Below are 65,635 nucleotides of genomic sequence, written 5' to 3'. Positions count from 1 at the left end.
ATGAATGGATAAAGAAGATGTGGTCCATATATACAATGGAATATTACTCAGCCATCAGAAAGGATGAATACCCAACTTTTACATCAACATGGATGGGACTGGAGGAGATTATGCTACGTGAAATAAGTCAAGCAGAGAAAGTCAATTATCATATGGTTTCACTTATTTGTGGAACATAAGGAATAGCATGGAGGACATTAGGAGAAGGAAGAGAAAAATGAAGGTGGGGAAATTGGAGGGGGAGACGAACCATGAGAGACTATGGACTCGGAGAAACAAACTGAGGGTTTTAGGTGGGGGGATGGGTTAGCCTGGTGATGGATATTAAAGAGGGCATGTACGGCATGGAGCACTGGGTGTTATACGAAAACAATGAATCATGGAACACTACATCAAAAACTAATGATGTATGGTATGGTGACTCACATATCATAATATAATTAAATTAAATTAAAAAAAAAAAAAGAAGAGCCAGGGAATAATAAGCACACCATGCAAGCCAGTGGTACTCTTGACATTGGAAGCAGCACATACTGTGGAGAAGTGGAGAGATTCCTAAGGTGCTGGCAGTGTTCTAATTCTCAATCTGGACAGTATATACATAGCTTTGCTTTATAATTTTTTTAAACTCTACACATAAAAGTTATATGCATCTCTTAATTTTTTAAAAAGTGATTCAAGTAAGATGGTCAAAAGGCCAGATCCCCTCAGCAAAGCAAACTGGGAAAATCTCTACAATCCCAAATGATTAGACAGTTTCCAAGAATCACAGGTCACACAAAATTAGGTTACTTCACATACTCAAATTTAATTCTTACCTCTTGATTCATGCCACCTTAGTGTTGTTAAAATATTGACCAATTTATTTTTTAGTAACCAGCTGTATTGATGATACACTAATATGCAATATGGAAAGTTCAATTTGGTAACTAAAATCCTTTTGATTTAACTGCATGGAATTTGGTGGAGAACTTAAATTTGGAGAATAAAGTAATTATTATTTATGGCTTATGTGTTGGAATCAGCCTATAGCTATAGACAGGATTAAGTAATTAAGGTTTGGAAAGGCAGCTGCAAAGATATTTTAAATATATCATAATTCAAGAATCCTTACATTATAATTGAAGTTTTGGTATAACAATCTGAAATTATTTTCATGTCTGGGTAAAGAACATGCAATCAAAAGTTTAATTAGCAAAAATGCCGTGGATAAGAAGATAACAGAAACAAACTTTGGGAAAATATAATCATGTCTTCTAAATGCATATTTAAGACACCATCAAGAATGGTAATTAAATTAAGAATAATCAAAGCACATTGTTATAGAAATATATTAATATGATAATAATTTAATTTCAGTTATTTTAAAACATTATATCCAAGGATCTTAATGTATTTTTCTATTACCAATTAGCTCGTAATAAAGCATTTCCTTTTATTTCTGTTATGAACCTGCTAAACTGAGTCAAAGAGGAGAAAATTGTCATATATTTCACAGAACAGTGGTTAAAATTGGAACAGCTTATGTAACTACACTAGCATGTGGCATGAAGTATATATGTAGATAGTTTTGATGAGTCCCCAAAATACCAAATGCAATAATGCATAAAAAAACAGAAAGCTATATTGAGGTGCTGATATTGGGTATTTCCCAATGCAAGTTCAATAAATTATCTAAGTGATTCACTCTTGCTTTGTCGGGTAACTGGTACATTCCAACTCACAGCTATGCAAAATTACAAATAAAAATAAAAATTTATAATTTCAAATGCCAAGGGTTTACTGCATTTTTCTCAGGTGTAAATTTTAAGCTTAAAACTGTTTTCCAAACTAGTCTAATCTTACTATTGCTTATGGATGCTCCTTGGGAAGGCTAAATGTATCAAATTGAATTATTAATCTTTATTGAAAGTTTACTATAGTCAAGAACTCAACTTAGAGCTTTATGGTATCACCTTTGTTTAATGTGGAAAATAATTCAGTAGGTTAGGTTCTCTTGCTCTCCCTGCATCCAGAAGGTTGTAATTCTTAGTAACTAGTCCAACTTTATCCAGCGGGTGAGTATTAAATCAAGCAGTCAATGGCTTGAGGGGAACAAAAGGACATTTTTAAATTCCAAAAGTTTGCTTTTCATTTGAAATGTTAAATATTGAAAGACTCAGATTATAAAGTTTATATCATAAACCAAAATGTGAGGAGAATGCACAAGGGAAAAAGAGTAACTTTCCCACCCAGAGAGGATGTAACATTATCTGGCCTGTGGGAAGGAAACTAGAGAAATCTCAGATTGGAGAAAAGAGAGTCAAGGGCTAATAGAGGACATCTCTCCTCTGCTGTGAATGAACATCTGAAAGTTTCACATGTGTGCCCAGAAGGTGGCCAAGAGCACCATCCAACTGAAAGAGGCTTCAAGATTATAACAAAGGAATCTAAATAGTGTACACAGTATGAAGCACACAGTGTGGAGAACACATTGCAACTGGAGACATCAGAGGTGGGTGCAGTCAGAGAGGATGTGACATTCAATCCAAGGCCTGGACATCAAACAGAACCATCACCAACTCCTGATGCCAGGAAAATAGCATCCTCTCTTCCCTCCCAGAGGTAACCAAGAAGAGTCAGAAATTAGGGAACTTAACAGGGGAAGGGATGCATCCTCATGTGATTAGTTACTCATAAGATAAATATTTAAATACAAGGTGACTGAATTACTACTATGAAGATTGTATGTTTCTGTTTCTGAGTGGAAATGAAGTTCTGTAATAGGAAACATCTGTGTTTCCTAAAACTATGTTTACTCATTAAAAAAAAAAAAGACCTAAGTTTATCTCTTTCCTTCTTATCAAAATTCTTACTATTTTCTATTATGTTTTCCCTGTATACAATTTTATTTGCAATAACGGATCTCCTTACTCCTGCTATTGGGTCTTCTACATTCTCTCTCATCCACTATAAATTAGCATTTACAAGGACAGAAAATTATCTACTTACTATTTTCTCTGGAACTTTGTCATGGACAATATGAGCAGAGGCCCCACATTCCCCTTATAAATGGGAGATTTAGAATTTCTGCAACATTATTCAGTATCTTCTTTCTTATGTATAAAAGGAAGTAAAAGAATATTTTTGAAGTCTCTTATTATTAAAAAAGGATCAGAAAATGCCAGAATCTATTTATGGAACGGATACAGATCTATAAACAATGACCTCTAAAACATGTCCCATCAGACCAGGAATAGGGCCCAGTATTAAAATAAGCTTAATAAAATAGTCTTTTCAAAGACCAGGAATGCATAGGACTCATATAGGCATCTTAATGTCTAAGAATAAACTGCAACTGATCATCTCTGGGTGGACATGGTTTATGAGATTGGAAATCACACAAATACTGCCTGTTTGATTAAGAGGATTTAAGCCAAAAAGACTGAAAAGGAAAAAAAAAAAGATGAGAACCAATACTATTAAGAATATCAGCTAGAAGATAGAAAAAGACAACCAAATTGGAGAAATTCCCTAGTAATCGAAAGGAGAAATACCTAGGGAAAAGTATGGAAAGAATACCTGGTCCAGTGCTGAATACCTGGTCCAGGGCTCAGAGCTCTAGCTATTTAATGCAGAGACTATGAATATAAAAGAACTAAGCTTGAGCTTTTATCTTGTGAGCCATACAGGACTGAAACTGTGATGTTAGACAGTAGACACCATCAGTATCCTGTAGGGTAGTTAGAAGGAAGTTCTCCAAAGGCAATAGAAAATGATGGGAAGGGCATAAAGAAAGTCAGACCTGGACCCCAGCCCTAATGTCCTTTGGAAATGGGAGGGGAGTTAAGGAAAGACCAAGTGTGAGCTTAGGGAGAGAAGAAGAATATAAAAACCATGTGAGGAGTCTAAAGGATGAACCCAAGAGCAGATAGGACAGGATTCTAGAATCAGATATATGGCTAGCTAACAATGCCTAGGCCCAGTCTCCATTCACCATTTATCCCAGAATCTTACAGAGATAATTTTCCTAGAGTTAAAAATGATATCATGTCATAGCTTGTTTCTTACTTGGAAATACACTGAAGTTTCTAGGAAGGAGATGCCATGAAAAATAAGAAAGAAGAATTAGAGGTAATATTTCAAAATATTACCCACTTTACCTGCTAATCCTAAATCTAATTTAGCCTGAAATTCCATAATTAGATATTAAAAAAAAAACCTTCTAAATACATGTGTATGAGATGATACTATTTTATGTTTCTGAGTATCTTTAGCTCTTACTAAATGCTTATACATGCATCATCTCATTTTCACCAATGGTTTACAAATTAAATAAGACAGTATTAAAAGCTCTAGTGCATAGATAGGCATGCTAAGACCAGGCAGTTTAAGTTATTATCTCAAGGTTGCACAGCTAGAAATAGAGCTGAGACCATACACCATTTCCGTACTTTAAATCTATTTTTTCATACTACATCTCACTGATGAGAGTTCATTACTAGAAGTAAGTTGTTCCTATTCTGGAGGCAGGGAGGTATCTGGGTATAGAATTTGAGTCCTCATATTGCTCCATAAGAGAGAGAGAGAGAGACCTTTCGATGGTCAACTCAAGGAACTCAATGGATGACACCAACATCTCTATTTATCCAACTGTGGGTCTCTATCTCCTTAGATATTTGGATTACTACCCACAGAAACTACAGATTACCACCCATAGAAAATAAATCTAAGGTGACTTCCAAGGATGAAGACAAAGCCCTGAATGAGTGGGTTCTGCCACTTTAAGATTAACAGGGTCTACTTTGAGAGTAGTGTAGATCTTGTGAATCTAAACAAACTTCAGATGAAATAGCCTAACTTTGGCCAAAGCCACTAGTTTATTTTGGAGCTATCCAAGGTGCTCATCTCAGACCACAGCTGTCAGCTGACCAAGCCTACCTAGGAACTTTCCTGGTCCTACCTATTCTACTGAAGCAAATGGATTTTTATTTTTCTTTTTGGTAGAATCATGATATATTATTTCACATTTGGTTGAATTACTGAAGGTCTAACTTTCCTAAAGAATATAGCATCCTGGGGCACCTGGGTGGTTCAGTTGGTTAAGCGTCCTACTCTTGATTTCAGCTCAGGTAGTGAATGGAGCCCTGCATGGGGCTCCATGGTCAGTGCAGAATCTGCTTGTCCCTTTATCTCTGCTCCTCCCCCCGCCCCTGCTCTAGCACTCTCTCTCTCTCCCTCCAAATAAATAAATAAATAAATAAATAAATAAATAAATAAATAAAATATTTTAGAAAAAGAATATAGCATTCCTACTTTCAGAAGCAATCACTGGGAACATTAATAAGACCCCATTAGAAACCTTTGAACAAATATTATTGAGTGATTGACTGTGGTTTATACAAACTCAGTATTTGAACACATCGAGAGTCATACTTCAGCCAAAATGTTGTTTCATATTCCTGTGCCTTTAAGGCCTGGCATTATGAAGAGTAATGAAACTAAGAATGTTCTCAATATTTTTATTTATTTATTTTACAACACTCTGTGGTAACTGAAATAATAAACACACACATAACTAGAATGAAAAATCAACCCCATGATATTTTCTGTTCTCTTTCCTTTATTGAAAAGAACAAGTTCTGGTTATAACCAACTAATTTGATTTCATGATCCACAGTGTGGGGAAAAAAAAAAAGAAACTGGAAAGGACTATTAATGACCAAAATCCTAGGCTGTATTTCTCCACATCTTACTCATCATACCTTTCTCCAATGTCCTGTCCTGTTCATGTGTTCAGTTCTGCTTCACTTGTCACATCTTTTGAAACCATGCTCACTCTGATTTGGCCTCACTCCTCCACTAACCTAACCATTGCTTCTTTCCATCCAAAGGCTGATAATGAGGTTAGAGCACTGGCAGGAGGAAAGAACTGAGATCGGAATTAGGGGTGCCCCTCCAAAAAAGAAAACCTGATGAAGGAAAACCAAAGGCACCAAACCCAGCTAACTACTTGCATCATTTTGCTCTTTTTCTCCTTTATGTTTTCCTTCACCTTTAGCAACATGCGAGCAAACTTTTATTGTAAACTACTCTGTTGCCTATGACTAACTTTTATCTACTGAGAATTTTACAAATGCCCCCTACTTAATTTAAACTTCACAATAACTATAAGGTCTGTCTCATCATCTTCATTTCTGTAGATGTGGATACTTGGCATCTGGGAGGTTAAATAACTTTCCATTGATGAAATAGACAGGATGTTATGGAAGCTATTAACCTGGATATTAATGGACAAACAAGGATTGTTTAGAAGTTCATTACATAACGCGCAGTTCAAGAACATGAGCAGTACAGAAAGAACATTATAAACTAGCAAGTAAACAATAATGAAGCATCCATCATTACTTTAAAAAGCTATTAGACCCTTAATCCTTGTGCTATTGCACAGTTTAATCACTGCATGACATTATTTTAACAACTCGAGGTACAAGATAAATAATCTTAAATAATCTCCTAATGAGCACGTGTCTATTTTAACTATGGTACAAGGATTTGAAGTAATGACTGTTTATTTCAAGCATAGCAATGACCAACTTAAACTTAATTTTAGTCATTCTTAATAAGAGGAACTGATAAGGAGGGGAGAAATACCCAGTTTTACCCCCGGCCTCTTGTTCTTCCTTTGAGCTTTCAGAAATGCTGATAGATATTTAAACAATTGATTAATATGGGCAGCAAAAACATCAAGAACTAGAAAAGAATCCAAGGTGATGTAAAGACTATGAAGGAACCTAAGGAATATTAAAGCAAGGCGGAAGGATGTATTCTTAAGTGGATCTGTAAATTAGATATTTTTTAAAATAATCAAACAATAAAATATAGAATTAACAGTAATTATGAGAGCTGCTCAGTCAAAGTCATGCACTCAGCCCTTTTTCATGGGGAAGCACTTTCTAGATGTAGTGACATTTGAGGAAACCTAACAGGTCCCTCCAGTGACAAATGAGAGTATAGAAACAGGGACCATGAGAAGAGGATCATAAGTAGAGCTGTTTGGGCAAATGAAATGAAAGCAAATGGTTGCTGAAAAAGTCTCCAAATCAATTCATGTGTATTGTCAGGAGGAGGCTGGCGAGTTTTCATTTGCACTTTTAAAAATGCCTTAATTGCCTTAAGATAATTTTCATTTGACCTATGTAAAGAACGTCATTGCAGTAGCCTGAGCGTTAGCAGTGACCACACGAAGGGAAAAAGCTCTTGAGCCCTGAAATTCCCAATTAGTATATAAATGTAAATAGAACTAAAGGGAAGTAGGTGTTATAACTGATTTTCTTGGTGAAGTTTTCTTCTGGTGACAGTGGGCGAAACAGTGCAATTCCCTTTATTTTCTAGCATTTGAGATTTCTAGAATTATATTTCCACATGATTGAAATTCCCCACACTGTTGTGATTATGACTTATAATTTCTTATGGAGTTTGTCTTTAGCTATATATGTTTCATGCCTGATACAGTGACCTAAGGTGGGTAGAATATCCTCGGGAAAATAGACGTTCATCTGAATTTCAGAAACGTGGTTTTAGAACTGCCAAAGTACTGAAGGCTGTGCCTTGAAACTGTTCCCACAGAAAAATTCAGTTACCTACCTTTGTGTATGTGTTTCACCGAGACAAACAAAAACACTCAAAAATCAAACCAAAACACTACAGAGGGGCTGAAGAAAGGATATATTGAGACTATGGATAAACCTACCCCCTGAAATAATGATCATTAAAGAAATTATATAAGTGATTCATTTTTCAAACTCTCTAACATTATTTTTGCACACCAAAAAAGATAATGATGGCAAACTGGTTTTCTGACCATGCCATTTAATACATTTTCTAGTTCAGATATTTTCTGGCTCTGCTTCAAAGGAATGTCTGTGTTTAACCCGTTGGACTCAGACAATCTGCCCAGAGTGACAGCACCTTCTAATTATTGTTAAAGAAAAAAAAAAAGAAAGAAAGAAGAAAGAAAGAAAGAAAGAAAGAAAGAAAGAAAGAAAGAAAGAAAGAAGAAAGGAAGGAAGGAAGGAAGAAAGAAAGAAAGAAAGAAAGAAAGAAAGAAAGAAAGAAAGAAAGAAAGAAAGAAAGAAAGAAAGAAAGAAAAAGAAAGAAAAAAGAAAAGAAAGAAGAAAGAAAAAGATCATGATATGATTTTCCAATTTTCAGATTATTTTTCTCTCACAGGTTTATCTTCAACCTTTGGCAGTACATATACACCAGACTCTAGTATACGTGACTCTGTCTTAATGCAAGTTATACATTTAGTTATTTTAAATTAATTGTGTCAATATTTCAATCCCCTCTCCCCAAAGCACCAGGGTCTAGATAACACGCTTTGGGTGAGAGGTAGAGCAGGCAGTAAAATCACCAAATTCAGCTCTTTCCATAGCCTTTTATCCTTCAAGTCTAAATGCCTTAGTAAAATTTTTGAGATACTAAGAAGAAAGTATTTCACAGTATTTCTAAGATTATCGATGAAAAAATGCATGGATCGAAACAGAAATTAAATTAAATAAGGCTTTTTACCATCCAAAATGCTGAAAATCTTAGGTTGGAATTCTTTTTTAACGTTCTGAAGTTAATCACACAAAATAAAAGACAAAATAAGTGAAACAGTCAACAAAGATTCTCCCAAAAAAGGGTTTTTATTGAAGTCCTTATCTCGATTAAGTTTACGAAGTTTATTATTTAGGCAGAAAACCAGAGAGGGGCTAATATAGCAAGGGAAATCAAGCCACCTAGGAGTTTAGAATGAACTTTTATTTCCACAGATTAATAATTCTTAAGGAGTGATTATTTCTCTACCTATTTTCTTTTAAATAAACTTCTTTTTAACCTAGAAATTTACCTTCTGTGAGTCCTTAGCCTATAATTTCCCATCACTTTCATATGAAGACAAAAATTGAAAAATCCTAATATTTAAGGCAAATCATAAGACAGCTTGTGGCAAGATATGGTCATCCAAGGCTCCTGATGCCTCCGTCTATGTATGGAGGAGGATAAATGGATCAACACCAGGGCATACCTGCAAACAGGTGAGTCATGGCACATAGCTGGAAAGACTCTCCCCTTAGACCATCTTAGTAAAGAAAATCATTCTCTTATTGATACTAACGATTGCTGGAATAATTGTGTTTAGTACCTGCCTTATGTGCATGACTTCAACCCATCCTTTAACCAAACTTGTGAGATGAGTTGTATTATTAAACCAATTTTTTGGCTAGCAAAATGACAAAACTAGAATTCTACCACAGGTCTCTTACATTAGCTTCTAAAACACTGTGCTTTGCTACATCTCTTTTGAGACAGAAATCTAAACAAACATTTAAAAATAATATAAATAGTGCAAGGTAAATAATTTGATAAACCAATCTTTAAACCCTGGGAAATATATTAGGACTAATGAAAGTTCATGGATTTAAAAAAAAAAAAAAAAGAGGCCAGTGAAAATCTATGAGTATTTTATCAGAGGAGGAAATGTAATAAGTATTTCTCACCTCACATTCTCTAATACTAGAATAGTTATTTAAATGTCTTTCTGGAAAAGGGCCCTTACATTTTCAATTGGTACAGTTATCCAAGTAGTATTTTCTAGGAATGTCAACCCAAATAGAAGAGAACATAAGCATCCTGACTCCTTAGCATAACTTTGAAATAAAATAAATATAAAATATATTTTAAAGGCCTGGGTTACATATGATTTTATAAGAAACTCTATGTCATCAGTGTTTCTAAATGCATTACCAAATATGCAAGAGATTTTAGATAATTTTCGGTTCACAGTACAATTCTTTGAAATTAACCCACAAATTGGTTGTACCTCTTATTTATATTTTATCAAACCCATCTTTCTGACGTAGGCATTTCTTTTCTTGGGATTCTTACAAAGATAGTTATCATGCACAGAGTGTGCTCTAGCCTTTGGTGGTTTTAATCTCAGTGTAACATCTTTGTGTTTAGTACATTTCTTCTCTTTCATCTGATCATGTACATGCTAAGATGTCAAAACTGAAGTCTTCTGACACATCAGTCTTAGGTTCTAGCCAGTGTGTCAAATCCTTCAAGGTTTAGCATTCACTTTTAACAAGAAAATTTTAAAATGATAAAATAGCGTATCAAATCTCAATGAGTGAAACTTATAGTCGGGTCCACGGCAAAATACACTTTCTAAAAATTATAGTTGAAATTGAATGTATTGTCTACTGAGAAGCAGGAAAGAGACAGGAATTTTATTACAGATTGTCCTGTAATTTTAAAGTACAATTCATACTTCATTTTAAATGCTATCCAAGTACGACATTTCTCGGTTATGGGGCTCTCTCAAGAAGGATTTTGGATTAACATGTCTATAAGCAATGAAATTTACTTAGAGTACGGCCTTCTGGAAAATGGTCTAGTTCATTTATTTTTGAGTGAGGCTAACTCTCGTCTTATATTTGCTCTCTTCACAACGCATTTCCCTTGAGAACTAGCAAAGTTTTCCATATTGATGAGAATTTCACTTAGCTTAAAAACACCAGTCAAGGCAGCAAATTTACAGAGCTAAAACTTCTGAGGTGCTTAAAGACAGCAACTGTGTAATTCATGGGAGATTCACCTCTTTGAAGAAACTATAACAGAGCTCCAGACCTTCTTAACAGGCAGCTCATTACTACAGACTGTCTACGCAAATTGTAAACTTACTATAGGCCCTCAGGGGAGGGTTTTTCTGTTTTCTGTCTCTGGTACTAACCTAGTCTAACTTGCCATATAACTGCCCTCTTGCCAGTAATGTTAATGATGGTGATTATTAGTAATAACTCTGAGTAATGAGGTTTTCTTCCTTGTACTCAAAATAATTGCTCCATGTAAATCCACAGCAATTTTTACGGTACGTTAAAGATTAGTAACATTAGAAACTTGGCAAATCTTACTTTATAGAGGCATTTTACCTAATGATCTAATCCATCAGTTCCCAGGGTTTAACAGTCTTGAGACTCACTTAGTACTGAAGGATCTCCCTTCTTTTCACAGGGGCACTAAGAAATAATGTAGTCACTACACTACATTTTTAGGAGCTTCGCAAGAGTACCTTGAAAAACGTTAGCTCTGGTTTAAGCAAAGAAGGCTGTGAGTGCAAGGATATATACAATTTGCTGGAGATTTGTCCCATAGGCTGAGAGATAACTTAATTAATCATTAATTAAACATTGGTTTCAGAAAGAAGTTTCTTATTGTTTGATTTTTAAAGCAACTCAAGAATAATTTTTAGCCATGAGGAACTTGCAGTCAGTTTATCGATCATGTGAACTAGAGTATGAGAGTGTCAACAAGGAGTTAGAAATACTAGCTATGCTCTTGCTTTTCTCAATCTCATCACTTCTATGACTCAGAACCTCCAAAAGGAAGAACACACATAGGGAGAAAGTTACTCGTTCATTATGATACTGGTCTTTATATCAAATTTTTCTCACTTGACAGTCAGTTCATCCTGAGGAAGATATAGGACCACTGATTTCAATGAAGAGGGAAAAGAAGAGGGTGGTTATACAATTGGGTTCACTTGTCTTTCTTCTACATTATGCTGTTTACAAATAAGGACCAGGCTGACCGGAGATAAGAAGTCAAGTTTACATCCTTCTAGGTTTCTTCTTTGTTCAAAGGGAAGTTTCCATCATTGTCATTCTCTCTAGAGCCTTAGGTCAATCAGAACTTTTTAAAACGTGAGAAGGTATAGTGGGTAGTCGTGCATGAGTTTTCCTACCTCATTAAGGCATCCTCAGAACAAACAAGAGTATAAAGAGAGATCAGTAATCCACTGCTAATTCTAATCTGTTGCATATGGATTTTCCACATATACTGAGGCTTATTTCTAGGTGTTTATACTTGTTTATCTATTCTTATTACAACATTATCTCATTTTGTTCATTTTAGTATTATAGCAAGTCTTGATATTTAGGAGAGAAAGTCATCCTTAATTTTTATTCTTCTCCTTGAAGGGTGTCCTAGCCATTTACCATATGCATTCAGTCACCTCATTAAATGTCATGGAACCTTCTGGTTGGTGGTTTTACTTAACTTATAGATTAATTTGGTTGGACTATCCTTCTTTGTGATTGGAGTTTTCTCATTAGTGAACATGGTATGTATTTATTTATTTCCAGTATATATTTAATGCAAAAAAAAAGTTTGATTTGCTTGAAATATTCTAATATTATTTTGTTGTCTACTTTATGCATTTCTAGTCTTATTTTTTTAATTCCCTCTATTCTACGTTCTTTATATTCAATTAGGTGAATTTCTCTGATTGAACATACTCATTTTCAATCTTTTAGATCTATTTAAAGTTATATAACTACCTTTAAAAGGACAGGTAACTTTAACTGCATGCAGTGAGTTCTGTTAAGTAGTGCTTCCTTAGTCATTTAATAAAAGCTATTTTATAAATTCTATTAAAATGTTCCTTTGAACTCGTGGGTTATGCAGGAATGCATTATTTGGCTCCAAAATATCTAAGGTTATCTTTTCTTTTTGTTGTTAATTTCACATTTATTTTCATTATAATCAGGTAGATTCAGTGTCTTGCTGTAAGAATATATGTGTTCCTCTCTCTTTCTAGACCAACAACCTCACATACTCTGCATATGGGGGCAGCAGTGTTTTTCAACTTTCATTAAGCAAGGAAAGCTACCCCAGCACCTCGCTTTAAACCTAGAAACTGGCTTCTGTCCTCTTTCTTCTACAGAGACCTCTTAGTTTTTATCATAGAGATCTCTTAGTTTTTATCATCCCATGGGAGTGGTGCTTAAAAGTAGCACAGTACACCGGAACAATAAAAACCAATTTGGTAAGCCTTGGCCTCAGCCCCACTCATCATTTTGCGTTTTAGTTCCACTTATGGTCTGGGGAAATAGTTAACTTTTTAGTCATCTGGTTATGACATTTATCATTTCTTTCTTTTAAAAAATACTTTAGCTATAATCACTAGGTATTTGGAGTATAAATAGGTACATCAAATTATGAACGTAGCATGTTGCCTGGCAATCCTAGGTATTAGTCATTGCTGCACCAACCATCTGAGGTAGAGGCTGTTATTCCTTTGAGTAGAGAAACAATCCCACAGAAGTTAAGAAACCTGCCATTCAGACTTAATTAAACCCATTAAAGAGAAGATGCACTCACTCACAAAAACATTTTCACATAAATGTTTGAAAAAATGTTTGATTTTGACAGTTAAAAAAATCTTTTTTTTTTTTTTTTTTTAGATTTTATTTATTTATTTGACAGAGAGAGAGACAGCCAGAGAGGGAACACAAGCAGGGGGAGTGGGAGAGGGAGAAGCAGGCTTCCTGTTGAGCAGGGAGCCCGATACGGGGCCTGATCCTAGGACTCCGGGATCATGACCTGAGCCGAAGGCAGATGCTTAACCGACTGAGCCACCCAGGCGCCCCTAAAAAATCTTTTTTTTTTTAAATTACTTTTTGCAATTCTGAAACTCTAACTTGGCATAGCCAGTGAAATACCAAGATTAAAAGTCTGTTTCTAGCCTCTGAACCTTTTCCTAGGTTTGAGTTAACATTTACAAACATACATATGTAGTGCTAATTTATTTTGTTTTTTTTTAATTTTTATTTTTTTAAAGATTGGTTTATTAATTTGAGAGAGAGAAAGAGAGCACAAATGGGAGGGGCAAAGGGAGAGGGAGAGAGAATTTGAGGCAGACTCCGTGCTGAGTGTAGAGCCCAGAGTCAGACATGGGGCTCAATCCCATGACCCTGAAATCATGACCTGAGCCAAAAACAAGACGCCCAACCAACTGTGCCACCCAGGCGCCCCTGTAGTGCTCATTTTTAAAAAATGGATCTTAATTTATGTAATGTACTACAACCTGTTTTTCTTAAGATGTTATGAATATTCTTTGGGGCACATTGATCTAATGTACTTCTTTTCAATAGCTGCATGACATTCCATAGAATGGATCTGGAAAATGTCATAAATCATTTTGTTGATGGATATGTGGGATTTTATAAGGCTTTAGGAAATTATATTTAATATTATTAAATTCTTCCAATAAAATCTATGTAGCCAACTCATTGCCTCCAACTTGATCTTCAGTTGCTTTCTTTACAATTTTATGCCATTTCTAGTCTTCATTATAGCACATATCTTCATGAGAGATCAAGGCAAATAATAAAAACATCACGCCTCAAAATAATTTGTGATTTTTTTTTTCTCAAAATCTTTCAACCTAGAACTGAAGAAACTTCCTGAATTCTAATTTCTGAAAGAATTGCTTTTTAGTTGTATTATGAATTGTATTTCAGTTCAGGGAAGTTTTCTAGGAATGATTATTTTTCATGACTTGTCAAATTTGACCATTGTAAATTTATTAGGAAATGCTGTAAGGTCTCTGGGTCATGCAGTCCAAATTTCCCATTTCATTTCACAAGGCAATATATGCTCTGGAGGCAGGGTAGCAGAAGATTCCAACTACTGATCTGAAGAGAGGGGAAATTATCTCGCATGAACATAAAATTAAAAACATCTTTCTGAAGGCTAAATGTGGTTAAAAACTGATTAACTGAAAAATAATGTCTTAGATATGAATTCCTTGTGCCCTTGACCTTCATTACTTAACGTTACCATTTTCTTGACTCCCTTTGTAAGATTCACCGAAATTATTGCTTCTAGAAGCCTGCACAGAAAATGATTTCAGATTTGAAAAATAATTTTTATACAACAAAGGCAATGTTTCATGAAGAGCCACCCTAAGTTTTGTATGTGACTTTTAGCTCACAAACACAATGTGAGCTCCAAAGCAGAAGGGTGTCAGAATGAGAAAATAAATGCTAGATATCCAGCTTCACCAATGCAAGCAAGAAGATACATCATTAATGCTGAACTTAAAAAAGCCATAATATAAAATCAGAGAAGGTATCAATCCTTTAATTTTGTTGAGCTATAATTATATAATGAGAACATTGGCTCTTTTGAAACAATTTGAAAACAGTGCTGGACTCTCTGTCGCTTGGACCAATGGATCTATTCATTCCAAGACTTGATTTCCTGTTCAGTTTAGCATACCATTTGTTGAAGGTAATTGTTGAGAGGATACTCTGTTACAAAAGCTACAGAACTCTCAATCATTTCAGTGCGGGATAGGTGCCCTGAATAAAGGATCCTATTTCCCTAGTGTCCCTCATTATGTTTGTCTCTTCTCACAATTGTATGATTGTATACTGCAAAATAGTTATTTGGTGGTAATGGTGCATTTCAAATTGGTGACTCAAATAACAAGAATGGAGGAAAAAAGAGGAGAGAGTATGATCTTTGCCGAGCTATACACCTGCAAGTTTCAACTGAGTCAATCTGGGAACAGAATCCCATAGTAATAATTTCAAGACATTTTGCAATGACTGAGTGAAACAATTCTGTGAGGAAAATGTTTGAAAAAATACTTAGATTCTATAAAACCTAAACTCTATTTACCTCGAACGCAGCTGCTGTCTTCCTAGCTATGCCACCTTGTTTCTTATTCCTTTTCTACACTTTCAGTTCTTTGAAATTGTGGAAGCAAGCAAGAGCCCCATCAGCCTTTTCTTTTCAAAGAGGGAGTGTGATCTCCTGGATTGACATCCTGTAAATTGTGACTTCCAGTTTAAATAGAAAGCAAAGGATGTTTTCCCACAATAATGTTCGATAGATGCAGAAATCTTTCCCCATTCCGTATATGAACTCCAACGTATTGCAGGGATGTAGCAGAAGGAAATGTATGCTTCTTACGTTTGCTCTTTTTAAAAAAATTACCCTGCATTTAATTATGTAGATTGTTCTATAATTAGCAGACATTATTCAATTTGGTAAATAGCATGAATTAAATATTGCCTTAAACAAGTGGGTCTTGAGTATTGAAATATTTTTCATATCCTTCGGTGAAATTTTATCTGAACTCTGTATGAATGAATACCTATGAGGAAAGCAGCTAAAGTTAAAAGCATTAAGTTTGTAGTTTATAGTTTACAGAGTCACCTAGCAACCAAAGGATTGAAAACAGAACATGTTTCCTTTAGCCCTCCAATATCTTGAAAATACCAATATGAATATGAGATCCAGGAAAGAAAAGGTGAAACTTTAAAAATTTTTCAGACGGGTTGTTGAATGACATGAATAAACATCCTGTTTGAGAATGGAAGGGTAACTCCAAAAAAAAACACCTCTTCCTTTATAGAAAGCAAGACATGGATGTAATTTCATCAAATAGAGTTGATTGATTCATTATCTTTGACCAGCATCATGATAAATGTGTCTGTCAATCAAATCTCAAACCTCCTAAGCCTCAGTTTATGCTCTATTCAGTTCAACTTAATAGCACTCACCTGTCTGACAGATAAGTAGCATTGGCTTCACTAGCTTTGACGTTAGGAACCATTTTGTGAAGTATCAAATAGTCTATACCTGTTAATATGTGAACATGGCACTCCAATTATTCATTTGATTTAACCTATTCCCATTTAAATCGAAGGTTGAAATGCCTTTCTGTGTATTAACAAGCTGCTCTGCAAGAAAAGAATTACCAAAATGCAGAGTTTTTATTTCCTCTCCTCGGTCTGTCTGCAAAGATATGGCAGTGAGTCATGCATAGGAAGCTTATTTATACTTGCATGTTACACAGAGTTTCCCAAAATGTACTCATCTGCAAATGTTTTTCCCAGCATTGCAAACAATTACCTTGGCCAGAACAATGGTGCATCTGTGTCCTAAAGTTCAGTCACCTGAAGAAGTAATAATGTTATAAATTGCCCAGTGATGAACTTATTGACTGAAAATTAAGAAACTTAATAAAAAATATCACTGTGTTTCAAGAGCAGTTAGAAGAGAGAAAATTTATATGAAATCCAGACTGAAGTCAGATTTTTCTACCTGAATATATATTTTTTTCACCAGCAAAATCAATAATTCAAACTAAAATAGTAAAAGGGTAGAGAAGTTTATGCAAAACATGGCAGAGAGTCAGCCTGCCATCTCTCAAGTGAGCTACTATGTGCCATAATTCTCTAGGGTCAAGCATCTGTGAATAAGAATTGCATCAAAATAGCTAAGTGATGAGCCGATGTTTAGTTAAGGAAGAGTAAAGGGAAAAAGATGTACTCTGAAGATGTGCTGTGTTAATTTTCAGGAATATAATAAAACTGTAGACATTCCTTAAGTATAAGAGTAGATCACACGAAGACAACCAGAAATTATAAATAGGATGTCGGGAGTGATGAGCCTCTACATCTACTCTTAGGTCACCTTGGGAAAAACAGCAACTTAGAGCCTTTCTACTTGAAACATAAGGGGCTGGGCTAGGTGGCCTCTAATACCCCTAAATCATTAAGATTATCATTCTGTAAAGCACCAGAGTAAGATACTAAAAAATACCAAATTATATGAATAGCAAAACTACCTTTTAAAAAAGTACAGAATATAAGAAATTACTATTCATTAAATATTTTATCCATTTACGCTTTACAAAGAATGCAGCTAGTTGCTAATATTCTTTCCATTGGGAAAAAAAAGCTGCAAATTACCTGATTTATTTTATGCTTGGACTTAATTTTATTTATAACCTGTGGTCTTTAAAATAAGAGAGACAGAGAAAGGGAGAGAGGGAAAGAGACAGAGAGAGGGCCCAAAGAAGAGAAATCCAAGACACTGACCCTCTTTAGGTATCATTATGTCATGTAAGTTCTGGACGAATTTATAACATAGACCATAAGAAACACACACGAAGACTGATCATCTTTTCAGAAAAGGCAATTTTTAAGACTCATCTTCCTTACACAGAGAAATTGTCTACTGCAACTACCGGCTAAGACCATAGGGTTAAAACGAACAGAACTGATTTCAGTGCAATTTTTCAAATTGCTTTAAGGACATAGCAATATTTCATCAATTTGAAAGCATTTTTTTCCTGAATTAGGGGATGACAAAAATATAATTTTCTGTAAAAATGCTACATGCCATTCGTGCTACTGAAAAGTGCGCAGGGTCACCATTACTCTGTATTACGAGTCAGGTCCCAAGTGAAACAGCTTCCAAGGTGGTCTCTGTGCTTCTACCAGGAGTCCATTTTAAAGGGAACCTTCAGACAAAAACACCTTTAGGTAATTGTGTTTAAATAAGAATCAAATTTGTTCCTAAGAGGGTGGTGTACCTTTGTCAGAATTCAAGGAAAGGCCAACTGTGGACCAGGTTTGAGATGCAGGATTAGAGAATCTTTCACTCAGTTCTGTGATCTGATGGTTCCAGGATTTGTCTCTTTCCCTTAACTGTGATCCATTCAGCAGAGCTGAGCTTGCACATAAACATCATTGTTCCCACCTTCACGCAACCTGCCATAACTATATCATTAGTGGAACTACTTTAAAGTGACAAAAGGCCTTTTCCATCTTTAAGCAGACAGCCCTAAAGGAAGAGGCTTTTTTTCCCCCAGCAATGCAATCTACATGCACAGAAAAGCATGGTATCTATTTGGGCCACTGGCCAAAGGGCTATCATGAGCTCTCATTTTACTTATTTTTTTTTTAAGACTTTATTTATTTATTTGACAGAGATAGAGACAGCGAGAGCAGGAACACAAGCAGCGGGAGTGGGAGAGGGAGAGCAGGCTTCCCTCCGAGGAGGGAGCACGATGTGGGACTTGATCCCAGAACCCTGGGATCATGACCTGAGCCAAAGGCAGACGCTTAATGACTGAGCCACCCAGGCGCCCTCATTTTACTTATTTTCAATGGGCCATTTAGAATTAATCCAAACAAACCCTGGAAAAGTTATGGAAACATAAAAATTGTATTTCTGGCATTTTTGAAATCATATTTAAAAATATTATGCACAATACCCCACGATAATGAATCAGTATTCTCTCCCAAACTCCAGCAGAAACTAAATTAAAATGGTGAATATCTGTATCCAAAATAAATGGTAGCAACCCAGTACCTTTCAGAAATGTTTACAACTGACCTTCCTTTTGGACTCTTTAGTGATTGATTTGAGATTCAACAGTAGGTAAACACTGTGCTATTAGCAGACCTGGTCTGCATTTAGACACGCACCAGCGTCTGCACAGTTACAGCTAGAGGGATATAGTGTCTTTAAAAGTTACCCAAGAACCTCATGAAGTTGAAGAGAAAACTCACTCAAAAGGATTTGATGGTGAGAGCCCGGGTCTACGAAATAGGTTCTTCCAAGGAGATGCCTCAACACTGTTGATAAACGAGAGGCACATTTCTAGACATTTGAAACACAACACAGTTGTGATAAGTTGACAGTAAGTTGCTAAATAGTCATAGCTATAACCAAAAAGATAGAAATTACAAGTATTTTTGTGATTTCATTGCTTTCCTGGTAGAACACTACGATCACCATGACCACGTGATGAGTTAAATGAGGTCTCTGCAATTTGATTTGTGCTGGATGGAATGCCCTTCCCCCAACTCCGCTGCAGAATTATCATCATCATAGTCCTCTTTACAGCAACATATGCACACATCATGTGTCTGTAGCATTTTATAGTTTATTTTATTTTATCCTCAGAATCGTCCTGGGAGCAAAACAGGCTAGGTGGAGTGGAAAAAAGAAACAAGGTTGAGGTGAAATGCATAAGGCCTGGGTTTGAGTCCATTATTATCTTTGTAAATTTGGGGAAATTACCTAGCCTCTGTAAACCTTCATATCCTAATATTTAAACTGTAATAAATACTATTCGCCTTGGAGAGTTGCTATGGCCATTGGTGTGTAGGAAATGGAAATTTGTAATTGTTCACGTTTTATGGATGACGAAGTTCAAATTGAGAAAAGTGACATGACTTGTGTAAGGTCACATGACTGAATGACGGAACTAGACAAGAATGAAGAACCCAAGAATTCCACCTTTCATGTTCATGTCAATTCTCGTTAGAGCTCTCAGACCCAAATAACCTCTGCTCTGACACCTCTGAGAGTAAGAGTTAGTCTTCCAACCTCCAGCAGCCTCTCCTTTCTCCTAACTCCTAAAGTACAATCTGTGTACCTTTTGGGGACCTATTGCTGCATTTCTGATAAGTGATAGGTGAATTGATAAACATTCATATAGGTAGATAGATGGATGGATATCTAGACAGTGTGAAAGAGATTTTCTTTCCTTCAATATACAGTAAATCCCTCAAAGACAAGGAACCATACTTATATTTATAATGTATCTGCTCAATATTTTTGTGATGCTTTCCTTCAGAGGAATTTTTCTATCTATAGAGGGTAATTTAAAATTGGATTTTGACATATGTTTTTTTTCCTTATTTTTAAGATGAGAATGATAGACATATGGCCAACAAGTGACATAAAATTGTCTATTCAGTATTGCCAAGGAAATAGAAATTAGAGTGCATTTCACTATGAATTGTGATGACTCAGACTCCCCAACATAGAGTCCCCCTCCCAGTGGCTGATGTATCTTTCCATATTAATGCACACCAACCGGGATGAATAATGGCTTCTGAAAAGAAAAGCACTCACACTCATGATAAACCTTTTACTGTCATGTCTTTGGATTGATTTAAATTCTTCAGGCCCAGAGACCAGTATTAACCCTAAGCATGATGTTGAGCCTGAACATCTTACTAAAATCTTCTTAATGTTTTAGATTTGGCAACAGCTCTTGGTTCCCATGAAGTTCAATAACTGGACTTGTCCTAATTTTTTTTTTTGCATAAGTAAATATTGAAGAGTTTCATAGACATTTTGTCCATATGTAAATCATTCAGAGTAAATTTTACAGATGATTTACACATCATTATGTGATGCATATAATAGAGATATATAGATATAATAGAGATAAATACCTAAGTTCCTTTGCAGGGGACTTTTCAAATGGTAGAAGAATAACAACCCAGCCTCAACCAGGCTTTGCTGTCCTAGATCCAACATAAACCAACTCATTTAACCAGTTTATCAGAATTCGGTACCTCTGAATATACCCTCAGTGCCCAGCAAAATGGCAGCATGTGAATAAATTATGGTGAAAAGAAGGAGTATAGGGATAGATGAACTGACAAAATATAGAGAAAGTTGTACGATTGTTATTTTACATTGTTGATGACTTTACACTCTAGAGAATGGCCATACATGTGTACATGCAAGACAAATCAGAATCCCAGTCTTAATCAAGCAAAGCAAAATGTTTACAAGTTTTGGTGATTCTAGACAGTCTGGAGTTTAAGGCTCTTTTGCAACCTCTTATATCTGTAATACATTTTAAAACCTACATATAAAAGGCACACAATTTAGATAAAACTGAAAATTTCTTGAAGAGGCTAGGCTTCAATTTGGCATTTGATTAGTAATGCCAGGGTAAAACTACTTTGATACATGAAGGGGTTTTAGTTTTCACTAAGAATGCTTATTTCCTGTGTTTTTCTCTCTTTTATTCTACCAATCCATAAAATGTTAAATAGCAGGGGTGCCTGGGTGGCTCAGTCGGTTAAGCATCTGTCTTCAGCTCAGGTCATGATCTTGAGGTCCTGGGATTGAGGCCCGCGTCGGGCTCCCCGCTCAGTGGAGAGCCTGCTTCTCCCTCTCCCTCTGCCTCTTCCCTCTGCTTGTGCTCTCTCTCTCTCAAATAAATAATATCATTTTTTAAAGATGCTAAATAGCTATCTTTTTCACAAAGTATAGGGTTTTTGCCTTGCCTTTAACTTTAAGTCTGCGCCTCCCTTATTCCAATATTTAGATTGGCTTCTGGGCTCTCATCATTGTTCCCACAGTATGTTGGTCTCACACTCCTTTCCATGTCTTTGCTCCTGGTGAAATCTATGCATAGAGCACAGTCTCCTCTTCACCAGGGCCCCCATGAAATCACCCTACTCCATCCCTTAGCACAACACAGAATTTATCATTCTATTCTTTTTTATGTCTTAGTCTTTAGTCTTTGTGATCGTTTCATGTGTTTTCCTGGTCCCTCCAACTATATCGTAAGAATCTGCAGGTGAGAACCTTGATTTTGTTTCATCTATGTCCCTCAGAGGGTCTAACACATGCTAAACATGTAATATATGTCTGATAAACAGAGTATTTCATGCCTCAGGGGAGGATTCAACAAGAACAATAGCAGGGTTATTCACAACACCCTGTTTTACTTAGAAACAGTGCTGCGGAAAACCATGTAAATCCATAATGTGCCTGATTTTATATCTTACATATGTATTGACATGAAAACATTTTTACATATGTAAAAAGAGGGAAGAAATATTGGAGTTTGTTTACGTAAAAAATAGAAGTGTGGGAACAATATTTGCTATAATTTTCCAGACTGTTCACTTGTGCTTAAGGCCATTTCTACCAAGCTTTTAAAAACAAGGCATTCTATTTCTGTTAGTGACAACAGGTCTAAACACAGCAAGGAGAAGAAAAAAAAACTATGTAACTCATATTAATGAATCAATTAGTATGTGTATGATGGATGCAGTCTCAATTTTACAGGCAGCTACTTGTCCCGTCCAGAGTCCTATCGGTCTGGTACCATCCATCATGAGTCAACAGTAAAAACAGGGAAAGGAATATTCTAGACCATCAGTCAATTTTGACTACAGTGGTTTCACATCTGTCTGGTTTATTTTGTAGTAGTTGATACTCATGTCTTTTTGTTACTGTCTGACATTAGAGCGGGTCTAGCTGGAGCAGAAATGTAGCAACATCCCTGCAAATCCCACACTCTAATATGTGACTGCATGTGAGCAGACGTGAAGGCTAACGTTAGTGCCTACCTCAATAAAAATACTTAGTAGGTAAACTGATTTATTCACAACACTTTATAATCTGTTGGGTGTTTATTCTGTTTTCCAAAGATGTGTGTGGATATGTGTGGGATGTAAATTCACGTTGGCAGTAATAGTAATCCACAATGTAGCGACATGTATCATGATTCCAATTCATTTTGGGAAGAATTTCTAACCACAAGGAAAACATGTATCAGAAAGGACAAGTAGGAGGACTACATTTTGAAGCCTGTTTCTCAGCTCTCACGACATCCTACCACAATGTTCCTTATGTCACAACTGAACTATTCTTTTCTCTCACTCCCTCATGACCTCCCTATGTTGCCACAACTTTCTAACACAACCATCTTCCCATTTCAAGTCTCCTAAACATGATAAACTTCCTGTTGGTGAAACTTGTCCTCCTACAACTACCAAAACCCAGACATTTTTAGAAAATCCAGAAGACCCAATAGTTGTGACCTTTCCCTTGCACACTCAAATCCTCTGTTATGATTAAAGCCTCAACCTTGCGGTGGCCTGGCTGGCTCAGTCGTTAAGTGTCTCCCTCTGGCTCAGGTCATGATCCCAGGGTCCTGCGATCGAGTCCTGCATCGGGCTCCCTGCTCAGCGGGGAGTCTACTTCTCCCTCTCCCTCTGCCACTCCCCCCTGCATGTGCTCTCTCTCTCTCTTCATCTCTCTCTCTCAAATAAATAAATAAAATATTTTTTAAAAGCCTCAGCCTTGCGCTCCCTCCTCACATCATAGTTGTTCCAGCAAATGTGAATGCACTGTGAATACCTGGCTTGATGTGGTAAAGCTGGTTCTCTGTCCATGGGGAAAAAGGCTATCTACCTTGCCCGCACTGAAGCCAAGAGGCAGCATATGTATCCCTGTGTGCCCCAGAGCCCCCCACCCCACCCCACCACCACGTCCTGCTGGTACTTTCCCCTCTAGCTCATAGTGTCTTGGGGTACTTTTGGAGAGGAACAAGTCTGCAGAACAGGCTAGTGCACCTAATACAATGAGAAGACACGTTTCAGGCTGCAGGATCCAGTGTGCCCAGCACAGGGTATCTGGAAGAATGCAATAAATGTGAAGGGAAAATCTCTCAATAGCAGTATGCAGCCTCAACGTAGTAAGGGGGAAAGACGAGTGTTATCTTACCACCATCTGAGTTGCACTTGATGGGAAAAATGTTAACTAACAGCTCCCAGAAGAGCGCCCGACACAAATGTGCAGGAAAATTGTTTTGACCAAATCGGCAGTCTGATAATGTTGATTAGCTGATGCCTGCCGAGGACTGGGGCTTTGCTTTACTGGAAGACGTCAAGGGGGAATAGGAGAATATGCAGTTTGGAGTTCAGGCAGCATGAATCTAGCTCTTCTGATGGATAAATATGAGCTCTTGGACAATGTACTTATTGATGCTGGTCAAAACTTACTTTTTCCTGCAACTACAAAGGGGAAGTAAAAGAATGCTTATATCACACAGTTGATGGGAGAATCAAACGAATACATGACTCTAAAAACTACCTAGCGTAGTGCCCAACTAGATATTGCTGTGGCTACTTCCCTACCACCTCCCCTTGAGACTGCCCTTCAAGGAAGCCATCTTGACCCAGACATTGAACTTCACTGCCTGCCTTCCTGGGTATAGCAGCAACCTCTTAACCATCCTCCATTTGTGTGTGTTGTCTCACTGTCAGTTCACCTCCACTCATTTTTTTATTCCAAAACTATTTATGACATGCCTTCTATGCAAAGGAATGGACTGTCCTCATGGACTATTTCCTCTCAAGGTCCTGGAAACCCTGATATGAACTTCTGCTGGCTGGTCATTTCTTCAGGTTATGGTTCTGGCCACTACCTGAAGTTCCTGTCACCTGCCAGACCACATCCCACTCCACCCTATCTGTCCTACCCAGGGCCTGTCTGAGACTGAGTGGTGTGTGTGTGGCTTACAGTGGTGTCCTTGTTCTCTCCTTGTGTGGTGCACGTGACGGGACTCCATAGCATCCATCCTTCAGGCACTCAGTACACTTTTTTCACCTAACAGTCTCAACATATGTTTTATTTTTTGTAATTCTAAGATGGTTCTCCAAGATTTTTCTGCCTTAGTCTCCAGGACTGTGAATATAAGGAGATAGATCATTCCCACGATCACATTACATGATATGGCAAAGGAATTTGCAGATGCTTTGAGGCTACTAATCAGCTGACTTTGAGTTGAGCAAAAGGGAAATTATCTGGATGAGTCTAACGTAATCATAGGAACCATTTAAAAGTGGAATGTTCCCGCCCCCAAAATAAAGAAATAAATACATTTTTAAAATATTTTTATTCATTTATTTTAGAGAGAGATGACAAAGAGTGCAAGCAGGGGGAGAGGCAGAAGGAGAGGAGAGAGAGAATTTCAAGAAGACTCCCCACTGAGCTCAGAGCCTGACACGGGGCTCGATCCCACAACCATGAGATCTTGACTTGAGCCGAAATCAAGAGTCAGATGCACATCTGACTGAGCCACCAGGTGCCCCAGTAAATAAATAAATCTTTAAAAAAAATGAAAAGCAAAAAGGGGTGCCTGTGTGGCTCAGTGGGTTAAGCGTCAGACTCTTGATTTTGGCCTAAGTCATGATCTCATGGTCTTGGGATGAGCCTTGTGTCAGGCTCTGAGCTCAGTGGGGAATCTGCTTGGGATTCTCTCTCTCCTCTCCCTCTCTCTCTACCCCTCCCCCCCACTCAAGCACGCACGTGTGCACTCTCTCTCTCAAATAAATAAACAAATCTTACAAAAAAATTAAAAAAGAAAGAAAAAGTGGGAAGTTTTTTTAAGCTGCTGATAGAAATCACAGATTTTAAGGATGAGAAGAAATGAAACTGACCCTAGGAGCAGAAAACAGGCCTGCTGGTAGCCAGCAAGAAAACAGGGACCTCAGTCCTACAACCACAAGGAATTAAATCCAAACAACAACCTGAATGAGCTTGAAAGAGGACCCTTCCCCAGAGCTTTCAGGTGAGAGATCAGGCTGCCATCTTGAATTTATCCTGTGAGACCCTAAGCAGAGATTCCCTCTGAGCCTGACTGGATTTCTGACCTACATAACTGTGAGACCATAAGTGGGTTTGTTTTAAGATACTGAGTTTGTGGTGATTTGTTACACAGCATTAGAAACCTAACACAGAAGTGTCCCTTCCCCTCCTCATTTAAGATAGACTGTTTATCACTGGTTTTCAACAATTGGATGATAATGTCTCTTGGCACAATTTCTTCATTTTTTTTCTGCTTATAGTTCACTGAGCTTCTTTTATCTCTGCATGTATAGTTTTTTTTTAATCAGATTTGAATTTTTTTTCCATCATTTCTTCAAATATTTTTTCTATCCCTTTATTTCTTTCTTCTTTTGAGACTCTAACTATACATGTATTTTGGCTACTTGATGCTACCCCAAAACTCACTGATGTGTTATTTTTCAGTCCATTTTTTCTTCCTGTAGTGCATTTAGAATAAAACTTAAAATAAAACTGGATGGTATATATTACTATGTCATCAAAGTGACTGATTTCTTCTGTAGTGTCTATCTTGCTAGCAATCCCATCTAGTTTTATTTTCATTTCAGATATTTTATTTTTCATCTTAGGTATTAAATATGCATCTTTTTTATATCTTCTTGTGTCTTCATTATATTCTTTCCTTCCTCTACCTTCCTGAACATGTGAGGTACATTTATAATTGCTGTTTTAACAACCTGGTCTACTGTCTTTTATTTGTCTCTTATTTTTGGCTCTGTTTCTATTAACTGGCTTTTTTCTCTTGGTTATGGGTTTTCTACTTTTATGCAGGCTTGTTAATTTTTGATTGGATACTAGAAATTATGAGTCTTACATTGTTGGATGCTGGATTTTTTTTCAATTATTTTTGGGCTTCTTGCTGTGTGCAGTTATGTTACTTGGAATTAGTTTGATTCTTTGCAAGATCGCCTTTAAACTGTGCTAAGATTGGTCCAGTACAACCTTTAGTCTGGGGCTCATTTGGCTCCACTCCTAAGGCAGGACTTTTCTGAGGACACTATGCAATCTTCCCATGTATTAGGAGACCTTCTTATCCTGTCTCATAGGAATACAAAATACTAACAGCTCTGTCTCCAGTGATTGTCTCAACGATTTATTCCCAGTGATTCTTTCCCTATGCTATCTCCTTACACATGTGATTAGATGAACCCAGAGCCAAAGACCCAAGAGACACTCTCTGCAGATTTCTAAAGCTTACTCTCCTTATTCAAGCATCAACCTTCTCTCGGTACTATGTCCTGCAAATTCTCCCCTTAACTCTGAGCTCTATCTCCTCAACTTAGTGAGACTGCCAGATGCTCTTTGGGTTTCCCCTCCCTGATCTGCATGCTGGAAACTCTCACCCTGCTGTGAGTTGAAGCACTTGTAGGGCTCATCTGGTTCATTCTCCTTCTTCTGGGAATCAGTGTTCTGTGCTGCTTGTTTTCCAATAAATGAAATTCATCGTTCACATATTCTGCCTGGTTTTCTGCTTATGTAATGCATAAGGGTAAATTCAAGTCCTGTTATCTGATTATAGAACCAAGTGGTAGTTGTAGGCACCCAGTATTCATAAGTTCAAGGACCACATACTAAAAAACCTACAAAGGTCAGGCAAGTAATGCAAATGACTTAAGGGGAGTCAGCAGAAAAGAGCAGGGCTTTGGCCCATAATTTGTACTTAAAATACAAAGTACGGGGCAAAAAAATTATGTCTTGCAATGTAGTAGGCCACCATATTGTGCATTCAGTTCTGTACCCTCTCTTTCCATCCCTCCTTTGAGTGCAAATCAAAACTATCAGAAACTTCTCACTTGCAAACCTTTCATAGGATATGGATGTTTGTAGTGTGCATTTAATTCAGTACATTAACTTTTAAGGATGTTTGCATTTTCCACCTCAACTATAATTATGTAGTCTTTCTTTTCAGAAAAATTGAGAATTTCAGCCAAAATTTGAGGGAGGTCTTTATGGGAAATGGCTTATGAGAATGTAATGGGGGATGAGAAGAAAGCAGAGTTGAAAATGGACAAAACTCCAGTACAAACTCTGAAAATCACATTTATTTTATCCTGAACAATAGAATCAGAAGTACAATGACTCAATGCTAAACATTATAACATGAGCAGTGATAGTTATAATTATTTTTCAGAAGATCACTGCAGTCTTCCAGCTAACTGGTGCATCTAATCAAGTCTCAAGAACTAAAATAGAAATGTGCATTCACAGGTTCTAAGTACATGTTTATAGTTATTCATACCTTTGTTTAAATTCACTGCATACAGGATACTTTCAGTAATATGTCAAATGGTGATATAAAAACCCTGTATCTTGAAAAAAGTAGTAATTAAAAAAAACACAAGGAAGTGGGTAGCTAATGTTCACAGGCATCCTTAAAATTTGCTCTAATATTTTTATCTCTACTTAACACCCATATAGTAACTAAACCACAAAATGATGATCTGGGTGCATATTATCTAGCTGCCTATTCCTGCCTAAGAATACAATAATAGCAACAACAAAGCCTGGACCAAATGTAGGACCTCATGCTTAGTGGAGTCTCCAACTCACTCAACTTCTGGAGGAATAAAAAGACACCCAGTAAAATCATCTGAGAAACATACCTAGAATGGTAGATTTGATCAATCAAATTCTGTGAACTGGAAAGGTATTTTTACATCTCAGGAATTTTATGGGGGATTTTGAGGAAATAATACTGTCCAGTTTCCCCACCACCACCCTGGAAAATGAAAAACTTGATGTTTTGCATACTTCAACCTAAAAGAATAAATTGGTGAGAGAAATGCAGTTTTCAAATAAGAATACCTGAGGAAACATATAATCCAACAGATAAATGATCAGTAACCACTGAATTCTCACTATGAGAACCTATTTGTCTAATAAGTGCTGTATGTCCCATTGTTTCCACATAAAGGTTGCTCAATGCAAATGGCAAAAAAAAAAATCATTCATTTCAATAACTCTATGCAAATTATTTTTTAAAACCACCAAGTGAAAATGAAGCCTAAGCCTTCTCAGACATAAAACAAATTTAATTGTATACCGATAGTCATTATTTTAACCTAGCCAAGACCTTCCCCAGGGCTCATCTTAGGAAAAGTTAAGAGTACTTGGTGTGACTTAAGAGCAATCAAATACCACCAACCATTCTAACAAATTCTTAACAAGCTAGTCATATAATTTCCTACAATCCACCAATTGGAAAATCATGTTAATTAGCTAGTGTGATGTGAATTTTAAAGATGAGGTATTTATTGATAGTGTTAAAGACTGGAGAATGACGCAGGGCTTACTATGAATTATTTTAATTAGATTTTAGAGATATCCCCATTTCCCTCATCTATTCAGTAATGAAGCTCTGTTGATCCCTTTGTGAATTCTTTTTTTTTTTTTCTTTTATGGCTCCATTCCCATCCCAGATGCTCTAGTTCAGAAATTCATCATTTCTCATCTCGATTACTACAACAATTTGCTAAAGCCTTACTGCACCCCAGTCCTGTTTTGTCCTAGCAGTGTATTATAATATGATGTTTCTTCACTTAAAATCTTTTAATGACTGCCTAATACAAATGGATAAAGTGCAGATCTTTAATGAAGATTCTAAGACCCTTAATATCAGGTGACTGACTACCTTTCTCAACTCATCTCTCACCATTAGCCAAATGCTCCAGCCAAAACCCAACTAACTAGAGTCCCAGGAATAGCTCCTGTCAGCAAAGCTCCTTAGTTATGTACATGCCATTTCCCTATGAAAAATTCCCCGTCTAGCTCCCCACATACCACATTTGACCCTGGCCATTGAGTCCATTGATGGAGTAGTTAACTCCTACTTACCTTTCAGGACCCATCATGGATCTCACCTCTTTGAATCCTCCCCAGGAATGTCCCAGGGCACCCCAATGTTATGGGAAATTATCTTCTTACGCCCATAGTCTTTGGCACATAATCCCATAATAGTAAACATAGTAATCGTGTCTCACAACAGAACCCTTGAGTAGTATAAGCTTTTTGAGGGTAGGATTTGTGTATTTATCTTTGTCTTTCCTAGGGACTCATATTGTGCCTTCTGATTGATAAATTTTTTGACTGGATGAATGCAAATGTTGGAGTAATAATTTGACAATTAAAAAATGCAACACTTTTAGAGACTACTATGTGCCAAGTACTTTGGTAAATTATATTTGTTTTATCCTACCACAAGCTTTCCTACAGATCCATTCATTCATTCATTCATTCTTCAAATAGTTACTGAGAACCTATCATGTATCAGGCAAAATCTGGGGGTTCAGTAATGTATCCATCAGGATCTGGCAGGAAGTTGAAAGTAAATTCAATTTAATTCAATTCAATTGGGTTATCTGGAGAGAATTTAATATACGTAGTAATTTACCAAAGTGTGAGCAAAGTGAAGGTACAAAATAAGGGGTAGTAGAATGTCCCTATCCCTACAACTCTGTAAATGATCCCCTTGTTAATAGATTCTGCTTGAGTTATCCAGATTTGGGTGTACCATCTGTTTCTTATTGAGACTAACTGATGTAAGCATATATCCAGAATTCAATCACTTCCCACCGTCTCCAAGACTAGCTCTCTCATCCAGGCCACTGTCATCCCTCACTTCAGCCGTGGCCACTCTCCCCTCTCACTGCTTCTTGTTTTTAAAGATTTATTTATTTATTGAGGGGGGGAAGGGGCAGAGAGAGAGAATCTCAAGCAGACTGCATGCTGAGCAGGAAGCCCATCGTGGGGCTCAATCTCACCACCTTGAGTTCATGACCTTAGTGGAAACCAAGAGCTGGAGGCTTAACTGACTGAACCACCGAGGCACCCCATCATCTCCCTGTTTCTTTCCTTCTCCACTCAGTTACCCACAGAGTCACAGAGAGGCGTGTTTCAAATGCTGATCAGATCATGCCATTTTTTTCTGATTAAAACTCCCTAAGGGATCACCATCCCTTTTGGAGCAAATTTCAAATGACTCCAGCGACCTGACAAGGCTGGCCCATGCCTTTCTCTCTTCCTTTGTCTCTGTCACTCTCTAGCCTTCCTGATGTTGGTGTGAAGATGCTGAGCCCCCTGCAGCTCCCAGGCTTTTCACAGAAGGATTACCCCCAGTTTTTCACACAACTCATTACCTCCATCCCTTGGGGTCTCTGCTCTTGTGTCACCTCAGACAAGCCTTCCCCTACCACTCTCTGGAATAACTGCTCTGTCCATCCTTCTCTTTTTCCTTGACTTGTTGAGTTACTTATTTTATTTTATTATTTATTATCAGTTGTGGCACTTAACTACTCTCTTTTTTATGTATTTATTTACTTGGTTTGTGTTGATTTCTAGTTTCTCTGATCAAAATACCATTTCCCAGAGAGTAGGATCTGTACCAGAACTATCCACGGCTGTAACCAAAGTAACAAAGCTCTCGGCACATAGTAGTCATCCTATTTGAAATACTGTTAGAGAAGAGCATTTGCAGGTATCATTAATAAGGTGTATAGGATGCCAAGTATGAGACTTAACATAATAGGTATTCAATAAATGATAACTTTTATTATGTACGAAACTAAAGATAAAAGCAAAATAACATCCTAGAACATGCTCTTTTTTAGTTCTTCCTTATATATAAGAATAAGACCTAATATAACTCTCAAATTCTTATTTTGAAACCCATACCTAAGATTTAAAATAAATTTTACCAACTGTAACTGAAAATCAACAGTATTTTTATTGATATATCTGTGTGTGTATGTACACACACACACATATTCTCACAGCATTTGTAATTTAGTAGATAATAAATTACAATCATTTCTCTAGATGAATTTAGGGAATATTAGCATTATGACAGTAAATATAAATATTATCAGTGCAAATTTTATGAGTTAATGAAAAAGCTAAGTGCTACTATTAACTGAATATTTACTACATTTTTATTCCTAGGAATAATGAGAGATTAACCATTTTAAAATGCTAATAATACTAGTTTTACTTTTTGTTATTTTTTTGCTAAAACACAAAGAATAGTGGCTTGGCATTCTTATTTAATTCTTATGGACTCAATGATAAGTTTTAAGGTTTAAACAACATATCTGAATTTTTTAACAGGCTCCATTTGCCAAATTTGGGATGATTTGACCTGCTTGTAATAAATATGGTATCTTATTTATTGAAAAAAAATATATGTGTTGTGTTTAAAGACTATAGTTGGGCTTATACCTACTAGCAATTAACAGTAAATAATAAAATACCCAATCAGGGGGGTGCCTGGATGGCTCAGTCAGTTGAGTGTCTGCCTTCGGCTCAGGTCATGATCTCAGGGTCCTGGGATCGAGCCCCAAGTTGGGCTCCCTGCTCAGTGGGAAGCCTGTTTCTCCCTCTCCTTCTGCCCCCCCCTTGCGCTCCCTCTCTCTCTCTCTCTTTCTCTAATAAATAAATTAAATCTTTAAAAAACATTTTTAAAAACCTAACCATATATTAAATAGGTTTATATTTTTAAGACTCTGTACAACTTATAAGAAATGTTTTCTCCCATGTGTTGCAGTTAAATATGATCATTCATTCATTCATAACCATAAGCACATCAAGTGATAAATCTACCCCTTTTAAAAAAGCATTTTCTTCTCGAAAATTGTGAAATGTAAAAAATGATCTTTTCTTTTTTCCAGACAATTTAAACAAGGCAATAAATTAAAAAATCAATATAAGTCAATTTGCAGCATATGTCCTAGGAAGAGTTAGGTAGGAATATAAATCAAATAAATATAAGTCAATTAAATTCAATATTATTAAAAGGGTACTACAAATATAACTGTTATACTCATCTGCTAAGGAAATCTCTCTAAGTGCATGGATATTTTTATAGCCAATAAAAATCCATTTTACCAAATAGAAAAGGGAACCCTTCTATCGCCGTGTACACTTTCACAATCCCATGCCCATATTTTCGTCAATGGTCATTTAATTTTATACTACTATTGTTGAAAAATTATGTGTAGTACACTGCAGATTCTCCCGTCTGCCTTTAGAAATGCTCCAGAGTATCTTTAAAAGATTAATAAATTATTCATTTCCTGAAGTTGTGCACCGGAGCTTTGCAGTCCGTAAGTCGTCTGTAATAAATTATGCAAGGTGCACCTTACAGACACGGGGTCTGTAAAGAGACCCCGCATGTGCTACATTCCTCATACAGAAGAGGTGGTTTCATTCACTGGCATGTTTTGATATCCTTCCAGGTGATTACAAACCTTTACACAATCTAGAAATTTACTTTGCATCCAAATCGCTGCAATTTCATTATGCCAAAAACTGTCCTCCAGCAGCATTTAATCTTCCCTTTGGAAAAGGCCAGTATATAGAAATCATTTTGCTTTGCACCATTTTCTGATCAGGCCCCAGGTCCACCATTCATTTATCCATTTGATAGCAGAGGTTTACCCTTAGCTCTTCTGTTTTTGTTTGTTTTTTTGTGTTTTTTTTTCATGTAAATTGAAATTCTCTTTCTGATATGACATTAGGGGTTGTTTTTAGATTTAATTTGACTATAACCATATCATGATTCTCCTGGAATATTTCAACAAAATTCAATATTCTTCTGGAATATTCCATCTGAGGGCCACCCTACCTCCTTTTCTGTCCCCAAAGCTGGGAAGGTTTTTCTAGTTAGAGACTCCTTGATCTGTCCTGGCTAACTTTCAACAGTGAAAATATAATACACACTTGCAATGAGACTTCAACTATCAACTATCAAATTTAAGTCTATCAAAAGCTGTCTTCTGGCAACATTTCATTGCAGTGTAGATACTCAGTGATTTCAGGAAAGCAACTGGTTTCTAGAAGAGTGTGAGAAACACCAGGATATGATGGTGGGAACACCTGGGCTCCTCAATTTGGCACCCGTGTAAAGCATAAACTCACAAACCTGCTATAAAGCAAAACCTGACCTTCACTTTATATCCATGTTTAATTCCTGCATTTGAGTCAATGTGAGATGTACCTTTCATTCCTCTGGATTCCAAGGAGGAAAATCAGTGTCAATATTTCCTACAGCACATCATTCATTTAACCTATGTCCCAGAAATTCTGATCCTCAGGATGTGCCAAAACAAGATATATACATATATATATATATATATATATATATATATATATATATTCACCAAAAGATGTGTAAAAAATATTTGTAAGGGTACTATTAGTAACAGCCAAAAATAAGAAAAAAATCCAATGTCTTTCATTAGTAAAATGAATAAATAAACTGTGGTATGTTCGTGCAATGGAATATTATCCAGCAGTGAGAATTAACACAATAATATGGATTACTCACAATTATATTAAGCAAAAGAAACCAGACACAAGATATATATACTATATAACTCATTTATATATGAAGTTCAGACACAAATATACAGTATCAGAAATCAGATCATGATTATCCTGTGAAGGGAACAGTGACTGGAAAGAAGCAGGAGGAGTCTTCCGGAATTCTAGTAAATTCCATTTCTTCATCTGGGTGCAGGTCACACAACTTGTTCATGTTATGAAAATTCATGGCGCTGTGCCCTTATGATTTGTCCACTTTTCTGTATGTATGTCACACTTCAATAACAGGTCGTAAAAACAAAACCTCAAAAAAGATCTAAATGCAAGCAAAACATATCAACTAGGAGAATGAATGTTTCCCCAAGTTATCAGCTCATTGGCAATGCAGGAACTAAAACTCCATGAATTCTTAGAAAAATAGCATGTCTACCTTTTACGTCACCAGTTTAAAACTGCCGGTAAAGATTGATAACATCTGAGGTTCCACGCATGTTATTCAAAACAGATTAGAGTTCTGATTTAGTCGTGTCAGTTCCTACGGTGCTTTGTCAGTGGGCTTGGGACACGGAATAATTGTGCAGACTGTCATCTCGAGATGGACCAAGATCGTTTGGAGGAAACTTCACCGACCCAACTTCTACATGCTGCTGCTGGCTGTTGCGCCCTCATAACTCAAACCAGAAAAAAAGAATCAAAGAGACTAGAATTCCACCCTACGCTTCCTTCATTAAAGGTCACTCTTCGATGTTGATGAGATCTGTACCGCGATGAGACGCACCACCACGGAGGGATTTCCCATTCCTGTGATCTTCACAGACCTCATCCCTCGTTTCCAGTGATGTTATCAGCCTGGACTCCGTCAGCGTTATTCATACCAATCAGTAGCTGAGAAAATTGCACGGCCACCAAAATGCAGAGTCATTGTTCCGACGGGTCTGCTGGTGGCTTTTTGATCCCCCCCGAATGGTTTTGAAGTAGCAGATTCAGTGATGATTCTCCTTCTGATTGAATTAGCGCCCCATAGAAGTCTGATTCTTTCATCTTCCCTCTACTGTCTACCCTCCACTCACATGAGGATTTCAATTTAAAGGTGATCAAGAAAGCAACATCTAGTTTCAAGGAATAATTGTCTCTTTTGATGTGATCTGTTTTACATAAAAATGAATAAAGATGAACATTTATGGAGAAGCACTTGCCATTTGAAAGCGTTTTACAATCAGCAAGCAGTTTTGCTCTGAGCTTCTACGGAAGGAAAATTAGTCTTCCTCCACCACCACCTCCTTCATCCCCCTACCCCCGCTTTCTTTTCTTTTTTTTTTTTTTTTTGTAGAAAAGACTAAATCCAAATGACCTAGACAAAACTTGAATAGCAAGTTGCTCATAGGGCTGTCTAGGACCAGGGGCAGGTTTTATGGAGCTCTGTGAGTTGAGGGGGTTTTTGTCTTATGACATACTTAAAAAGACAACATAACACAGCACTGTGTGGTAATATATATGACTGCATCTTTATCTATCCCTCTCTCCTTATGATTTCTTTGGCATACTAAGTCTATTTGCATCAACCCATAACACTTTCACTCCAATTATTGTGGGGGCAGACACAAAATTTCATACAAAACTTAGTACATCTTTGTCCATCAAGCTGTGTGTGCTGAACGTTACCAAAGACATACATTTATCTTTTCAACTTTTTTGCCATTTCCCCATACCAAGGAGATCAGGAGCAGGAAAAAGCTTGGTGTATCAAATAGAGAAATGCATTACACACTGAAAGGGCTCTACTTTAAATATCATACTTTATCAAATGGAAAATCTACACAGTACAAATAGAAGAAGATACATTTTGAGAGTTTATTAAATAGAACAAGGGGTGCCTGGGTGGCTCAGTCGGTTAAGGGTTAAACATCTGGCTCTTGATTTCAGCTCAGGTCATGATCTCAGTGTTATGAGATCCAGCCCCATCTCACCTCCGTGCTCAGTGGGGAGTCTCTTCTCTCCCTTTCCCTCTACCCCATCCCCCATCTCTCTCATAAATAAATAAATAAATCTTTAAAAAAAAAAAAAGAACAAGCAATCCAGATCTTCTAATGCTGATATTTCTGCTCAATGTTTTCATCTTCTTTGACTTTTTTACATGATGTTGGATTTGAGATCAACACGCAGTGAGTTTTTATTATTTTTGAAAAGTAGAAAACAATGGTAGTCCCTCCTAGTTAACCCCGAACTTGAAAATAGATACATAGCAATTGAAGACAACAACAACAAACTCCTCCAACTTTCATTGGCACCTTTTCTACCAGGGTGGCAGCTGATGTTGAAAATGACATAAAAGGTGGAAACCCCCATCACACTCCCTGTCTATGCAGGCAGCTTTGCCTTCTGTTTCAGGTCTGTCTTTCAGTCCTTGAAAGTTACAATGTAAAGACTTGAAAACTAAAACTGAAAAAAAGAAAATCAAGATGTGTAGAAATAAAAATGAATGACTTTAATGCCCATAAACAGAAAATATTGTCATCCTTTAAATATTGGAGTTGTCTACTAATTTAAATCATCTTCTAATTGGATTTTTTTTTCTTAATTTGGGAAAGATAGCTGCCACATATTGGAATTATGTTCCTCGGAACACTAGACTCAACACATGCTTCTCAGTCAATGGTTTCTGTGTTGAAATGAGTTTGGAAGACAAAGTCTATTTAGTTGCCTCAGGTATTATGGGCACAATTGCATAATAAAGACCAAGACATCATGCTCTAAAAGTGCCTGTTTAACTTTTTTTAACCCAGCCTCTTTCCAATATGTCCAATTACAAAACCTATTTCTTGAGAAACACTTATATAAGAAGTGGTATTCTTCAGAATACCCTTTGGAAACTCTGGTGTAAAACATGGTGAGTCAAATGAGTATTAAATTGTAATAAAAATAGACATAATTTAATCCTATTTTATATTTCTTTGAGTCAGTCATCTAACAATCCTGAATATAAAAATGATATAAATCCAGGGGCGCCTGGGTGGTTTAGTTGGTTAAGCATCTGACTCTTGGTTTCGGCTCAGGTCATGATCTCAGGGTTGTGGGATTGAGCCCCGCATTGGGCTCTGTGCTGGGCGTGGAGCCTGCTTGGGATTCTCTCTCTCCCTCTCCCTCTCCCTCTGACCCTCCTACCCCTGCTCTCTCTCTCTAAAAAAAAAAAAAAAAAAAGATACAAATCCTTTGAAAATAACAATCATGTCTTAAATCCCTACTGCCTGCCACAGGATTTGATATCTAATAGATTTTTAAATAAATGATTTGGGTGGATATTTATATAATTACTATGATAGACCCTGAACTTCTCACTGCCTAGAATACTCTGCTCCCCACCTCTCTCGGCCTATCTGAATATTAGTCAGAATTCAAATGTTGTACTAAGAATCATTTCTTTAGTGAAGCCTTTTGCACCCCTAGTTTGGAATAGATCTCACTCCCTGTGCTTCCACAGAACTCTGGGATATCCTCCATTTTGTACATACAATATTCCATTACCATGGCCCATTTACCTCTTTGTCTCCACCATTAGAAGTATAAGTTCTTCAAAGACTGATTGATGGTATGCCCTTTATTTTCCATGTGGTGCCCTCATGACCACCTTCCATTTCTTTTGGCTCCACTCTAAGTCCAAGAGGCTCACCTTGACAGACTGAATACTGGGTCCTTGGGCTTGGAATTAGCCCATAGGAAGCACAAATAGGAAGTAAGAGAGAGAGGAGAAGTTGTAGCCAGCGTAGTTTTGCTCTATTGTCACTGTGCTTTGGGCCTTGGTTCTGGTAACTACAGTTCCTGCAGGGCAGCCTGTTCTCCACAGAGCTATTTTCAAGGAGCTCTGGTAACTGTTTCCTCCCCTTGTTCCTCTAAGCCTTGGGTGGTAATGCTTTTCCTTGTTACCAGTCACAGTGCCCTCAACATCCTCTCTTAAATCTGCTCACCAATATAAATAGTCCTTTAAGTCTCTGTGGTTGAACGATCCAAGTGGCGTTCTATTTCTTGACGCAGACCAGTCTCATACACCTGTCTTATTCATTGGAACCCAGTTTCTAGAACAGTACCTAGCGTATAATACATATGCTTCCAAACAACCGAAAAAAACCCTATGCTGAATTAAATGAGAATGAATTCTTTTACTGTTGTTATTAAATAAATTAAACCAAATAACAAAAATTAAAGTGCCAAATAACAAAGGTCAAAACTTTGGGGGCATTTGAAATACACACACACACACACACACAGAGTATACATTATTCATGATTCTTTGTGTTTAGACATGAGATGTATTATAAATGATAGTTTTATTAAGCCTCCTGAAGCTGGTTAAACAATGACTATCACTGCTTTTATCTCCGAATTGTGCCAGGGATCAACATGTAAACTAATCAATACTTAAAACAGGAAAGAGGTTATAGTCACGAGCTAGAACCTAAAACAAGTTCCTTAAAGTTTCCTAGATTCATCGAGCACCTAGGAGAAATTAGTCTAGCGGATTTTAGCAAATTTAATATTGTCTTAGCATAGAGATGATTTACTCTAGTGATTCTCAACACTATGACTTCAATACCCCTTTTTATAATAGATGCCTCACAATTCTTTCTCTACTAAATAGAATTTATATATGATATAATGTATCCACATGCCAATTCCGAAGATCTATATAATAAGCTGACTATAACATTAAAGTTACATAAAGAAAAATAATGTTTAATAAAATATATTTCAACATATAAATGCTAGAGAATGACACCACCATAGAGGACATACAGAGTTCTTGGACCTTTATGTGGAATCATATGCAAGACTCATGCAGATGTGCTGTAATAGAACTCAAATATAGAAGCGGCATTGCCTTTGGTAATATGATTTTCTTATATGGGAAACAGGTCATCTTGTTAACAGCATTAGCTTTATTACTTTCCCTTTGTGTGCCTTCAAAACAGGAATTTGAAATGTTCACCTTAGTAGACTTAGTACCTGGTAAGAACCCACTGTTTGATTTTATCTGTTGCTGTCTAACAAATTACCCCCAATGGGTGAAAAAGAGTGGAAGATATGGGCTTCCAGTGATGGAATGGATAAGTCCTAGGAATAAAAGGCACAGCATAAGGAATATACTCAATGATACTGTAATAGTGATATATAGGGATAGATGGTAGCTACCCTTGTGGTGAGCACGGCATAATGTATAAACTAGTCAAATCACTATGTTGTACACCTGAAACTAATGTAACATTGTGTGTCAACCATACTCAAATTAAAAAAAAAATAATAAGCAAAAGATAAAAATGAAAATAAAAAAAGAATTACTCGCAAATCTAGTGGCTTAAAACAACAATCTTGACTTACAGAATGAGAGCTCATACAATCCTCTCCACAAAAAGCAATGCTAAACTGGACAAAATTATCAAAAACAACCATACCAGTCCTTAGGAAATTAACCAGAGATATACAACAAATTGAGAAGTATTTATTCAAGAAAAATGACTAAATCTCAGGTAAAACTAGTGAGTATCTCTAAGACCAATTTTGTCTTTTCCCTCAGTTGGGTCAACATGTTAGATCTACTGGGGTGAGACAAGCCCTGGAAACCAGGAGCTTTGCTGCTGAAGAAGGCCAACTGGATTTGGAGCAGAATGTGGATAGATCCAGTGCCCCTGGGCATTGTCAGAGTAATGATCTTGATGGCAGATGAATGAGGAATGTTTGTGTCACAGCAAGTGTGAGGTTGAGACCTGGCTGGGGAAACTGTCAGATTGACAGGATACCTAGGAATTTAACAGTGAAAGCTGGATAATAAAACAACAAAAGGCCTTGATAAGCTCCCACATATTCCTGGTGGTCTGGAAGCCTGCACACATGCATAAACGTGCATACACACTAAGGAGAGAATGGAGAGGATCCTAGACATCCACATGAATCAAGTAGAGAGAAGGAAATAATGAAGACTAAAGTGAAAAGAAATAAATGGGAAGGAGAACAATTGAGATAATCAATGAAACCAAAAGTTAATTTTTTTTAAAGATGAGCAAAATTAACAAAGGTTCAGCTTGACAGGCCAGGCACAAAGGAAGAAGACTCACATGAACAAAATCAGGAATGAAAGAGAAGAAATCTAGACTAACATTACAGAAATTAAAAGCTTTATAATATAATACTATGAGCAACTGTGTGTCAACAAATGTATTATTTAGGTGAAATGACTAAATTCCTAGAAAGATAAAAATTAATAAAACTGACTCAAGAGGACAGCAAAGGAAACAGCCAACAAAACAAAGAGCCAACCCACAGAATGGGAGAAGATATTTGCAAATGACACTACAGATAAAGGGCTGGCATCCAAAATCAATAAAGAAATTCTCAAACTCAACACCCGTAAAACGAATAATCAAGTCAAAAAGTGGGCAGAAGAGATGAATAGACACTTCTCTGAAGAAGACATACAAATGGCTAACAGACACATGAAAAAATGTTCATCATCATTAGCCATCAGGGAAATCCAAATCAAAACCACACTGAGATACCACCTTACACCAGTTAGAATGGCAAAAATGGGCAGGGAAAGAAACAACAAATGTCGGATAGGTTGTGGAGAAAGGGGAACCCTCTTACACTGTTGGTGGGAATGCAAGTTGGTATAGCCACTTTGGAAAACAGTGTGGAGGTGCCTCAAAATTTTAAAAATAGAGCTACTCTATGACCCAGCAATTGCACTCCTGGGTATTTACCCCAAAGACACAGATGTAGTGAAAAGAAGGGCCATATGCACCCCAATGTTCATAGCAGCAATGTCCGCAATAGCCAAACTGTGGAAAGAGCCGAGATGCCCTTCAACAGATGAATGGATAAAGAAGATGTGGTCCATATATACAATGGAATATTACTCGGCCATCAGAAAAGATGAATACCCAACTTTTACATCAACATGGATGGGACTGGAGGAGATTATGCTAAGTGAAATAAGTCAAGCAGAGAAAGTCAATTATCATATGATTTCACTTATTTGTGGAACATAAGGAATAACATGGAGGACATTAGGAGAAGGAAGGGAAAAATGGGCGGAGGGAATTGGAGGGAGAGATGAACCATGAGAGACTATGGACCTGAGAAACAAACAGGGTTTTAGAGGGGAGAGGAGAGGGGGGATTGGTTAGCCCAGTGATGGGTATTAAGGAGGGCACGTACTGCATGGAGCACTGGGTGTTATACGAAAACAATGGATCATGGATCACTACATCAAAAACTAATGATGTATTGTATGGTGACTAACATAACATAATAAAATTAAAAACTACAAAAAAAAAAACTGACTCAAGAGGAAATAGATAATCTGAATAAACCAACAAGGGGTAAAAAAAAATAAATTAGAATGGAAAACCTACCCACAAGAAAAGCCCAGGCCTGGATGACTTCATTGGTGAATTCCACCAATTTAAAGAACAATATTGATATTTCAGAAACCCTTTCAGAAAAGTAGAATATGTTAGATCACATCCCAACTCATTCTATGTGGCAAGTGTTACCCCTGATACTAAAACCAGATAGAGACACACAAAAAGTGAAGATTACAGAACAATAATCCATCATGAATACAAATATAAAAACTCATCGACAAAATTTTGGCTAATGGAACATATAGAAAGCAATATATATAAAGCACTATAATCTATGGGCAGGTGGGATTTATCCCAGGAATGCAAGGCTGATTTAACAGGCAAAAATTAAATTAGTATAGCTTACAACTCATTGATAAAATAAAGAACAGATATCACACAATCATCTCAACAGACAAAGAAAAATTCTTTGACAGATTCCAACACCAGTTCCTGGAAAAACAACCACAACCACAACCACAACAACAACAATACCCAAATCTAAAAATCTAGCGATATAAAGAAACTTCTTCAATCTCCTAAAAAAAAAAATGTATGAGAAACTTACAGCTAACATCATACTTAATAGTGTATTAGAGTTTTCTAGAGAAACAGAACCAACAGGATACACACACACACACAGATTCAGATTTATTTTAAGGAATTGGCTGATATAATTGGCAAGTGAAAATCTGTAGGGCAGGTCAGCAGGCTGGAAACTCAGGCAAGATTTCTGTTATAGGTTGAGGAAGAATTCATTCTGTGGGCCACCTCAGTTTTGGCTCCTCAGGATTACATGAGTGTTGCTCCAATATTCCCTGCTACAGCATGGATGGACCTAAAAACATTCTTCGAAGTAAAATAACCCATAGGCAAAAGACTATACGTTGTATGATTTCATTAATATGAAATGTACAGAAAATGTAAATCTGTAAAGACAGAAAATAGATTATTGGTTGCCTTTGGCTGAAAATTGCATGAGCGATCTTTATGAGGTGAAGGAAATGTGCTAAAATAGGATTGTGGCGATGGAGGCACAACTCTCAATTGTGTTGAATTGTATACTTTAAATGGATGAATATGGCATAGAAATTATACCCCAATAAAACTATTTTAGGGGGGTTTTAAGAGAAAACATCTTATTTACTCATCACATAGTGAGTGGTAATTGCTTGGGGTCCGTCTCTCAGGCAGTTGTACCCAGATGTCTGCTGGGGCTGCAGGACTCTGAAGACCCAATGGAACCAAATGACCAAGCTGGAATCCTAACCCAGCTGGTAATGGATGCCAGTTGTTCACCTGGAGCTGTGACCCTGAGCATCTCCATATGGCTTGCGCTTCTCAAAGCATAGCAGCCAGGTTCTGAGGGGGGAGTATCTCAAGGGGCCCAGGCAGAAGCCATAAGACAAGCTCCAACCTAGCCTCTGAAGTCACGCAGCATCCCTTCTACCTACTCTATTGATTACAAGAGAATCCCAACAGGTACCTCAGATTCCAGGGAAGAAAGAATTTGTGGCCATCTCTAACCTTCCACCTAGTCAGTCAGTCACTCTTGAGCAAATTGGCAGCCTTTACTGAAAGAATAGTTAAACCCCAATTTAAAAAACAAATGAGCGTATTTGAAGCACAAGCAGAGCAACTCCCTCAAAATTCTTGCTCAGAGGGTCTCTCAGAGAACCCTTCTGATCACGGTCAGAGTAGTCAACAGTGGTAAATACCTACTTATATATTCATTTCTTTTCTTCAAACTGCAACACTTTTCATTCTTTAAATGCTCCTATCAAGCTTCCATACCCACGATGAACTGTTTAGGGGATAAATATAAGATAAGGAGAAACTAAAGTAAGAGGGGAAAACATCTAGGTTGCCTCCTCAAAATTGGTGGTGGAAAAGATGCAATTAAACATGTGTTTCCCCGAGAAGAATGCCCTGAAGTTTCAGCAATGCACACATTTCATAATGGAAAATTTCCATTTGAGAACTGAAGGTGTGGTACTGAAGGGTGTGGTCAGTCATTGTGGGAATAAGTCTGAGTCTCCAAAATATTGAGCTTCAAAGTTATAGGGCTGCCACTGGTTCACACCCCTCTCTCCACCTGATCATAAAACATTCCCTCAGATGACAGAAAGAATTAGAGCAATGATTATGTGCTTCCTAAATACCGTTTTCAACCTTAACTAATGTTTTACAGTCTTGGTCAAGATTGAACTTACTCTTGCCCTTAATGCAGTTCGTTCCCATAACCAGGTAGTGTCTCCTTACAGGTTAATGTTGAATCCGTGTCCTAGGAATGGAGATGGAGAGAGAGAAGTCATTTGGAGATGAAGAGTGGGTGCCCCCATAAAAATAGGCTCACAGTAACACAATTTGCATTAGAATAGAATGGATAGGGGTGCCTGGGTGGATCAGTCTGGTAAGTGTTTGCCTTCGGGCTCAGGTCATGATCCCAAGGTCCTGAGATCGAGCCCCGCATTGTGCTCCCTGCTCCACAGGCAGCCTGCTTCTACCTCTCCTGCTCCCCCTGCTTGTGCTCTCTCTTTCTCTCTCTGCCAAATAAATAAATAAAATCTTAAAAAAAAAGAAAGGACTGGATAGCCAATGATTATTTGGTGCTTCCTATGTACCAGACACTTTGCTACTTCCTACCTGTGTTGTGCTCTTCAGTGTTTGCAACATCTCCTTAAGGTCTTTCTATTCCCATTTTACAGATGAATTAGTAGAGTCCTAAGCGGACCAAGTTGTGAAACGCCCCATATGACATCGAGAGAAGAGCTGAGATCTGAGTCCAGTGTATTGAATTTTAGAATTTAACTCTGAGATGGAAAGTTATGTTGCTACTTAGACCAACTGAGAATCCCCAAACCTCCCTGCACTCTTTTCTCATCTCGACCATCCATTTGCTCATCCCTTTCCTTCATCCTTGGAAGAATTCTTGATAGGAGGTCATGATAAAAGTGAATACAACTAGACTCCAGAAGTAAGAAGTAGAGAGGAATCTCTAAAATCACTAAGAGAAGCTTCCTTGAGTTATATAAAGCAGCTGTAACTCTGAAAAATTCAAGCTCTAAATATGTTTAATAATAAAGGCCATCTACAGAATTTTTCTAAGATTGCTGAGATTAGAGTGGTCATCCTCTTCATCTCTGATTATTTTTATACTGGAATCTGTGCTACAAAGCCTTCTATAAAAGCAGTCTCTTTGGTATCATCAACTATATAACTGAATAAGGAAATACATCTCACAGTTAAAGAACCATATAGTCCGTATACTTCCCAGACTAACTTTAAGCTCAGTATGGTAGTCAAAGAACTTGTCTCTCCATGACCTTATGTACCCATATAATATTTATGGAATCACAATGAATGTAATTATAATATAAAACTTCAACCACATGAAGCCAAATGCTTGATCTCTGAAAGAGATACAGACAAGGATTGCATTTTAAGAGAGGCTTATTTTCTTAGGACACCTAGGCTTCAAGCAAGGGTGTGTAGGGTGGGCTTTTCCCTGGGATAACAAAGATCAAACAGATCCTGCTTTTTTTACCTGGCCCTTTACAGGTGCGTCGTACCATAGTCCTCACTGTTCTGTGGCATTCTTTAAAGGTATCATCATCCCAGTAAAGGAAGCAGTATTTTACTCATTCCCAAGCCTGTATACTGCTGAATATTTACTGCCAACTTGATTTATGAACTTCCTTTGCTCCATTCTAATATCAGTAGAATGCATGACCCTATTTTCTTTCCGTTCAAACTTCTCGTGAACATAGAAATAAACCGTGTGAGATAAAAAGGTATGTAATGTTCTCTTTGAATTGAAAGGTAGGTTACCAGAGTTGGGGAGACAGGACCACCACATGAAAAACTGCAGTTCTAAGAGGGAAAGTAATTCTACCCTGAACTGTATTACTTGCTAGTTGTATTACCTTGGATAAGTCATTGAACTTTGGGGGTCCTCAGTTTCCTAAGGGTAACACTAGAAGAATGCTGTCTGCCTGGCCATTTCTACATGTAGTTAATAATATATGTTAAAGTGCTTTGGAAAGAATAAAATATTATACAAAAATATAGTAAACCTTGGAGTACTTTAGTAACCTTGTTAAAGACTATAGACAAAGTTGTCAAACGGGTTTCCTCTTCGTACCTTCTTACTTTCCATCTTGCTGCATACAGGAAGGCAGAGACAGCCCTGAAAGATATGCATCTTTGCTTCCCTTTCTTGACCATCCCCCACATCTTATAAACACTTCCCCCCAACTCCCTGGTTACCTGTATCCTCATAATACTTCAGCCCTGACTGCACAGCTATTCTATTTTAAAGATCACTGACATCGAAATAAAAACTCCCTGTAAACTGGAAACTATAATTTGAGGTCTCTGAGACAGGGGTTCTCAAAGAGCTAACCGTTATTATAAAGTTGTGTATTCTTTTATATGTTTAATTCATTCTTATCTATCAGCATTATATGGAACTGTTTTATATATTTTAAAAATTACTTAATTGATATCATACTCTCCACGTCATTCTAGAATTTTTTACTGCCTAAATTTTGTTTCCCCCAGTTTATCTATATTCAGTTATGAACTCTAGTTTCATAATTTTAACTGATACACAATTGTATGATGATGCCAATTTTTAAAATCCACTTCCCTTCTAATTGGGATTTTAGTATTATAAACAATGCTGTGATAAACACCATTGTTTATGTGCCCTTTACACTAGAGTGAGAGATTCTCTGCTAAATTTCAGCATCAGAGTCAATTTGCAGGGTTAACTACACTAAATATTAATAAATTGTTCTGAAATGGGATGACACCATCTTCCACTTTCACCAGAACTGTCTGAGTGTCTCTGTTCCCCCATGTCCACCGAAAACTTGGTGGTTTTATATCTTAATTTTATCTTTTCCCTTTACTGAAATATATGCTATGTACAACAGGATGCATAAAACATACATGGAATTTTTTTTTCATTTTTCAAATTTTTATTTAAATTCTACTTAGTTAACATATAGTGTAATATTGTTTTCAGGAGTAGAATTGAGTGATTCATCACTTACATGTAACACCCAGTGTTCATCACAAGTGCCCTCCTTAATCCCCATCACCCAGGGATGCCTGGGTGGCTCAGTCAGTTAAGCAGCTGCCTTCGGCTCAGGTCATGATCCCAGGGTCCTGGGATCGAGCCCTGCATCGGGGCCCCCGCTCAGCAGGAAGCCTGCTTCTCCCTCTCTCCCCCTCTGCTTGTGCTTTCTCTGTCAAATAAATAAAATCTTAAAAAAAAAAAAAATCCCCATCACCCATTTAGCCCATCCCCCACCCACCTCCCTTCAACAACCCTGTCTGTTCTCTATCATTAAGAGTCTCTTATTGTTTGCTTCCCTCTCTCCTTTTTTTCTTCCCTTATGTTCATCTGTTTTGTTTCTTAAATTCCACATATGATATTTGTCTTTCTCTGACTTATTTCACTTAGCATGAGACCCTCTAGCTCCATCCACATTGTTGCAAATGGCAAGATTTCATTCTTTTTTGATGGTGGAGTAATAGTCCATTGTGTGTGTGTACACATATACACACACACCTCTTCTTTAACGATTCATCAGTTGATGGACCTTTGGACTCTTTCCATAATTTGGCTATTGTTGATAATGCTGCTATAACATTGGGATGTGTGTTCCCTTCAAATTTGTATTTTTGTATCCTTTGGGTGGATACCTAGTAAGGCAATTTCTGGGTTGTAGGGTAGTTCTATTTTTAACTTTTTGAGGAACCTCCATACTGTTCTCCAGAGTGGCTGCACCAGTTTGCATTCCCACCAGCAGTTTAAGAGGGTTCCCTTTTCTCCACATCCTCACCAACATCTGTTGTTTCCTGTGTTGTTAATTTTAGCCATTCTGACAGGTGTGAGGTGGTATCTCATCATGGTTTTGATTTGTATTTCCCTGATGATGAGTGATGTTGAGCATCTTTTTATGTGCCTGTTAGCCATCTGTATGTCTTCTTTGGAAAAATATCTATACATGTCTTCTGTCCATTTCTTAACTGTATTATTTGTTTTTTGGGTGTTGAGCTTGATAAGTCCTTTATAGATTTTGGATCCTAGCCCTTGATCAGATATGTCATTTACAAATATCTTCTCCTGTTCTATAGGCTGCCTTTTAAGTTTTGTTGATTGTTTCCTTTGCTGTGCAGAAGCTTTTTATCTAGATTAAGTCCCAATGTTCATGTTTGCTTTTGTTTCCCTTGCCTCTGATGACGTGTGTAGTAAGAGTTGCTGTGGCTGAGGTCAAAGAGGTTTCTGCCTGTGTTCTCCTCTAAGATTTTGATGGTTTCCTGTCTCACATTTTGGTCTTTCATCCATTTTGAATTTATTTTTATGTATGGTGTAAGAAAGTGATCCAGTTTCATTCTTCTGCATGTTGCTGTCACATATATGCAATTTTAAATAATAATAATAATAACAACAACATGAAATAAACATTTATATGCCCACACACCAATTAAGCAACTGAACTTCACATTTCTCTCTTTCCCACCCTGCTGCACTCTTCTGCCATTTGGCTTAATCAGTCTCTTACATTTTTTTATAATTTCACCATATATATTTACAAACAAACAATACATTGTTTTATTAGGTTGTTTTTGAACTGCATATAAAGGTAGATAACACTTTGCATTATTTTATACCTGGCTTCTTTTGCTCAATATTGTATTTTAAATTTGTCCATGTTGTTGAATATAGCTTTAGGTTATTTCTTTTCACTGCTCTTTGATATTTCACTCATAAATAGTATTGAACCACTGTACTCTTCATTGATATTGGCTTAGGTCTAGTTTTTTATATTCATGTCTTTTGCTCATTTTTTCTTGTAATTTGTCATTGTCATAATGATCCTAAGGAATTCTTTACATTGTGGAAGATAGCCTCTGAAGAGGACTACCACCAGTGCTATCCTTACCTATTTCAAATACTGTTGCATGCATCAGGAGGTGGAGTCTGTTTTCCCTCTCCTAGAATCTATGCTGGCCTTGTGACTTACTTTGATCAGTAGCATGCAATGGAAATAATACTGTGAGTGTCCCAGGTCTAGGTTTTAAGAGGCCTGGCAGCTTCCACTTTCCATCTTGACTTTATTTCATTCTTAGTCTTGAAAGATAGTTTAGCTGGGTATAGAAATCTAAGCTTAAATTTATTTTCTTTCAAGACTTTGAGGATACTATTTCACTATCTTTTGGCTTCATTGTTAGTATGAGAAGTAAGCAGTTCCTCTAACTACCAGTCCTTAATATAATCCCTTTCCTAGCCTCAGTCCTGGATGCAATTTCACTATGCTATGTTTAGGTGAGAATTTCTTGTATTTATTTCATTTTATGTGTTTGCCATGTATGAATTTATTTATGTAACTATTTATATGTGATTTTATATATGCATGCATGTATGTATTGGGATTTGCTTGACTTCTTTAAACTGTGACTCATTCCTCTCATCATTTATGGAAGATTCTTACCATTATCTAAGAAAAAAAAAAAATCATCTTCCTTAGTGTCTCTCTGCTTTCCTTCTAGGACTCCAATTAAATATACTGTAGAACTTTTCTCCTTACGCTTCATGTCTCATAATCTCTCACTACATTTTTTTCTTTTTGTCTCTCCATGCTGCATTTGAATAACATCTTCTTAACATATCTTTGGCTATGTTTAATAGGGCATTAATCCCATCCATTGTTTTTAATTTCGGTTATTAAATTTTTATTTCTAGAAAATCGATTTGGTTGTTTTTCAAATATGCTGTCATTTTATAGTTGTTTATTACCTACAGATATTTTCAGTGCTGTCTTAGAGTTTTTCTAGACATAATAAGAATAGTTGTTTTGCAATCTTTATTTGATATTTCCAACATTTGACATCTTTGCAGGTCCATTAGGCTCTCTGTCTTGTTTTGTTTTCTTAACCTGATGATTCATTGCATGGGTTCAAATGTCCTTGTATACTTATTTATTGATTGTGTGCTCTCGTTGTCCTTGAAAAATTATTTGTGAGGTCTCTATGAAGCCTACAATGACAGTAAATGCCTTCCTCCATAGATGGCTTGCATTTCCTTTGGTCAGTTACCTAGGAACTTTACCAATCAAAGAAAAATGTATTTTATTATATATATATTATATATTTATTCATTAATATTAACTTTATTAATATTAATTAATTCAATAATCAATTAATTAATATATTATATATGTATATTTAGAGAGAGCACAAGTGGGGGTAAGGGTGGGCAGAGGGAGAGGGAGAGAGAGAGAGACTCTTAAGCAGGCTCCAAGCTCAGCACAGAGCCCAGTACAGGGCTAAATCTCATGACCCTGAGATCATCACCTGAGCTGAAATCAAGAGTCAGTCACTTAACTGACTGAGCCCCCAGGCACCCCAACCAATCAGGGAACAATTTAAACTAAATTTATAGTTGAATTTTTGTGGACTGCTCAGGTGATGCAAATTTGGTTTGAAAATGCACACAAGGATTAGGAGGCATTATTTTTTTTCCTTCCGTTATGTTCAATGCAAAAATGACTTTCTTTGTGACCCTGAGATTAGAAGATTTATTTCTGACTCATCCTTTCTCTAAATTTGTAGCTATATGGGGGTTTCCAGGATTATGATGAGAATCTCCTATTAGTTCTGGGCTTTAACTTATTCATTCCATACCTATAAGGTCCATCTGAAATGAAGTCCATCTTTTCTGAAATTATCAAATGATTTAAGGAGTGAGGCAACTTGAGTGCTCTGTTTACATCTCTGGTTCCCCTAGATTTTGATCCAGTAATTTCTTGCTACATAGGTTTTAAGATTTAAAAAATATTTTAATTACCATTTGAAATTATTTTCAGTGGCAAGATTGGTCAAAATAATTTAGTCTGCCATATTTTAGGAAACAGAAATCCATTCATCAATTTTTAAAATTTCATTTAATATATTTTTCATATCCATACATTCAATTTGATATCTTTTCAGATCTGTTTGGAAAAAGGTTAGGTCTCTTGTTTATTATGTTTTATTTTCAAACCTTTCTTTTATTTCTTTATTAAGCTAAAAAGATATTTTATATTCTATATGTTATCATTTGAATGTCTGAAATTATTGCAGATCTGATAGTTAAGATTGTTGTTCCTACTGACACTCACAAAATCTTATTTTCATGTGTACTTAATAATTTTTTCAATAGGAGCTAATTTCCTTGGAATTTTATCAGAAGTAACTTGAGGTCTAGTTTAAAATATATTTCACTGGAGAGACTTGTGTTTACTTCTTCCAGGCCCTTTGGGATGCTTCCAACCCGGCATGACTAAATTGAATTTTCAGCTTGCTATTTTGTGGGTCATGCAAATAGTGTGAATTTCACCCACAGCTATGAGTATGGGCTTATAATTGGCAAATTTCAGGGGAGGATCTTTTTCTACTCTTGTCTGGGTAGTGCTTAATCCACATAGCTCTTCCTTAATGGGTGCATTTTTCTTGTTTGCCTTGTGAGCTTGTCATACATTACAGGTCCTTACTTAATGGAGGGGCCTCTGACTTCAATTCTCACCTTGTGTGGGACTCAAGCTTTCTCTCCTGTTCTCCCCTGAAACTCAGCCCAAAGCCCACCAGAAATTGGCACATCTTTCAAGCCAAACCCAACTCACACTACTTTAACTTTGGAGAACTGTACTTTCCCTTTTTATCTATGATTATCTGTCTTACTTCCTTCTTCCTCACTCATGCTATGAAAAAAGATTTTTCACATATTTTATCTTTCATTTTTATATGTGTTATGTTAGAAGGTATTTCTCTACACATTGGGGGGATGTATTCTGGAAAACAGAACTCATCATACCTTTCTAACCTCCCTGTCCAATTCCTTCCTTACTCTGCCTGATCCTCCTCAATACTCATTTTTATATCCCATTCATCATGCTTACATAGATTCCATACTCAAGAAATGTTTAATGAAGGAAATTATTGCTGAATGGTAAAAGAAAATATGTTATTTCTTTTTTCCAGATGGATAACACTACCAGCAAAAGATTAGTATGTGAAAAATAACTTCCTTGACTAGTTTTTAATTTTTAACTTTATATATATTATTTCATTTGCAAAATGACAAGTATCTCAATTTATGAATTATACAACATATTCTATTGTTTTATGTGTGTTAACATGAAGTTGCATATGACCTTAAAATTTAATCTGTAAAATTCATAAATATATATCTAGGTTCCTTAATTTATTATAATCTTACCAGTCTTCCCTTTATCAACATAGTTATTGGATAGTATTGTGGTTTTAAGCAAGAGCTGCTTACAAAATCTAAATGAGTTTTTTTGGCGACAAATGGTAGAAAATTTGGTGTGATCCGCTGACTTAACACTATTAATCTCAGGTTAAGATTTAAAAAATATTTTAATTACCGTTTGAAATTATTTTCAGTGGCAAGATTGGTCAAAATAATTTAGTCTGCCATATTTTAGGAAACAGAAATCCATTCATCAATTTTTAAAATTTCATTTAATATATTTTTAATATCCATATGAAATAGCCTTCAAATATTAATAGAAATGTAACTTATGCTCAGTATTATTTTACTAAGTATTATTTTAATATTCAGTATTATTTTACTATTTTACTATTATGCCAGTATTATTTTACTAAGACCCAAGTATGCGTGAAGATTTTCCAATAAGATACCTACATCTCAGACAAAATTCTGAGTGGGTGGTAGGTTTTTAAGAGGTGAGAGTAATGTATAATGACATACTTCTTTTCGCTCAGAAACCTAAAAGAACCATGATCAATGCCTTCAACTCCCAGGAGCAAGTGAGGAATAACAGAATGTCCACCTTGGAAAATTGGATAGGCTGTGTAATACAGAAGACATTATGGAGCCATTACAGAGGTTCCTGAAGGCATTATTCCCAGAAAATGATGAGGATCTGAAGCAAGGTCCTTGGGAATTACTGTCAGAGATACCCTTTCCAAGGTTATCAAAACTCTCGAATCCATATATCTTAATTCAACACTCACAATCTATACACAAACTAGGGATCTTTTTTCAAGTAATTAGAATTTAAAAATAAAACTTTCAATGTATTTGTTTGAAAAGGACAAGTTAAGCGGAATTATGTTATAACAGAAGCTTCTAAATGGAAATTAGATGAGCCAGGGTGACTTTAGCTAATTATTATGTTTCCTCACTCTTAGTTGGGACATGGGTGCTGCCTTGCTAGCCATTTTCTAAAATAAGAAACACATGACTCTTTCTAGAGCCCTGCGATCAGATGAGTATGAATTCAGTGCTAAGCAGAACATTTCAAGTTCGTACAATTTGCATTAGTGGGGACACTACTTGATGACAGTCTAATAGGAATTAGCTCAAGATCTGGTTTGTTGTTTCACTAAACCTTAATCTTTCAGGGAGATGTGTTTGTCTCTCTGTATTCAAAAAAAAAAAAAGAACTTCTACACCATCATCTCCTTCAGAAGCAAAAAAAAAAAAAAAGCTTATAAAAACAAGGATATTTTAAGACAGCGGTACTTGACTTTTCCTGCCTAAGTGAGAATTTCCTGTCGAGAGAGTTGACAAAGTGGGTTTGAGACAGCTTTCCTGTAATTAATTTTCTTTGTGTGTGAATTTAATACTGATGCAAAGGTGTTACTCATTTGACAACTCCAAGGTTTAATGTCTAACCATCCAACGGGAAAGGAAGAACACGACTACCCAGAATTCCTCATTAATTAGCTTCAATCCTCACTCCATGATACTCATCCACTCATCTAAAACTGCTAATTGTTATCAATTGGATGATTTTCAGAACGCATTCAATACCTCAGAAGAATGTAACTCATTTTACATTGCTTGTTGAACATCTCAGTGACAAGAAATGTTCTTATTTATGACTCTGGGCCAGATCTGAACTTCTCGTTAAACAGAATGGTAGCATCGTGTAGCACAGAAAGCATTGAACTTGAAATAACAATGACTGGATTCTTGTTCTACCTGATTGTGGATAAAATAAATAACCTGAGGGCTATGAGTCTTAATTTCTTCAATGACAAAATACAGATAAAGTCAAAGTCTTTCCTAGTGCCAAGAAAGAAAGAAAGAAAAAAAGAAAGAAAGAAGAAAGAAAGAAAAACAGACACTGTGATTTCCAAGGCACCAAAATCTACAGTTTGAGGTGATAGTCTAAGATGGAAAGCTATGTATTTTGGAATATCAGAACCATTGTGTGAAATATCTCTCCACTTTAGTTTTTAAGAGTCGAAGAGAAAATAAAACCTTGGGAATACCTACATTTATTTTCTCCTTCTACTCAATGCTTGGCTTTTACAGTGAAATGGACTGAGATATTTGAGAATATAAAGGGTTTTGGATGAGTGAACGTTGAGTGACTGAAGCTCTCAGGAAAGAATTTAAAAGATCTCGAAGCCATGCAGCCATGTTATATAAACATTATTTTGAACCGGACCATCCTGTCCATACCACTGGCACCACGATTGAGTTAAGTGAAATTTTATCCCCAAATTGGGAAGGTGTTCTGAGTCTGTTCATCTGTTCTTCTGTTCTTTCTCAAAAACCTTATGGGAAAATCAAGGTACTGTAGATGATTGTGTCAAGTGTTAAGAAAAGCCTAACTAGACCATAAAGACTTTAATTTCAGTCAATTTTATCAAAACTGCAGCCCTAACCTCAAAGTGATTCCTAAGGAAAACACCAGTTACATTAATTTTTCCAGATGTTTATCCCTTTGGACTCCAGAGAAATGTATTCTTCTTTCATTTTTCCCTTCCTTTTTATTTATTATTTTTTATTAAGATTTTCTTTATTTATTTGACAGAGAGAGACACAGTGAGAGAGGGAACACAAGCAGGGGGAGTGGGAGAAGGAGAAGCAGGCTTCCCGCGGAGCAGGGAGCCCAATGTGGGGTTCCATCCCAGGACTCCGGGGTCATGACCTGAGCAGAAGGCAGACACTTAACGACTGAGCCACCCCAGGCGCCCCATTTTTCCCTTCCTTTTTAAAGAAAAGATGGTAGGTAAAAGCAAAGGGGCATAGTTACATCTCTTTCTAACTTCTGAAATCCCAAGACTCTTTCTCTGCCAGCCTATTATAGTTGTCATGAAAATGCATTTACTTATCTTTTATGCATGCCTCCCCTGCCCCACCAACTAAAATAAAGTGTGTATTTATTTTTCTGGAAATATCCAAAGTGGCCCTGGCTAAGCTTCAAATCTATTTTTCTATACGTGGCTTTAAATTTTGCTGTCTGTACTCGGCAAAAAGAGATAACTCGAGTAAGCTCAACAATAACTGAACTTGAAAAAAATGCAAGGGCAACTGACGGTCTAAAAGTCAAATTATGATTCTTATTTAATGAATTGTAAAACCCTGTGACGGTGCTCATCCGTTCCGGCATTTCTATTTCTCATAGTTTGAAATAATTGCTCTGAATGAGTTGTTTGTACCCCAGCCTTAAGCAAGAAAAGTGCATCATTTCCATTGGCATGCTGTGCTGTACCGAATGTTAAGAGCTCATCCTTTCATTTTAAGTATTTCTGAAACATTATTGTTTCATACTGGTTTTACTGACACCACCGTCCTTGGGTGGAAAAATAGATGTGTCTTCACCTGTGTTTTAATGAAACCATTTGCTATGAATATTCACGATTCAACATATCTGCCCAGAAGAGGCCTTGGGAAGTCATCTTCTGCATTCACCATCTTTGAAACACAGTCATTTACACTACCTTGGAAAAATGTCTTTAAGTCATCTTTTCTTTAAGGAAGTTAGCTGCTTCTCTGAGCACCAGTCCAACCTCTCAAATTGTCTTCCTACATCAAACTTGAATCCTTGCCACCATCTTTATACTCATTTCTTCTTATATGAAAGAAAGTCATCCAAGTTTTTATTCATCCATATGGCTACTTTAATTTTAATTTTAAAGATATATATATATATATCTTTTAAAATTAAAATTAAAGTATATATATATATATATATATATATATATATCCCAATTACAAGGAAAATCATGTACCCATATCTCAAACAGAATTGTTTAGTAAAAGCAAACACACAAATAGGTATGTGTAATCACAATATTTGACTTTTCTTTTCAACTTTAGCACACTTCAGCAGGGTTGCTTCGGGCAAGTTGTCCGATGCCTCTGGACCCACACCATTTGACAGCTGATTTGGCTTTTTTCTCTAGGGCTTCACATATAAAGGTTTTCCCTTTTGGAATAAAAACATTGATCCCTGAAATTAAAACACTCATGTCTGTTTTTAACTAGCTGTGCTGTAGTACAGATTTGGTTCTTCAGTCCTGGTCATTACATTGTCCCTTTTCAGTCCCTATTAAGTTATGAAAATATTGTTTCCATCCATGCATGTTCCTTCTTCATGTTGCCTGGACAAGGGTGAGAGTTGAAAGGAATCGTGAAACAAAAACTGAAACAGCAGTGGCCTGCAGCAGTGAGAAAACTCTAGGAAGTTGCTTGGACTCTAGTTGAAATGACTTCTGTTTGTGAGAGGTCATGGAGAGGTCTGTGTGAATCACCAGGCTGAGGAATAAAAAGTGATGCTGATACCTTCACCAAATGAATTGCTGACTTCCTGGCACCCACCCCAGTCTTCACTAGAACCAAACTGACTAGAAAAGGAACTTTGACATAAATACTGTCAGAATGTCTACTCCAATATGCTTCGGTCACGGGCTTCTAAGCAAATATCCAGGCTGATTAGCCCTTCCGGGTTTGAAGTAATACTGGGATCCAACACATCTCTGGTATTTAAAGCATGCATCTTGAAACTTAAGGGACAAAGCTAGCACACGGCTCCAAATGCCCCCTCACACATTGTCTGCTCCATAATAAGTCTTTAGTTTGGAGGTAGAGGCAGACAGTTGTGTTGTCTGCTTGCACATGGGCCCAGCCCACACCCATTTTATAGTGTAGGACAGGCTTCTTATGAGCCTCTGACACCGAGACTCCTGAACATTACCACCACCACCACTACCCCCAAAACGCACATCCATGCCCAATTTTTCCTTCACAAGGTCCTCTGACCCACAAAAGGGGGTCCTAAGCTGTCCTAAGCTGTCTAGAAAAATTTTTGTACCACCTTACTCTACAGAAATGTTTATTAGTGAGAAGGACTAGAGGTACACAGATCTCTTCCCCTGTCCCTGTTAAAATTGCACTGGATTTCTGGTGCATCTGAAGTATGGTACCCTGGCCTTGGTTTAGTGTTGCATTTGATGCTCGCCCCAGGTCTTCTCGCAGCTGAATCTGATTTCCGAAATTAAGCCAAAAATTGTCTCTCCCTGCTCTTTGCCGCATCTCCTGCGAGAAGGAAGACCATTCTCAGCAATCAGACTGTCGACATGTCGACATTCCAGAAAATGTCGACATCACTCTGAAGGGACGCACAGTTATTGTGAAAGGCCTCAGAGGAACACTGCGAAGGGACTTCAATCACATCAATGTAGAATTCAGTCTTCTTGGAAAGAAAAAGAAGAGGCTCCGAGTTGACAAATGGTGGGGAAATAGAAAAGAGCTGTCTACTGTTCGCACTGTCTATAGTCACGTACAGAACATGATCAAGGGCGTTGCACTGGGCTTCCGTTACAAGATGAGGTGTATGCTCACTTCCCCATCAACGTTGTTATTCAGGAGAATGGTTCTCTTGTTGAAAGCCAAAATTTCTTGGATGAAAAATGTATCCGCAGGGTTCGGATGAGGCCAGGTGTTGGTTATTCTGTATCTCAAGCCCAAAAAGATGAGTTAATTCTTGAAGAAAATGACATTGAACTTGTATGAAACTCAGCTGCTTTGATTCAACAAGCCACAACTGTTAAAAACAAGGATATCAGAAAATTCTTGGTTGGTATCTATGTTTCTGAAAAAGGAACAGTTCAGCAGGCTGATGAATAAGATCTGAGTTGTCCATCTACAGAAACAGCAAGATGCCAGATGATTTTTCAGACTTATTTGTGATATTTTAAAGATGCAATAAAAGCTATACTGATTTGGGAAAAAAAATTTTCTCTCCCTCTCAGTTCTGATCTCACTGGATATTGGCATCCACCTTCCACAACTGACCCGTGGTCATGGATGGCTTAGTTAAGCATGCTTCCCTTAGTTAGGGTGTTTCTCTCTGTTATTTTTTAGCTTTTTGTGCTTAAAGTCCCAAGAGGGCTTTACAGAGTAGCTTTTTCTGAAAATCCACAGGCTAGAGAGAAAGTTCGACTCTAAGTTAGCCATCAGTCTGAGTTTTCTCGTTCCACCGTGGATGAAAATGTAAAGGCACCTTCGTTATTAGTTTGGGGGAAGAAGAGTTTCAATCCAGTCAATGTTAAGCAGCTAGTGTTCTGGAAAATGAACCTTAGGAAACTTTTCTCACCATCATGAGCTGAGCCAACCTGATACGCTGTGGGAAAGGACAGCATATTACTCTGGGTAAATGAGAAGCACACAGAAAATAAAATTGTTAGGTTTTGCTTGGAATTGAAAATTGTTGAAGGTTGAAGACTTTAATGTAGGGAGTTTATCAACAGCAGCAGAATCAGTGGTTTTATCAGACTAGCAGTAAGGTCTGCAAAAAGGCACTTCCTGCTGATGAAATTATATAGCTAGAGATTTGGATCCAGATTTTATACTCAGGAAGTCCTTAAAAACTTGTTTGCTGTTGTCATGCTGAGGGAATTAATAGATTAGACATTAACCACTAAAATTTTTGAGGGAACCCCCCAATATAACATTTACTAAAAGAGCAGAGTGTCCCTCTATTTCATAATAAAATATGGAACACCTCATTTTCTACCAAGGCCATTTGCAACAGTTTCTTAAGCAATGTTTCACATGAAGGAGATGTCTAGTAGATGTGTGAACTATGCCTTTCTATTAAACTTGATTTATTACCTGTAAAAGGAAAAGAGAACAAGTGACTATAAGTCAAACTCAGGTTGGAAAAAATTATTCCTGTTACATGTATTTGGTATTTGTTAATATAGTATAGAATCATGTAGACTTCCATACTGAGATACCGTTCGAATTGTTTCGTATTTGTTAAAGGGAACAAATAAGAGATCATCTAGAGATTTACATTTTACCCTTCAGAGGATTAATTTGGTTTTTACATTTTCTGTTGATTCCCATGAAAATATTTATTACACAATCATCAAATATTTATTGAGAAATTGTTGCATATTGAAATTAGGGGGAAAACAGGAAGAGAATTGGTAAAAGAGTATAAACTTTCACATATAATCGTCTGAGGATCTAATGCATAACATGGTGACTATAGTTGATAACACTTGAAAAAAGACAAAATTGTATAAGGTGGGAAAAAATAAAATGATCAGACTTGTTTTAATGGATGCATTAAATTCAGTGGTCTATTCTTGTGGCTACTGGACATTTGTGCTATATATTAAGCATTTGAGAAATTATGGAGTTGAGCACATTTCTCATAATTCAATTAATACCGGAACTAAGTCCCAGCCCTCAAAAATGTCAGAATATTCTAGAAGAGAGAGAGACATAAAACAATAAGCATAATGTTGCATGATACATTTATATTACAAATATGCCCAAAATGTTAAGAAATGTCAGAGGAAATGCTCAGAAGAGGACAGTTAACTCAGCCAAAGAACTTCCCCAAAGGAGATGATTCTTCAAATAGATCTTAAAGGAATCACAATGGGAAATAAGTTTATCCCGGACAAAGGGAAGGCAGAGAGATCAAGACATTCAAAACTACAAACTAGAGGAGTTGGACTGGACAGTTTGTACAAATACAGTGAGAAATTTGGTTAGAATGGTGTGCTGACACCAGAATATTAAGGACTCCTTGTAAGTCTAAACTTTATGCTCATATCAGTTAGGAACATAAAGGATTTAAAACAAAAGCACAAGAATTTAATAGAAATTTTGGCTGAAAACAGTATGGAGGACAAACTGAAAGGAGCTAAACTGGGGCTAGGAGAATAGATAAAACGAGACACTCAGAAGAATTTGGTAACTTTTAACCATTTATTCTTATTGCTATATAATACCTACAAGACAAGAAAATTCACGAATCAGAATCTAACTTTAGCTATGTGCTAGCTTAAGTCCTTTGCTGGCTTGAGTAGTTGGTGGGGATTGACTGTGTATGCAATTTGCCCCAAAGACCTGAGGACTATCCTTATGTCTCTGCCATGAATTGCTAAATAAATTCATTTCAGATGCATTTTGGGAAATTTTAAAAATCATCATAAAAAATCATTATTTATCTCTAGAAAATAATAACTGGAAGAAAAATACTTCATTCTCATTAAAATATTCATTTTGGCAAGATGAATTCACAAATTTTTCTTCCTTGCTAAGGAATATCCATTGTCCTACCTTCAGATGTTCTACGAACATTAAATTACTTATTGCAAAAGTGTTTCTGTGATTACATAAGATAGTTAGAATAATCTCTAATAGAACTACAGCCAAGCACATCTCTAATGTCATTCTATACATGGTTATATTGATTTAACTTTACACTGTCGAGTCAGACCAACAGGTTAAAATCTGTTTTTCTACACATTAGCTGTATAATCTTCAGCCAGTTATTAAACTCTCAATGCCTTTGTTTACTTAACACTAAAATTAATGCAACAAATGACCAGTAAATTTTATGTAAGTATTCACTAAGATACCCTATGTCAGGTACTTAGTACAGTACCAAATAAATACTCAGTAAGCACCCAATAATAAGTCTTAATTTTTATTAGCATTGGAGGGTAGAATTTTGCTTGGAAAAAATTCATTAAAAATAGAAAGAAGAGAGAGGAAAAAAGATGGTGGAGGAGTAGGGGACCCTATTTCAACTGGTCCCTGGAATTGAGCTGGATAACTACCAGACCACTCTGAGCACCCACGAAACCAGCCTGAGATGTAAGAAGATCTGGATCTCTACAAGCAGAATATCGCAGGCGGTTGGTTGTGAGGTACGAAGCGGAGAGCTGTGATCCTGCGGGCAGATATCGGAGGATAAACGGCGGCGGGAGGGTGCCTGGCCGTGGGGATCCTACACCGCCAGTGAGTGACAGCCTCGTGCACTGGGGACAGGGCACAGACTCGCAGACCGGTAGCATCAAGAAAGGACTTTAGGGCAGCCCCTGGGGTGGAAAACCAGACCAACGGGGTCGTGTGCACGTGAACTGCAGCCCACCTGGACAGAAACTGGAGTGAGGGTCGCGCGCACGCGAACTGCAGCCTCCGAGACCGAAACCCGGTGCGCAGGGGTCCGCGGGTGAACTGCAACCTCCAGGGTGGAAACCCCGAGCGGCAGAGTCGCGCGGGCGTGAACTGGGAGCAGCTGGCGGTTTTAGAAGCACAAAGGGCAGAGACGTGCCCCGACCTGGAAGCAGGACTGGGAGCGCTGCGGAGGGGCGCACAACCCAGGCCGCTGCAGTTTATAGCAGCACGGACAGAAACAGAGACGGTGTGGCCTGGAGAGCTCACTGAAGAACAGACTGCGGTCTCTCTGCTTTGAGGCAGAGGGTTGGAAACGGTCTCTTCTGCTCTGACTCGCGGAAGAGACGCGGAAAGCTGCCAGGGAAAGGCGCCAGAGAACAAAAGCCCCAAAGACTGATTCCCACTGAGCCCATCCCCACCACAGGGGTGCAGGGCAACTCCGCCCAAACAGGGTTGCCTGAGTAACAGCGCGGCAGGCCCCTCCCCCAGAAGACAGGCTGGGAAAACAAGAGGCCAGCAACCCTAAGGTCCCAAGAAAACAGGTGCATCTTGCTTGGGTTCTGGTCAATAATTTGGACTCTCTACGTTCCCTCAAACACCCATCAACAGAATGACTAGGAGGAGGAGCCCCCAAAACAGAAAAGACTCAGAGATTATGACTTATGCTGCAGATTTACAAATGGATGCAGATATAACCAAGATGTCGGAGATGGAATTCAGGCTAGCAATTGTGAAGACAATGGCTAGAATGGAGAAATCAATTAATGGCAACATGGAGTCTCTAAGGGCAGAAATAAAAGGTGATTTGGCAGAACTTAAAAATGCTATCAATGAGATCCAATCCAACCTAGATAATCTAACAGCTAGGGTAACTGAGACAGAAGAGAGAATAAGTGATCTGGAAGACAGTATAATAGATAAAAAGGGAAAAGAGGAGGCCAGGGAAAAACAACTCAGAATCCATGAAAATAGAATCAGAGAAATAAGTGACACCATGAGGCATTACAATATCAGAATCATTGGAATCCCGGACGGAGTGGAGAGAGAGAGAGGGCTAGAAGATGTATTTGAGCAAATCGTAGCTGAGAACTTCCCTAATCTGGGGAATGAAACAAACATTCGAGTCCTAGAGGCAGAGAGGACCCCTCCTAAGATCAAGGAAAACAGGCCAACACCCCGGCATGTAATAGTAAAACTTGCAAATCTTAGAACCAAGGAAACCATCTTAAGGGCAGTTAGGGGGAAGAGATTCCTTACCTACAGAGGGAGGAACATCAGAATAACGTCAGACCTATCCACAGAGACCTGGCAAGCCAGAAAGGCCTGGCAAGACATATTCAGGGTACTAAACGAGAAGAACATGCAGCCAAGAATACTTTATCCAGCAAGGCTTTCATTTAGAATGGATGGAGAGATGCAGAGCTTCCACAACCGGCAGAAGTTGAAAGAATATGTGACCACTAAGCCGGCCCTGCAAGAAATATTAAGGGAGGTTCTATAAAAGGAGAAAGACCCCAAGAGTGATCTACAACAGAAATTTACAGGGACAATCTATAAAAACAATGTCTTCACAGACAACATGATGACAATTAATTCATATCTTTCAATAATCACTCTCACCGTGAATGGCCTAAATGCTCCCATAAAACGGCACAGGGTTGCAGATTGGATAAAAAGACAGGACCCATCCATATGCTGTCTACAAGAGACTCATTTTGAACCTAAAGATACATCCAGACTGAAAGTGAAGGGATGGAGATCTATCTTCCATGCCAGCGGACCTCAAAAGAAAGCTGGGGTAGCAATTCTTATATCAGACAAATTAGATTTTAAACTAAAGTCTGTAATAAGAGACACAGAAGGACACTATATCATTCTTAAAGGGTCTATCCAACAAGAAGATCTAACAATTGTAAATATCTATGCCCCCAACATGGGAGCAGCCATATACATAAGCCAACTGTTAACCAAAATAAAGAGTCATATTGATAACAATACATTAATTGTAGGAGACCTCAATACTCCACTCTCAGCAATGGACAGATCATCTAAGCAGAAAATCAACAAGGAAACAAGAGCTTTGAATGATACATTGGACCAGATGGACCTCATAGATATTTACAGAACATTCCATCCTAAACAACAGAATACTCATTCTTCTCGAGCGCACATGGAACTTTCTCCAGAATAGGCCACATACTGGGTCACAAATCAGGTCTCAACCGATACCAAAAGGTTGAGATTATTCCCTGCATATTCTCAGACCACAATGCTCTAAAACTGGAACTCAATCACAAGAAAAAATTTGGCAGAAATTCAAACACTTGGAAGCTAAAGACCACTCTGCTCAAGAATGTTTGGGTCAACCAAGAAATCAAAGAAGAACTTAAACAATTCATGGAAATCAATGAGAATGAAAACACATCGGTCCAAAACCTATGGGATACTGCAAAGGCGGTCCTAAGGGGAAAATACATAGCCATCCAAGCCTCACTCAAAAAAATAGAAAAATCCCGAATTCACCAACTAACTCTACACCTTAAAGAACTAGAGAAAAAGCAACAAATGACGCCTAAGCCACACATTAGAAGAGAAATAATTAAAATTAGAGCAGAAATCAATGAATTAGAAACCAGAAACACAGTAGATCAGATCAACGAAACTAGAAGTTGGTTCTTTGAAAGAATTAATAAGATCGATAAACCACTGGCCAGACTTATCCAAAAGAAAAGAGAAAGGACCCAAATTAATAAAATTATGAATGAAAGGGGAGAGATCACGACTAACACCAAGGAAATAGAAACAATTATTAGAAATTATTATCAACAACTATATGCCAATAAACTGAGCAATCTGGATGAAATGGATGCCTTCCTGGAAACCTATAAGCTGCCAAGACTGAAACAGGAAGAAATTGACAACCTGAATAGGCCAATAACCAGTAACGAGATTGAAGCAGTGATCAAAAACCTCCCAAAAAACAAGAGTCCAGGGCCTGATGGATTCCCTGGGGAATTCTACCAAACATTCAAAGAAGAAATAATACCTATTCTACTGAAGCTGTTTCAAAAAATAGAAACAGAAGGAAAGTTTCCAGACTCATTCTATGAGGCCAGCATTACCTTGATCCCCAAACGAGGCAAAGACCCCATCAAAAAGGAGAATTTCAGACCGATATCCCTGATGAATATGGATTCCAAAATCCTCAACAAAATCCTAGCTAATAGGATCCAACAATACATTAAAAGGATCACCCACCACGACCAAGTGGGATTTATCCCCGGGATGCAAGGGTGGTTCAACATTCGCAAATCAATCAATGTGAACATTAATAAGAGGAGGGAGAAGAACCATATGGTCCTCTCAATTGATGCAGAAAAAGCATTTGACAAAATGCAACATCCTTTCCTGCTTAAAACTCTCCAGAGTATAGGGATAGAGGGAACATTCCTCAAGCTCATAAAATCCATCTATGAAAAACCCACAGCAAATATCATCTTCAATGGGGAAAAGCTGAGAGCCTTTCCCTTAAGATCAGGACACGTCAAGGGTGCCCACTCTCACCACTGTTGTTCAACATAGTACTAGAAGTCCTAGCAACAGCAATCAGACAACAAAAAGAAATAAAAGGTATTCAAATTGGCAAAGAAGAAGTCAAACTCTCTCTTTTCGCAGATGACATGATACTTCATGTGGAAAACCCAAAAGACTCCACCCCGAAATTACTAGAACTCATCCAGCAGTTCAATAATGTGGCAGGATACAAAATCAATGCACAGAAATCAGTTGCTTTCTTATACACTAACAACGCAACTGTAGAAAGAGAAATTAAAGAAATGATTCCATTTACAATAGCACCAAAAACCATAAGATACCTAGGAATAAACCTAACCAAAGAGGTAAAGGATCTATATTCCAGGAACTACAAAACACTCATGAAAGAAATTGAAGAAGACACAAAAAGATGGAAAAATATTCCATGCTCATGGATCGGAAGAATAAACATTGTTAAAATGTCTATGCTACCCAGAGCAATCTATACCTTCAATGCCATCCAATCAAAATTCCAATGACATTTTTCAAAGTGCTGGAACAAACAATCCTAAAATTTGTATGGAATCAGAAAAGACCCTGAATCACCAAGGAAATGTTGAAAAAGAAAAACAAAGCTGGGGGCATCACGTTGCCCGATTTCAAACTATATTACAAAGCAGTGATCACCAAGACAGCATGGTACTGGCACAAAAACAGACATATAGACCAATGGAACAGAATAGAGAACCCAGATATGGACCCTCAACTCTATGGTCAAATAATCTTTGACAAAGCAGGAAAAAACATGCAATGGAAAAAAAGACAGTCTCTTCAATAAATGGTGCTGGGAAAATTGGACGGCCACATGCAGAAGAATGAAACTCGACCATTCTCTAACACCATTCACAAAGATAAACTCAAAATGGATGAAAGACCTCAATGTGAGAAAGGAATCCATCAAAATCCTAGAGGAGAACATAGGCAGTAACCTCTTTGACATCGGCCACAGCAACTTCTTTCAAGATACATCTCCAAAGGCTAGTGAAACAAAAGCAAAAATGAACTTTTGGGACTTCATCAAGATAAAAAGCTTCTGCACAGCAAAGGAAACAGCCAACAAAACAAAGAGGCAACCCACAGAATGGGAGAAGATATTTGCAAATGACACTACAGATAAAGGGCTGGTATCCAAGATCTATAAAGAACTTCTCAAACTCAACACCCAAAAAACAAATAATCAAGTCAAAAAGTGGGCAGAAGAGATGAATAGACACTTCTC

The 65,635-nt window shown here is 37.2% G+C and overlaps 1 pseudogene; it reads left to right on the top strand.

Annotated features, from left to right (window-relative positions):
• The first annotated feature begins 34,759 nt into the window (after positions 1-34,759).
• LOC116645404 lies at positions 34,760-57,525 on the top strand (annotated as a pseudogene).
• Positions 57,526-65,635: the final 8,110 nt, after the last annotated feature.

This window comes from Phoca vitulina, unplaced genomic scaffold (genome assembly GCF_004348235.1).
Source record: "Phoca vitulina isolate PV1807 unplaced genomic scaffold, GSC_HSeal_1.0 scaffold33, whole genome shotgun sequence".
NCBI classification, from domain to species: domain Eukaryota; kingdom Metazoa; phylum Chordata; class Mammalia; order Carnivora; family Phocidae; genus Phoca; species Phoca vitulina.
This window is presented reverse-complemented; position numbering and strand designations above follow the sequence as displayed.